This window comes from Scardinius erythrophthalmus (assembly GCF_964197995.2).
Source record: "Scardinius erythrophthalmus genome assembly, chromosome: 10".
Classification (NCBI taxonomy): Eukaryota; Metazoa; Chordata; class Actinopteri; order Cypriniformes; family Leuciscidae; genus Scardinius; species Scardinius erythrophthalmus.
In genome coordinates, this window is record NC_138230.1 from 8729268 (window position 1) to 8801356 (window position 72089).

At 40.5% G+C, this 72089-nt stretch overlaps 2 protein-coding genes and 1 long non-coding RNA gene across 4 annotated transcripts; 1 reads left to right on the forward strand and 2 right to left on the reverse strand.

Annotated features, from left to right (window-relative positions):
- Positions 1-16755: 16755 nt before the first annotated feature.
- Positions 16756-30593, reverse strand: LOC308697514 (E3 ubiquitin-protein ligase TRIM39-like; the record flags this gene model as incomplete). Its single annotated transcript, XM_081376822.1, has 6 exons — positions 16756-17634; positions 17790-17816; positions 18107-18245; positions 18337-18570; positions 29832-29927; positions 30042-30593. 6 exons carry the CDS (start codon positions 30591-30593, stop codon positions 17087-17089), a joined length of 1596 nt encoding a protein of 531 aa, XP_081232948.1. The 3' UTR covers positions 16756-17086.
- Positions 30594-33864: 3271 nt separating this feature from the next.
- On the forward strand, positions 33865-52094 carry LOC308697541. The gene is made up of 3 exons (XR_014030952.1): positions 33865-34033; positions 34329-34416; positions 51987-52094. It is a non-coding gene; the product is annotated as an uncharacterized lncRNA (long non-coding RNA).
- Positions 52095-57972: 5878 nt separating this feature from the next.
- LOC308697513 (E3 ubiquitin-protein ligase TRIM39-like) lies at positions 57973-69293 on the reverse strand (the record flags this gene model as incomplete). 2 transcript variants are annotated; one of them, XM_081376821.1, is made up of 7 exons in its annotated part: positions 57973-58520; positions 58689-58715; positions 66471-66609; positions 66701-66934; positions 67252-67347; positions 67462-68033; positions 69221-69293. In XM_081376821.1, the coding sequence occupies 7 exons, from the start codon at positions 69291-69293 to the stop codon at positions 57973-57975; spliced, it is 1689 nt and encodes a 562-aa protein (XP_081232947.1). The 2 variants fall into 2 exon arrangements, with proteins under 2 accessions (XP_081232947.1, XP_081232946.1); XM_081376820.1 differs by having other exon boundaries at positions 58689-58724.
- Positions 69294-72089: the final 2796 nt, after the last annotated feature.

A 72089-nucleotide genomic window follows, 5' to 3' on the forward strand; every position in this document is an offset into this window, starting at 1 on the left:
TATGAATTCATACGAATGACCTACCCCTGACCCCGCCCCTAAACCTAACCTACATCACGTGGGTTTAGACCAAGCGTGCCGCACAAGCCCTGAAATGTGAAGCCAAAACGTCTCGATCGCCCCCCCGGTGACTGGTCCTAGTATAGGTCATAAGCCCCGCCTCCCTGTGTTATTCAACGGGACGCGAGACCAACAAATCAATTAAATTACACTTCAAATATCTTTTTTCCAAAGGTGGTTTCTTTCATTTGCTGTCGTTTTTATCACGCTGATGTAAGTTCAAGTGTCTGTTTCAAAAATAAGTTGGTTTTTAGTTAGTTACGTGATGCGGTGGTGTAACGTCATGATTGACAGCTGTGATTGACAGGTTCTCCGAGCGAAGTAGTTACTGAAGCACCAACGGACATTTTTTTCGGGATCTTTGGAGGACTGAGGAGATTGTATTTACTTTATTTTAACAAGCCTCTTGTCGTACTGCAATAAATTTTTTAAAAAGTGTGCAGAATGCACTTTCCCTGCGAGAGTGAGGGCGGAGCGTTAATTTCGCGGCTTTACTTCCTGCTTACTACTGCGCAGGTCTGGTCCCGAAATCGCTACTGCGCAGACTCAAGTTCCAATATGTCAGCGCCATATCGGGACTCTGGTGGCTTCAGTTCTCATCAGTGGAAGAGAGCGATGGGGCGTCGTCCATCTTTTTTTACAGTCTATGGTTTAGACAAATCGTACAAATTCGTATGAATTCGTACGAATTAGCCATCTTTTTATCATTCGTACAAATTCGTACGAATTGGTCGTGAGATAGTGTTGGTTTGACAGTGTGCGCTTCAGTTCGCGCTTAGAAAAAGTGCATTATGTCAGAACAGAATGCCAAAGAAATGTTTACCTGGCAAAGCTTTAAAGCACGAGCAAATAATGAACTTTTGTTAAGTGCAGTGTCCTGTGAGTGTAACTCTACCGCTGCATTAACATGTGATGTGAACGTACGTCGAGTTTAACAGTATTGGGACTGAGGCGCCAGAACTGCTGATAGAATGTGCGCTGTAGGGCGATACTGCATATTTTAGTTTCCATTCTTATTTTGTTTCCACGATGTGTAAGATGTAGGGCTACCACCAGCCGCGGCGCTACCATTGGGCCCGGGTGGGCATTTAGGTCCGGGCCCACCCATTTTCTATAGCCTATGGTTTTGTACGTTTCTTCATTCGGATCTATTTGCGATGATCGATCCAAATTCTAAACAAACAGTTTACATGCTTCGTTTTACATGCATGCACAAACAAATGCCTTTCAACTTGTGTGTGCAAAATTCAGAATAAAATGAATGTGCAGCAATTTGCACAAATACAGAGTCTGTAGGCCTACTGTGTTGTTACCATTAAATAAGCTCATTTAGTTTCATTTTTGTTAAAATATAATAATGTTATTTTGTCATCTATGTTGATTATGAAAAGTGAACCGCACACACGAGTATACGCAATATCGAGAGACATGGAGCGGGTCAGACATGATTTTGACCACTTAATTAAGTTTTGTTTTGCAGAAAACGATTTTTTAAGTGAATTTCGTTTTGTATAAATTGTATCTTAATTTTAATATTTTTTCTTTATCAACAAATTGCCAAATACCAAATATAGCAGACAACACAATCATAGAGGCGCCCGCGTGGTCACTTGCACTGCTCGTAAACAGGAGCGCATCTCATCCTAACTTAACGAAACTCAACATATGCCTCACATACATGAAATATATCTTAAGAAAGCTTGAAATGTCTTTTTAACAATTTAAAACGAAAAGAAATAGGCTACTCTCTGGTTATGTAATGATGTGCATTTCTCAGGCGTGTTCACTACTACGGAGATGGCGATCGTCAACTTCATCTTTACAGCTGTTGTTGCAGTTAATAAACTAAAAATAATAGGCTTATAATTTTATTAAACAACAAATTAAATGAATTTTTTATTGTATTAAAAAAGCAACAAAAAATCCTGTTTATCAATATTGTGTGTGTGTGTCGAAATAATTTGTCCGCTGCTGCTCAAAAAAAAAAAACGGTCAAAACCCCCACTGTCAGTGTTTTGTAAGGAACAGGCAAATACGTTCAATATAGCAGGAGACATTTTAATTGTTTACTAATAAAACAGTTATTTTTTATGTCAGTGTCGGCTAGACAGATGAAGTTGACGACTCGCGATCTTCGCAGCGCTACCACATCTTTAAATCACTATTAGTAGGCTATTATTTAAGTTAACATAAAATACATAGACCTACACCACAAAAACTAGTTTAGGATAAATTCGTTAAAATTGGGCGATTCCAGTGAATGGACGTGACATTTGCAGTCAAAACTTAAAATAAAAATTCTCAGAAAATGCATTTATTTGAAACGTCTGAAAGGAGTCAAGACATTAGAAAAATATCAGTCTACACATGCGTTTTATATTTAATATGAGGGAAATACACATGTGACGTGACACAAAAAAACCTTTAACTTTTAGGTGGCAAAATATTTTTTAGTAATTCTTTAAATTACACTGTGCAAACCAAAATATATATATACCCACCGGATGAATAAAGATCGGCCTCCACAGAAAATTAAATTTTATATTATTTTTATTTTATTTTTCGTGTTTGCATTTATGTGAAAAAAAAAAAATGTTACGGACATGACAGTTCTCCATTACGCACGAACATGACTGCTCTGAAGCGACTTTAAAAATTGCACAGAGACCTCAAACAGAAAGCACAAAGCCTTTCTTTAAAGTGAATTTCGTTTTTTTATTAATTTTATCTTAATTTTAATCAATGTTTCATCTGGATTTAATAAATAAGAAGAAGTCTAAATATAGTTGTCACGTCTGTCCTGTCTTGTGCTGCACATGGGTGTTTGTTGTTTTGTGCCATGTGCTCTCCTATCTATTGTCTAGCCCCTCCCATCTTGTTATCTAATTATTGGTTAATTTGTCCCACCTGTCCTTCTCGTTTCCCTCCTTTGTTTGTTCCTCTATTTAGTCTCCTTGTGTTTGTAGTCTTGTGCTGGTTCGTTGTCCTTGTTGTGTTTCCTGGAGCTCTGTGGTTTTTTGAGTTTGTTACCCTGTCTGCATGTCATCAATAAATTCCTCTGCATTTGAATCCTCGTCTTATATTCATCCGATACGTGACAGAACGAACCAGCCATCATGTGGATTCAGCGGAGCGAACTTTGTCCTGCGGAGAGGGAGAATGGGATCTCCTTATTTAAGTATTTTTCCATGTGTGCTCAGAGGAATGAGGAGATCAGGGCAGTCGGCCCTCGGTCGGGAGGCGGTGAGATCCGTACTGTGACTGTTAATAGTGTTAAGATCCCTGCTGATTTTCAGCGGTTTGAGGGAACCCGATTGGCCAGATTTTCTGGGACCCGCGGAGGCTGTAGGAGAGGAGGTGATAGAGGAGAGTTCCAGCATCACTCTTCACATCGGTCTCTCATCGACCCAGAGGTTCATCTACCGTCGGGTTCGCCCATTAGAAAGACATCACTACGGGGACCGTCCAGCACAGATCCCTCACCACTGATCTCGTCCAGTATAAGGTCTTCGCCACTGGTTCCATTCATCGTAGGGACTTCATCGACGGTTTCGGAGTCTGCATGCAACCGTCCGAAGAGACGGAGGAGGAGAAGGTCGGCTCAGGTTCAGCCAGAGACGGTTCACGTCACGTCTGCCCAGCCAGAGAAGGTTCACGTCACGTCTGCCCAGCCAGAGACGGTTCACGTCACGTCTGCCCAGCCAGAGACGGTTCACGTCACGTCTGCCCAGCCAGAAACGGTTCACGTCACGTCTGTCCAGCCAGAAACGGTTTACGTCACGTCTGCCCTGCCAGAGACGGTTCACGTCACCTCGGCCCAGCCAGAGACGGCTCACGTCACGTCTGCCCAGACAGAGATGGTGCACGTCAGTCCCAACGAGTCGTCTTCACGTCAGTCCACCCAAGCCTGAACTCCACGTCAGTCCTGCTGAGCATGAACCCCTGAGACCCATTCTGGTGACCTCTGGGACATTGTCAGATTACTTCGAGCGTCTGGCCAGAATCCTAGAGATGCCTTTCGGACCCACAATGTCCGTTCCTGAGTCGGAGCCAGTGTCCGTTCCTGAGTCGGAGCCAGTGTCCGTTCCTGAGTCGGAGCCAGTGTCCGTTCCTGAGTCGGAGCCAGTGTCCGTTCCTGAGTCGGAGCCAGTGTCCGTTCCTGAGTCGGAGCCAGTGTCCGTTCCTGAGTCGGAGCCGGTGGTGCCAGTTCCTGAGTCGGAGCCGGTGGTGCCAGTTCCAGTGCCCGAGCCGGTGGTGCCAGTTCCAGTGCCCGAGCCGGTGGTGCCAGTTCCAGTGCCCGAGCCGGTGGTGCCAGTTCCAGTGCCCGAGCCGGTGGTGCCAGTTCCAGTGCCCGAGCCGGTGGTGCCAGTTCCAGTGCCCGAGCCGGTGGTGCCAGTTCCAGTGCCCGAGCCGGTGGTGCCAGTTCCAGTGCCCGAGCCGGTGGTGCCAGTTCCAGTGCCCGAGCCGGTGGGACCAGTTCCAGTGCCCGAGCCGGTGGCGTCTGGGACATTGTCAGATTACTTCGAGCGTCTGGCCAGAATCCTGGAGATGCCTTTCGGACCCACAGTGTCCGTTCCTGAGTCGGAGCCAGTGTCCATTCCTGAGTCAGAGCCAGTGTCCGTTCCTGAGTCGGAGACGGTGGTGCCAGTTCCAGTGCCCGAGCCGGTGGTGTCAGTTTCAGTGCCCGAGCCGGTGGTGCCAGTTCCATTGTCCGAGCCGATGGTGTCTGTTCCTGTTTCTGAGCCGGTGGTGTCTGTTCCTGAACCTGAGCCGGTGGTGTCTGTTCTTGAGCCGGTGGTGTCTGTTCCTGAGCCTGAGGTGTCTGTTCCTGAGCCTGAGGTGTCTGTTCCAGTGCCTGAGCCGGTGGTGCCAGTTCCAGTGCCTGAGCCGGTGGTGCCAGTTCCGGTGGTGCCAGTTCCAGTGCCTGAGCCGGTGGTGCCAGTTCCAGTGCCTGAGCCGGTGGTGCCAGTTCCAGTGCCTGAGCCGGTGGTGCCAGTTCCAGTGCCTGAGCCGGTGGTGCCAGTTCCGGTGGTGCCAGTTCCAGTGCCTGAGTCGGTGGTGCCAGTTCCAGTGCCTGAGCCGGTGGTGCCAGTTCCAGTGCCTGAGCCATTGGTGCCAGTTCCAGTGCCTGAGCCGTTGGTGCCAGTTCCAGTGCCTGAGCCGTTGGTGCCAGTTCCAGTACCTGAACCGGTGGTGTCTGTTCCAGTTCCTGAGCCGGTGGTGTCTGTTCCAGTTCCTGAGCCGGTGGTGTCTGTTCCAGTTCCTGAGCCGGTGGTGTCTGTTCCAGTTCCTGAGCCGGTGGTGTCTGTTCCAGTTCCTGAGCCGGTGGTGTCTGTTCCTGTTCCTGAGCCGTTGGTGTCTGTTCCTGAGCCGGTGGTGTCTGTTCCTGAGCCAGTGCCTGTTCCTTGGCCGCCCGAGGGGTCGTCTCCGCCATGGCCGCCCGACGGGTCGTCTCAGCCCTGGCTGCCTGCACGATCTACTCCGCCCTGGCCACCCGAGGGAGAGTCTCCGCCGTGGCCGCTTGAAGGGTCGTCTCCGCCCTGTCCGCCCGAGGGAAAGTCTCCGCCCTGGCCGCCAGATGGACTGATATTTCCACCCTGGCCTCCCGAACTGTCCATTTCCCCTGCCCCACCCTGGTCTGTCCTTCCTGTTCCACCCTGGTCTGTCCCTCCCGTCCCTCCCATCCCTCCCTGGTCTGTCCATCCCGTCCCTAGTGGAGCGTCTGGTAGCCGCTCCGTAAGGAGGGGGTAATGTCACATGTCTGTCCTGTCTTGTGCTGCACATGGGTGTTTGTTGTTTTGTGCCATGTGCTCTCCTATCTATTGTCTAGCCCCTCCCATCTTGTTATCTAATTATTGGTTAATTTGTCCCACCTGTCCTTCTCGTTTCCCTCCTTTGTTTGTTCCTCTATTTAGTCTCCTTGTGTTTGTAGTCTTGTGCTGGTTCGTTGTCCTTGTTGCGTTTCCTGGAGCTCTGTGATTTTTTTGAGTTTGTTACCCTGTCTACATGTCATCAATAAATTCCTCTGCATTTGAATCCTCGTCTTATATTCATCCGATACGTGACAATAGTAGAAAATAAATAATCATGACACGGAGGCGCGGGCGAGTGAACTGGACTCTTGTCTCATAAATGAACCGAAACTCAGCGTAAGGTATGCTACTTGCCTCATAGACCTGAGAAATATATGGAAAGCTTGAAATGTCTACTTTTAAACATGCATAACAATTCAAAACGAAGGAAAACAGACTGCTTTCTCCTTATGAAATGTTCATTTCTCTCTGGCGCGTTCTGAGACGATCGCGACGCATCGTCAACTTCATCTTTACAGTCGAAACAGAAAACACTTGTTTATTAAAAACAATTAAAATGTCTAGCTATATTTGACATATTAATAATCATTACTTTTGCCGGTTCTTTGTGACAGCTTTTTAGATGCTTTATTCGCAACGCCACCCACATGTTGAACGCGTCACACCGCATCAGCACCGAAAACATGATTTTTTTTTTTCAAATCTAAAATAAAAAATCGTGATACGAACCGAATCGTAGGTTTGGTCTATCGTTACAGCCAGATGAGAAAGCAAGAGTTTATGGTTTAAAAAACAAACAAACAATGGCTATCTGAACATCTTTGCCAAGCCAAACTAGTACAGAAGTAGGCTAATCAATAAATTATCGGGGAGGGTCATGCCTTTTTTCACAATCATTTTGGAGGGTCATAGAAAAATGTCTGTCTTTTTTGACAACAGATCTCAAAACTCCTCTGGTGGCCCCTTAAATAAATAACGAACAGTCCCTTTAAAGGACCAAGAGAGTATCTTGATTTCATTTTTTCCCCCTGCTCAAGGTAAAACTTCTGCACAGAGACTGTTCTTTTCCTCCATGGGACTGAGAACTGAGATACCTAATAGAAGGGACTGATATCAGTGATTGAATATTTGAAAATTGAAACTATCGTCGACGTGTGTGTGATATTACAAAATTGTGGTTGAGTCTGAACAGGTTTTTGTCAATTTGCTGTTGGGTACATGATTAATGTATTTCTAGGGTGAAACTGACAGTGATTTGCTCAGTGATTTATTTTATTTCTTTTCATTGAATTGAAGTAATTCACTTTTAATTGTTTATTTATTTTATTTTATTTTGATTGTTTAAAAAGGGGAAAGGCCTGTGCATTCAAACAAACGTTTATAAAAGTTATGTTTATATACTTACCTTAATAACCCTCCACCTCCATAGTCGAAAATAGCGATCTTCTGATCTCCTAATTGGTCCCACAGTGGACTAGACAGGGTGTCGACACTTGGGTTAAAGCATCCTCTATAGGGCATCAGTGAATATCAGACCCTAACTAGTGCTCATCGTATTTAATGAGAAACAATCCTGGATGCAACTTCATCTGCTCCAAAGCAAACCACACATAACAAAATCAAGATTCACCATCATTTTTGTGGCTTTATAATGACAGGAAAACATTTGAAAGGGTCTGAAAATAGTTGATATATTATATTGTGCATTTCCTAAGAAATAGAATAAAAACGATAAAAGCTACAGGCCAACTAACAAGAATTACTTGTGAAAATCACATTTGAGGTTAATTTTAGACCCAGTTAATATCAAACCTTCCAATCCATAGTAATTTTCCATAAATCATCTATAAATACAGTAAGGAAATGGTCTGTATATCCTCTGCACTCAGTGAGACGTTGAAAACTAGCTCCTCAATCTAATACAAACACAGATTCAAATGGTTTCATTTGAGTGTTTCATTCTCTAATCAAACCGGGCTCTTATAGGTCTGAACTGGATCAAAACTGCATTAGATAAACATTAGGACTGAGTAAGAGACTTCAGACCAAATCCATAAGAGAGGAAATAACAAAAATAAAAGAACAGAAAGGAAAGGAAAGGACAAAAATGAAACTGAAGTAACTCCTCCCGTTTGGGAAAAGAGGCGTGGCAATCATAATCATCTATGAATATGTCAATTTATGACTGATCCCACATCCAATCAGAGGAGTCCAGCAGAGGAAAAGGCACATCAGGCCACTAAATAATACACTGTATCAAAGTAACTTACAAATCTTGCAAAACAATCGTCAAATTGGCTGTTTCTCTTAAAGGTACACTATGTAGTTCGTAATAAAACAAGAATCATCATTGGCTTGACTTGGAGATGGCGAGAACTGATTTGAAATGTTGTAAAGGTGTGGAGATGGTGTTTTTATTACTCAACAAGTGAATGAGGAATTTATTGAACAAAAAAATTGCCAAATGTTGCCCTTTAACAAAGATGATTGTACAGCATCATCTATTGTGAAGGGTCATTTCATTATGGTTGTTGTAATGCTGTGCTGGAATTTATTTTCAAGGAAGTACCGAGTCTATTAGAGGTGCAACGGAACACAGTTGATCCATACGGACCAGGCCCCACGGTTCAGCACGCATGTGATTCTGCTCATTTAACCCTCATAGAGGGAAAGTTTATAATTTGGACATGTTTTTGTCTTGCCAATTTACACATTAAAACAATTTTAAACGTAGAAGAAGAGGTGAAAATCGGGACTTGCACGTTATCTGCCCACACAGCCCCACGCACACAACGCGTGATTTTGGGATATCAAGGTCCCAAAAGATGCCTTATTGTGTCGGGATATGAACTGTAAGAATGTACAACACTGTAAGGATTTATTTTCCCTGTATGAAGCTATTGTGGAGTCTCTCGGTATTGCAAGTAGGCCTCTATACCTAGGACAAAAGTGTGCAATGCTAAGCCAGGTTGGAAGGATCATGTAGAAGAGCTCCATACAGAGGCCTGAAATGCTTATAAAAATGGGCTGAGTCAGGCAAAAGCAGGCATTGCCCCTTGTTTGAACATAAGAAAGGCACTAATGCTAGATTTAAAAATGCACTTCGCTATATTAAAAGAAATGAAAACACTATGAGGTCAGATTCACTGGTATAGAAGCTGCAAAAAATATATATTGTAATGACTTCTGGAAAGAAATGAAAACTATTAATAATTGCAAAACATCTCTTCCATCTAATATAGATGCTGGTGGTCCTGATGAAATCTCACAGTTATGGCGGAAACATTATTATGAACTGTTAAACTGTGTAAAAAATGTAATCTAGGGGTGGTGTGGTGCAATGTATAAGACACATGCTTTTGGTGTGAGAGACCCGGGTTCGAATCCACTGTGAGACACCAATGTGTCCCTGAGCAAGACACTTAACCCCTAGTTGCTCCAGAGGCGTGCAACCTCTGACATGTATAGCAATTGTAAGTCGCTTTGGATAAAAGCGTCAGCTAAATGAATAAATGTAATGAAAATGTAATCTGTTTGTAGAGTATAATGATGATGTTGTTATCACTTCTGCTGAAGTCCATGAAGCAATATTGAAGTTAAGAGATTATATTACAGCTGAAAATCTTAAACTAGTAAGAAACTGTGTCCTCTGGTGGCTATGAGCTACACAGGTGTTTTTGATCATGGAGAGTTACCTGATTCTACGCTCTGTTGTGCTGGTACCAGTTATTAAAGATAAAGTGGGGAAGCTGAACAGCTCAGATAATTACAGGCCAATAGCTCTGGCCAGTGTTATGTCCAAAGTGCTGGAGACAGTTTTACTGTGTAGACTTGAGAGGTACGTCCTGTTTACTGATAACCAATTTGGTTTTAAACGAAAGCATGGCACTGATTTGTGTATTTTTGCACTGAAGGAAATTTAAGATAAATATAATAGGCAAAATTCCACAATGTTCTTGTGCTTCATTGATGCTTCTGAAGCATTCAATTGTGTTAATCATGAGTTAAAATAATCTTGGTTTATTGGTCCTCGCATCAGAATATGAGAGTGAGATGCGGGAATGTAACGTCTGCTCCCTTCCAAGTGACCAATGGTGTTCGCCAGTGTTCTGTCTCCTTTTCTTTTTAATATGTATATGAATGATTTGTCTGTGATTTTAAATGCATGTGGTACAGGTTGTAGTGTTGGTGACTCACTAATTAATACCTTATGTACGCTGATGATTTGGTCATTTTTAGCCCATATAGTGCTGGTCTACAACAGCTTCTGAGAATATGCACACAGTATGGTGCTGATTTTTATATAAAATAAAATGCACTAAAGAGTAAGATCATTGTTATCAGAAGTAGAGAAGATAGACAGTCAAACTTCCCTGACTTCTATCTGTCTGGCACTGCACTTGCGGTGTGCAGAGAGCCTCATATCTGGGCCATATTATTGCAGTATTATTGTCTGATGATAAGGATATCTATAGGCAGCGTTGGAAGCTGTATGCTCAAGCGAATATGCAGTCTCGTAAGTTTAGCATGTGCTCTGTACCTGTGAAGATCTCACTCTTTAGAGCGTATTGTACACCTTTGTATTCTGCCTACCTGTGGTGTCGTTATAAGCAAGGCAACATTAGAAAACTCATAGTGGCTTATAATGACAGCATGAGGCTTCTGCTGAGAGCTCCAAGAAGCTCCAGTGCAAGCCATATGTTTGTCAGTGTTGGGGTCCCTACCTGCTCTGCAGTTTTACATAACCTGATGAATAGATTTATCTGTAGGGTATCCGAGTCAGAAAATGACTTAATCGCTGTTTTGGTAAACCCTGTACGAAGTTCTGTCCGATTTTCTTCCAGACTGTGGAACCATTGGTGAACATGTCTGTATGTTAGACACTGAACATTGTGGAAGGCTTTGTATTTTTTGTATTTTTATGTCTTACTCTGTGTGTTTTTATTGTGTTATGGATACCCCTGGGTCTGAAATAAAGTTTATTATTATTATTATTATGAAACTATATTTAATTTCAGCAGTGAACAAAGTGTTATTTTACCTTTAAAAAATAAAACCTTTTTGTTGCCTGCAGTTTGAGTCCGTGTCCTGACCAGTTAGACTTTGTAACTGTTTAGTATTCATCTCTGCTTGTAATTTGTTCTAATTTTTTTACTGATGATTCACTTATTTTTAATAAGGTTTGAAAGATGCATGATCAAATCTTATTTACGAGACATAGCTCTCACAAAGAACAATTTTAACCAAGTAAACTAAAAACAAATAAAAAAAATTAATATAAAAACATATTTCCAGATTTTCCTTGACTGTGTGAACCTCATTGTTTTCTCTGTATTTTCTGATTTGAAACTATAGCGCCACCTAGTGAACATTATCTACAGTAACGCTGTAGCACTGAGACCTCAGAGAATCTTAAAGTGATAGTTCACACAAAAATAATAATTATGTCATCATTTACTTTCCCCAAACCTACTGTAAAAAGAAGCTGTGCTCAATTTTCAAACAGATCAAAAGATATTAAACATAAACAGCAACATAAATAGGCATCTTTAATAGAATAATCTCTAATATGTCCTGAAAGAAGAATTTTATAAGATAGGCCTACTCTTTTATACGGTTTCATATTTGTATCTCTACTTCATATCAGCACCATTTAACAGTCTTTGAAAATGTATATAACTATCAATAAAAAATGAGCATTTAAATTAATCTGATGTTTGTCTACAAGGTGTACAAGAACTGCCCAAAGCTATTACATAGCCTTTGGAGGGCCCTGAATGTGATCTGGAGGAGAGGGAAGATCGCCCAGCCATGTAGGTATGCGGAGGGAGTGTGCATACCAAAAGTCTGAGAACATTGACCAGTTCCGGGCAGGGACACATTAAGAGCTCACTGGTCCCCGGGGCTATGAGTTACTGCAGGGCCCCCCACACCACTTTAGGTCACCAACTACAGAGAGAGAGAAAAAAACCCTGCATTTTTCTAAAACACTGCTGAAGTTGTTATTGAAGTTGTTGTATATTCTAATAAAGCGCAGGCAGCCATTCACCTGATAGGTCTGCCTATGTGCAGCAGCAGATCGGTCGTTCAAATATAGAATAAATGCATTTGATTGGTACGCTATATCAATTCACCATGCCCTGCTGCCCACGGGGGTTTGATTGACAGGCGACCTGACCAATCATAATGCCGAATACGCAAAGGATCAGCTGTTCTATAACGGGATAATGTCTACTTTAACGCACCCTATGAGGCTGCCGAGAAACAGGTGCCGCAGATTGGGCGGAAAATGCAATAGGCGGCTCATTGTGCATTGTGAACTGTGTCAAGTTCAAAGCTTCATAAAAAAGAAATTCCACAGTAACAACTGCCTAAAATGTTAATTTCCTTAGAGGAGGCGCTGTACTATTATGGAATAATGTCCACTTTAACGCACCCTCTGAGGCGGCTTAGAAACAGCGCCGCGAAATGGGCCTAAGGCACAATACGGCTCTTTGTGCATTGTGTAATGTCAAGTTCAAAGCTTAATAAAACAATAATTCCACAGTAAAAACTGCTCAAAATTTGGATTTCATTAGAGGAACAGCTGTCGTATAACGGGATAATGTCCACTTTAACACACCCTCGGAGGCAGCCAAGAAACAGCGCCGCGGAATGGGTGGAAAATGCAATAGGAGGGTCATTGTGCATTGTGTAATGTTTCAAGTTCAAAGCTTCCTAAATAATAATTCCACAGTAAAAACTGCTTAAAATTTTGATTTCGTTAGAGTAGTAGCTCTACTATAATGGGAAAATGTACAGTTAAACGCACCCTCTGAAACGACCGTGAAACAGCACTGCGAAATGTACACAAAATGCAATAGGCGGCTCTTTGCACATTGTGTAATGTGTCAAGCTCAAAGCTTTATAAGAAAATAATTCCACAGTAAAAACTGCTTAAAATTTTGATTTCGTTAGAGTAGTAGCTCTACTAGAATGGGTTAATGTCCAGTTAAACGCGCCCTCTTAAACAGCCGATAAACAGCACCGCGAAATGTGCAGAAAATGCAATAGGCGGCTCTTTGCGCATTGTGTAATGTGTCAAGTTCAAGGCTTTATAAAAAAATAATTCCACAGTAAAAAATGCTCAATTTTGATTTCGTTAGAGTAGTAGCTCTACTATAAAGTGAAAATGTCCAGTTAAACGCACCCATTGAGGCGGCAGAGAAACAGCGGCGCGAAATGTGCAGAAAATGCAATAGGCGGCTCTTTCTGAATTGTGTAATGTGTCAAGCTCAAAGCTTCATAAGAAAATAATTCTACTGTAAAAACTGCTTAAAATTTGGATTTCTTTAGACAAACAACTCTTCTATAATGGGATAATGTCCACTTTAAATGCACCCTTTGATGCAACCTAGTAGAAAATGCACAACTAATAGGAATGATGGCGCAAAAAGGAGTCTCTGAATTTGTTTCTCATTTAAAACTTTAACGGTCGATAAAAAAAAAAAAAAGTAAATTGTGCCAATATTTAGTTTTCCACTAGATCAATATATGCTTTATTAATCCCTTTAGTCGGATTTAACGCACCCTTACTATGGCTGAGAAATGCAGAATTTCTTCTTTCATTTTTAACAGCTTGGTGCAAGCAACGCCATACACACAGGGTGCTTAAGGAAGCGTTGCGTTATTTAAAGGGGAGGTCCGCGCATCAATAAGTAACAAACGAATAAGTAACTGGATTCATATCAACAGTAAGCTGCTCCGAGCTCTCTCTTGTATGTCAGCGCGTAGTCACTCAATGTAACGTTAGTCTTTGCCCCGCGTTGTATTTTTCACTGCGTGAGTGAGAACATGATGTGCGTGAATCGTGAGAGCGTCCTGGCTTGTCACACAGTAACTAAACGAGGCGGGACTTTGCGAACGGTCACTATAATATTAATGATAATGATTCCATGAAAATGCATGGAATATACCGGCAAAGCGCAACTAAATAACAGGGCTAATTTATTGGGGGCGTGGTAAGGCTTTGGCAATCAGATGGCTAGTAGTCAATCTGCTCCACAGCCAATCACGGGCCCCCTCCTTGCTCGGGCCCCGGGGCTTTAGCCCCGCCTAGCCCTATTGTTAATGCGGCCATGGTTCCGGGTCATCTTCTTGCTCAGTGTGGAGAGTAAAATCTTCTTCAGCATCATGGCCAAGATGCTCTTTAACTTCCTGTTGAGCAATGTGGAGTGTAAAATCTTCTTCAGCATCATGGCCAAGATGCTCTTTAACTTCCTGTTGAGCAATAAGTACATCGACACGTCTGTGCAAAAGGGAGGAATACCAGGAATTCCTGGATGTCTGGAACACACGGGCGTGGTAACCCAGCTCATCAGGGAAGCAAGAGAAGGCAGAGGGGACCTGGCTGTACTTTGGCTGGACCTCACCAATGCCTATGGCTCAATACCCCACAAGCTGGTGGAGGTTGCACTGGAGATGCACCATGTACCGCAGAAGGTGAAAGATCTCATCCTGGACAATTACAGCAAGTTCAGCTTGAGAGTCTCCACTGGCCAGCTAACGTCTGACTGGCACCAGCTGGAGGTGGGGATAATCACTGGCTGTACCATCTCAGTGACCCTCTTTGCGCTGGCCATGAGCATGCTGGTCAAGGCAGCTGAAACAGAGTGCAGAGGCCCCCTCAGCAAGGCTGGAGTAAGGCAACCTCCCATAAGAGCATTCATGGATGACCTTACAGTGACAACAACGGCAGTACCAGGAGCCAGGTGGATCCTCCAGGGGTTGGAGAGACTCATGTCATGGGCACGCATGAGCTTCAAACCTGCAAAGTCCAGGTCTCTGGTCCTAAAGAAGGGGAAGGTTGCAGACAGATTCTGTTTCATGCTGGGAGAACACCAGATCCCGTCAGTCACTGAGAGACCAGTGAAGAGCCTTGGGAAGGTCTTCAACTGCAGCCTGAATGACAGAGACTCCATTAAGTCAACCGGTGCTGACCTGGAGGGATGGTTGAGAACAGTAGATAAGTCTGGGCTCCCTGGAAGATTCAAGGCCTGGGTATACCAGCATGGAATCCTCCCAAGAATCATCTGGCCTCTGCTTATCTATGAGGTCCCCATGACAGTGGTGGAAGGTTTTGAGCAAAAGGTGAGAAGCTATCTACGCAGATGGCTGGGCTTGCCGCGTAGCCGAAGTAATATTGGGCTATATGGGAACACCAACAAGCTCAGGCTCCCTTTTAGCTCAGTCAGGGAGGAGTTTGTTGTTGCACGGACAAGGGAACATCTGCAGTACTCTGGATCCAGAGATGCCAAAGTGTCCGGCGCAGGGATTGTTCTGAGGACAGGGAGGAAGTGGAGGGCAGCCGAGGCAGTACAGCAGGCAGAGACGCGGCTGAAGCACAAGGCCATCCTTGGAACAGTGGAGCAAGGCAGAGCCGGACTTGGGAGTCTAGCAGCGACCCGATCTGACTCTGCCAGCGGAAAGGAGAGGCAGAGGCTGGTACAGGAGGAGGTGCGAGCTTCAGTCGAGGAAGAGCGAACCAGCAGAGCAGTGGCCATGCAGCAAGGCGCTTGGATGAAGTGGGAGCAGGCGATGGAGCGGAGTGTCACCTGGAAGGAAATCTGGAAGTGGAGAGGTGGAAGTTCTTGATTCAGGGGGTCTATGACGTTCTCCCAAGTCCATCCGACCTGTAAACATGGGGCAAAATAGAAACACCTGCATGCCCTCTTTGTTCCGGGGACATTAGAGGACATCCTGAGCAGCTGCTCCAAGGCGCTGGGTGAGGGTCGGTATCGATGGATTTGAGGACCTGGTCATGCCTCCATCGCTGAGGCGATCAGCAAGGGGATCAAGGACAGCCGATTCACCCAAACTAAAGCCAAGGTTATTCATTTCATCAAGGAAGGACAAAGGCCAGAGAAAACATTGAAAAACTGCTCTGTAGGTTTGCTCTCCACGGCCCGAGACTGGGTGATGACAGTCGACCTAAAAAGGCAGCTGAAAATTCTAACACACATCACCCAGTCCAAATTGAGACCTGACATCATCTTGGTCTTGGAGGCCACAAAACACCTGATCTTGTTGGAGCTGACAGTGCCCTGCGAGGAGAGGATGGAGGAAGCTCAAGAGAGAAAGAGGGAGAAATACCAAGAACTGGTGGAGGATTGTCAGAGGAATGGATGGAGGACCAGGTGTATGCCAGTAGAGGTGGGCAGTGGGGGATTTGCCAGTTACTCAGCAAGGCCTACGGGACGCTGGGCATAACAGGTGCTAACCGAAGAAGAGCCATAGGCAACAACGTGGAGGCAGCAGAAAAAGCATCCAGATGGCTCTGGTTAAAGAGGGGAGAGCAGTGGGGGCAGTGGAATGCCACTTGGACACAGGCCTGGGTCTGAATAGCCTCGGTCGGGTCGCCTGGACGAGGGTGTCTGTTGTAAGACCCGAAACACCCAGTGACTCCTGGGAACAACACTGATGATGTGTCCAAGGTTGTGCATCAGAAGATGTTTTCTGTAAATCAATAAAAATGAGCATTTAAATTAATCTGATGTTTGTTGAAATGTGTCTATTATTCTATTCTATTCTTATGGCTAAACAACTTGGTAATAGACCTACAATGTCATCTTTAATTTTTTGTTTTTACCATGGTCATAATATCATGGTGTTTTGAAGATCCATAGTGTTGTGTATGAATATGGTAATAATCATACAGTGATATAGATAGATAGATAGATAGATAGATAGATAGATAGATAGATAGATAGATAGATAGATAGATAGATAGATAGATAGATAGATAGATAGATAGGAATTAACATCTGATTTACCACAGTATTATCAAAGATCATTTTGTAACTGAAATGGTAGAAACAGCTTTGATATACTTTATCAATTTTATAGTTTGGTTTATTTTGATGTATATAAAAACAAAAATACAGTTTGGTTTATTTTGATGTATATAAAAACAAAAATACAGTTTGGTTTATTTTGATGTATATAAAAACAAAAATACAGACACTTTCACTTTGTCAGGTTGAGATGGGAGAAAACAATGGCATGAATAATTATGAAAAATTGAAAATAAAATTGTTAAACAAGCATTATATTTTCACAATATAATTTGCATTTATAGCTTTTAACAATGAAAAACAAATTATGAAAATATAGCAAAACATGTTTATATTTGTAATTTTTCATTTCATTGTGTATTTCATATTACGGCAGAAAATTCATGTATTGTAATTGACAGGAGTGATGATCAGTGGAGTTGAGTTTTTACCTCCATAGTTTAAGGATGGGCTCAAATATGGAAAGAGTTTCCCAGTGAAAGACTGATCAGTGAAAGAGTAGAGATGAGAGCTGGACTCCACATCATAAAAGGAGAGCAGACCCTCCTCATAATCCACAAACACACCGACCCGCTGCGGCTTCACTCTCACACACAGAGTGACAGTGGGCTCAGCACAGGCCCAATATTCATTCCCATTCATCAGAGCCACAGTCCAGTATCCATTACTGGGACTCGATGTGATCGCTCCCTTCCTGTTAATGGATTCTCTGACCACTCCTAAAGCCCATTTAGTCTTTCCCTTCACCTGCACCTCAAAATAAAATCTCCCTGAGGAGAATCCCTCCTTTCCCAGGACACATACACCTCTATCAAATCTCTCTGGTTTGTCTGGGAGTTTCTGTCTAATGTCTCCATGTCTCACTTGTTTTACATCATCAGACAGGATGAGATATGGATTAGCTGTATCAGGATCCAGAGTCACATCCACTGAGAAAACAGAGAATATAAATCACAAATTCATAATACATTTATTTAGTGATGATGTTTGTAATATGTAATCAGTGTTTAATCATACTGTCGGTCAGTGATGAAGCTGTGAGTATCTGAATGTAATCTAGTGTAGTGCAGACAGCACACTGTACCTGCATACTGCTGTGTCCTCTTCAGAACTGTAGAGACACATGACAATAAAATACCATCAGAATTATAGACAAGATTTAAGGTTATATTTAAAGAATTGTGTACAACATCATGTTTTATCTGATCAATGTTTCTCTGCTGATATTTAGAGAATCCCTGAACTCCTATTGTGTTTGAGCTCGAAATATTCCTCCTTTTTACAACATCTTTGTGATAATTGTGAACATTTTATAAAACGTGTATTTTAGATATGCCTAATTACTGATATTAAAAGATGATAAATATATGTATCTGTACGGTGTGTTTAATATTGCTGTACCAGTTTGCGTGAGTTTCTCCTGTAGAGACTCCTGTAGTTTAGTCAGAGCTCTCCTCAGAGTCTCCAGACTCTCATCAGTCTTCACACTGATCTCAGACCAGTTCCTGGTGTTTCTAGAGCTGCACAGGGATGAGTAAATCTACAGCAGGAGAGAGGAGAAATCCTTCAGCATGGGGAGTGTTATGGTGTCATATACTGCATTATCATTGATCAGAGAGATGTTGACTGACCTGTAGGAGGTGGAGGTGATCTTCAGTGTGTGAGAGCTGCTCCAGCTCAGTGTTTCTCATCTTTAGCTCAGTGATCTCCTGCTCCAGCTCTTCAATGAGCTCTTCCTCCTGTTTCTCTGCTGCTTTCTGCTGCTCCTCCATCATCTCCAGCAGTTCAGTCTGACATCTCTCAATGGAGCGGATGAGATCAGTGAAGAGCTCCACACGGGCTGCTTTCTCCTTCTCTGTGTTTCTCTGCTCAACCAGGACAATCAACACATTATTAGTGGCATTTGTTAAAGGAGCTGTATGTAGATTTCAGCAGCCTCTAGCGGTGATGTTTCAGATTGCAACCAATAAGTTTACAAGCGCGTGCTCAAATTTATGAGCGAGCACTGTGTATCGTGTGCCTTCAGACTGAGACGCAACACACCGGAGAAAGCATGCCACAACATGCTGGAAACTCCCACTGCAACGTCACAATATAGACTACTTTTATCAGCTCGACGTTGAACTAATGCTCCATGCTCGTACCATGATAAGTATGGAACCCTATCAACCGTGCCAAATTTTTCCACTGCAAGCACCACTTCATATTTTCTTCAGGAAATGTACATTCTAGGTTTGTAGATAAGGTTTCCTCATGATTCAAATCCCCTGCTGATGTTGATCCGTGTTTTTTCACCCGAAGTTCATGCGATTCACGTCTGGCCTTTAATACGAGCTTCAGCAGAATTTTTTTTTTTTTTGTATCAATATGTGGAGTTTGTGTTGGAGTCTGTGTTGTGCTGGGAGCAGGTCGTTTCTTGGTGTTAGACATGTCATAAGTTGCATAAGTCCATGTCATAAGTTGCAGTGTCGTCGCTGAGTGCAAAGTCAGTAGGCTAGACGAGGCGAGAGGCTCGGGAGCACGCGTGCAGGTCACGTCACTGGATTTCGCGGTAAATCCGACCCGGCACCTTCACATAAAAATAAGAATACTTGCTTTCAGAGGTAATGGCAAAACCCGCAAAGTGGATCATTTTAATGTGAGATCCCAACCCCTTCACACATAGGCAATAAAAAAAGGATTCACTTTAGTAGAAAACCTACATACAACACCTTTAAGAGAAGCATCAGTGACTACGTTTACATGCAGCCAATAACCCGTTCAAAACCGGGATATTAGCAATAACCCGGTCGCGCACGGCCATGTAAACACCGGCAAAAACCCGGATATGCTCATATCCCGGTTTTTAAAACCCCGGATATTATACCTGGGGTACCCCTCTTCTAACCCGAATATTTGGTCATGTAAACACGTATCGGCATATCCCCATCAAAAGGAACATTGATTTGTGTTCTGCGCATGTTCAGTTCGCAAGGAATCTTGGTCTTTTGAGTAGAGACGGTGCATACAAAAACCCACGTGCTGTATACCGGAAGTAAACAAGAAGTAGAGGTAAACATGGCGAGACACAGCACAGCAACACACTTTTGGAAAAAGGAGGAAAGCGCAAACAAACGCGATCGCTATCTGTATCGAACTATTCATTATCCGCGTGCTGCTGCTGTTGTTGTTGTCTTTGGATACATGAAGAAGAATCGGAAATTACGCATATTGCGTCTTAAGGTTGTCCGTACGTCCAGTCGCTAACCGTGCGTCGCCGTTTACATCGGGATATTGCCAACTGATTACAAATTCCATGTGGAGTAACTCTCTCTGCTCACGCATGTAAACGGGTTATTCCGAATGTTTCAGAAACCCAAATAGTGACCCTAACCCGACCATAACCCGGATATTGGCTGCATGTAAACGTAGTCACTGTTATTACTGATGTGTACAAAAAGAACATAACACGGAGCGGACGCTGGCGCTATTAGCAGCCGCTGCTCTGAGGAACTTTGAATGATTGAATGTTTTTAACGTTTCTAGCTTTTAGACTAACGTTTCTAGCTTTTAGTTCACTGTTTTATTCAACTGCCTGGACTGCATACAATTTTTGTAAGTTTGTGCACGATTTTGGAATCACCGAGATTCACTGAGATTTTACTGCTACCTGAGACTGTTGCCTGGATTGCTGGATTCCTGCTCACCTGTCAATTTGGTTCGAGGCTGCCAGACTTTTCTTATATCCTCCTTCAGCTGCGGCAATGATGATCGTCAAACTGACTTTCTGGATTTCAATTGTGTGGATTGTCCTTTGCTCAATCTTCCATCCTGTGTATCTGCTCTCTCACTACTCGGCAGCGGAATTGTTGCAGCTACGTGTGCACTACGGCGAGCCTCTGTCTGCTTTAAACCTACATCAGGATATAGCTTTTACACCACGCCGTAAATATGTTCATCGTGTATCTCGCCTGAGTTTTAAGGTTGTCTCTCCAAGTGGAATTCCTTCCATTTGGTCTACGAACCCTCATCCTCGAAGGAAACATGTTCGGACTATTGATCACAGTGTCTTAGTCAAGCCAACTAAGACGATAACCTCTATCAACGGTAAGAACGATCTTTCATTTGGACTATGGAATATTCGATCAATCTCTGATAAAGGTCCTTTCGTGAATGATCTACTGCTTGATCGTAAGTTCGACTTTCTTTGTCTTACTGAGACTTGGCAAAAAAGTAATGACTTTTACCATTTGAACCATTCTGTTCTCCTGGATATGCTTTTATCTGTAAACCACGCACTGTTGGCCAGGGCTTGCAGTACTATTTAAGGAAAAATGGAAAGTTACAACTCTTCCTTAAACTGATTATTCTTCCTTTGAATCTGTTGCTTTGCAAATCAATGGATTTGTACCAACTATCATAGCTATTGTATACAGGCCTCTGAAGGCCAATTCTGTATTCCAACAGGAAATTCCAACATTTTTAACTTCTCTTTGTTCATTGTCTCCAAACGTGGTTATGGTTGGTGATTTTAATGTCCATGTGGATAATACAGAAAATTCATGTTCTAGAGTTTTTATCATGCCTAGATAGTTTTGGACTACAGCAATTTATCAATGTCCCAACTCATTCAAAAGGTCATACTCTTGATTTGATCTGCTGTTCAGGTGTGATTCCTGGAAATTGCACTACTTCTGACTTATCACTGTCAGACCACTTGCTGGTGTCTTTCAATGTCTCTTTATCTGTGTTTAAGCCTAATTTGAGTCGTACAATCACATTTTGTAATATTAAGAACATTGATCCCTCAATTCTTGTTAGTGATCGACCGATATATCAGGATGATATTTGCGGGTTTTACGTGTATCGGCCGATACGCAGCTGCTGCATTCGCCGATAGTTTTTTCCCGGCATTATTTACAGACAGGCGTCCACAGGCAGCTCTGTGTTGCTGGAGACGCTGCAGTTCACTTTCAGCCCATGCACTGCCCCTCCCACACTAGCAGAGAGGTGGAAGCCGCTTCAAGACGACGGTAAGTTTTAAACTTTAAAAGCATCTCTTAACTGTTTGACTTAGCTGAAATATTGCCATACACTTTGTTGCTCATGTAGAAACATGTTGCTCTATATGTGCTTGCAACTATAGCTAAGCAAGTTTGTGGGTCCAAATGGAAAACGCGAATGCCTCATCTATAAAACTGCTTATTGTATTTAGGGAGCTGCAAATAGCTAAGTTTGAGGCTATCCATATGCATACGGCAGCTGATACGAACACTGGTGTTGAAATGGCAACAAATCCAATGTGCAGCATTTTACGCAGCCTACTCCAGGTAGGGCTCGCTGCAACATCTGCAATATATTGGTGAGCATGGGAGCTGAAAAGGCAAAGACGAAAAATACTTCCAATATGTGGAGCCTCTTGAAACGTCACCACCTTGAGGCCTTTAATGAAGCACAAAAAGAAAAGGATGATCGAGCAGCAGCTTCTACTTCTGCAGCAAGTTCAACACAGCCTAATCTTGTGCAGATGTTCGATGCCCAAAGGAAATGGGGTAATTCCGACACCAGGTCCAAAAAAGTTAATCTAGCCATAGTTGAGATGATTGCCACAGACAATCATCCATTTACAGTTGTCTCTTGTGTTGGTTTTAAAAGGTTGGTGGCATTGCTGGAGCCCAGATACACCATCAAAACAGAAAAGTTCTATCGCACTGACCTCTTTGAAGATGTTCACACAAAAGTAGAAAACAAAATCAAGGAGCTGGTCACATTAGAAAATGCAGGCCCCTATTTGGCATTTACAACGGATTGTTGGTCTGGTGACACAGAATCCCTAATGAGCCTGACCTGTCATTTCATTGACAGTGACTGGGAAAGGAAACAAATTGTCCTCAATGTCAAAGCCATGCATGGCTCTCACACAGGTGAATATATCAGCGAGGTGTTCCTCAGTCTGCTGAGGCATTGGGACATCGACACAGAAAGAGTCGTGCTTGTGCTTTGCGATAGTGGAGCCAATATGATTAAAGGGATGAGGCCCACCGAAGTACCCGATCTCAGCTGCAGTGCTCACACACTTCAGCTGGTGGTAAATGACGGGATCAACAGCCAGCGAGCAGTGATGGACATTGTTGCAAAATTAAAGTCCTCTGCTACCCATTTTTACCATTCTATAGGCCTACTGGCAAAACAGCGTTTGAAGGACATTCAAAAAGAACTTGACCTCCCCTAGAATAATCCAGTCGGTGCCAACACGCTGGAACTCCACTCTTCACATGTTGGAGAGCATGCTGGAGCAGAAACGGGCACTTACTGTATGCAGGGGAACATGGAAAGATACCAATCCTAACAGCAGATCAGTGGACTCTTGTGGGCAATTTGATTGACACACTGAGCCCGCTTGAACAGGTAACACTGGAAATGAGCAGATCAGACTCATCAATATCGTGCATAATTCCCAGCATCACAGTCCTAAAAATGCTACTTGAAGTTGAGGGTGCAAAAGCAAGGGGCATCAAAACACTCCGTGACACTATACTGGACAGTTTAAAGGCAAGGTTCGAAAACGCAGACAAGACCAAATGATTAGTCCTCGCAACACTGCTAGATCCTTGCTACAGGGGTCATGCCTTGGCACTAGGCACACTGAGCACTGCAAAAGACTGGATAAAGGATGAGCATGCCACTCTGTCTGAGGCTAAGAAACGGATAAGGGCTTCCTCAGAAGATCAAGGCCCGGATCCAAAACGGATAAGGGTGGAGGAAGAAGAGGAGGAAGACGCTAGTCTGTCTGACATGCTTGAACAGATGTATGCCAACCTTCTCAGGGCACACGGACCAACCTCTGAGGAGACAGATGATGAGGAGGAGCAGCTTTTCACTCAGCAGCTGGATCAATACCTACGGGAGCCATTGATCGACAGACAGACAGGCCAACCACTTGCATGCTGGAACAAAATGCATCCCGCTTGCACCTTCTCGCACCACTCGCCAGAAAATTTCTCAGTCCACCCCCCTCCTCTGTTCCCAGTGATACCCCTTTTCCACCAAGGCAGAGCTGGTGCTGGTTCAGAGCCAGAGCCTAGTTTCAAATCGGTTCTTTGTTTTTCCACCGCCAAAGCACCAGCTCCGAACCAGTAAAACTGATTTTTAAGTAGCGCCAAATCATTGCAGGGTCTAGAACGGAGCCAAGAAAGAACCGCTTGCGTCAGGGGCTGGGGGCGGGGTTACCGTGACCAACAAGACGAATAGAAACTTGTGACCACCATTTTTAAATAGCAGCTAGTTGAGCTAATAGCTGCTCGATTATAATATCCGTCTATGTAAGTTACGGCGAGCAGCACGAACGCGTTGGATTCCGATGTATTTTTGCAAACCCATGAGCATCCATAGTATTGCAACGTCCGTTATTGTTGATGGCTTGTTCGAGATGCATCGGAGCGGCGAGGATCGATCGGAGCTGCGGGAGTGTTTGGAGAGCATACGACTCCTTGTGCTTTTAGATCGCTATCGCAGTGCTTTGATGTCATGCGGCGATCGATCTGCGAGAAGTCGGTGCATCTCGAACAAGCCTGGCGTGTTTGGCGCTATAGCACTAACGGTTGCTGGGCAACATGAGACATATACAGTGACGTAAGATCTGGCTCTGTTGTGGCTCTCTAGCCGGTGGAAAGGCAAACCGGTTCTTAGTAAGCTCGTCAGTCGAACCAACTCTGAACCAGCTTTGGCTCTGGCTCTGAACCAGCACCCGGTTCTTGTTGGTGGAAAAGGGGTATGAGAGGGTATTCAGCGAGGTCAGCCAGATATATGAGAAGAGGAATAGGCTGACGGGAGAAAATGCAGAGCGTCTCTGTTTCCTCCATTATAACCTGCAGCTCCTAAATTGGGAGTATTAAGAACTTTCAGTGAGGGGTGTGTTGGGTAAAGAAGTGGGGCAATGCACATATTACGCACAATTCTTTTGTTTTTTGTTCAGTATTGCCGTTTACATTTTCCTTATCTTCTTAGGAAATCCATTTGCTCTACAAGAGATTAAGTGCACTAAAATTAAGTATAGTACAGTTGCAATTTTTTATGCTGCTTGCTTTTTGCTACTGTCTGCAATAGTGTAATTATTTTATTTATGCTTAAATATTTATTTTCAGAATTTATTCTTTAAAATTTATTTTCAGAATTTGAATTATGCTTACATATTTATTTTCAAGGTGGGGTATGTAATTCTTTTTTTTGGTCATTTTTTCAAAATCACTTGAAATCCTATTCCTAACCCACTTACAGCCACTGTGTTAGAAGCACTGAAATAAAAAGTAAGCAATTTATTCATCTGTGGAATGGGCAGGACTCGAAAAACACCAGCCAATCATTTCCAAGACCACCTAGAATCATTGGACAGCAAGTGCGTCAATCAAATGGTCATACTATCCCCCCCCTCCCCCCATCCATGTCTATGTTCTTTGAATGGGTGGAGTCAAAGGAAAGAAGGTTTGCCCCACCTTTCAGTATTTTCAGCACTGAACTTTTTTTTAATGTGTCAAATATTGTTTTTTTTTCAAGTTCAATAAATGTTCCATTTTCAAGTTCAATAAATGTTCTGTATCTGTATCGACATCTGTATCGGCATCGATTCGGCATTAAAAAAAATCCATATCGGTAGATCCCTAATTCTTGGGGAATGTTTGTCCACACTTCCCTACAAAGACCATTCAGGGGATCTTGATGATTTAATCCAGCATTACAATGACAATCTTCAAATGATCTTGACACACACAACATGTTTATTTAGGAGGGCAACATGTTTATTACCAATAGCTAACGTTAGCTCCGTAATAGTCAGTGTCCGACGTTTTGAGACAATCCTTCGCACATTGCTTGATTTTTTCTCATGGGACTTCAGTAAAGGGCTGCGGACCTATACCACCATCTTTTCCGACATGAAGAATACACTTTACGGGTGTTAATCGAGCTTGATCGCCGCTATCAGATGAAGATGCCTTGCTTACGTCCTCCTCCATGTTTACATGTGCGTAGTTATATATTGGCTTAATTACGGCTCTGAGGTACTTACATTTTTTCGATGCTGATTGGTTGAAAATCTAGCTCAACAGTTTTATATGTCTCAATACGCAGTCAATATAGTGTGCCAATAAATTACACTTTTCTCATTAACTGCAGTATAATGCGTGGAAAACTTTTAACTTGGATACCTTTTATTAACGTTGAATATATTGAGCAAAAGAAAAAGTAGTGCCCCGTTTGTCGGAACGAAACTGAACAATACAGCTCACGTACAGCGGCCTACCAGGGCTCTGTTTTAGGACCTCTTCTGTTTATTATTTATCTTTTACCTATTGGCAGCATTTTTAGGAAATATGATATTAATTTTCATTGTTATGCCGACGAAACCCAACTTTACCTGTCTTCTAAACCTTCTTCAAAGTTTCCCTCTTCTGCTGTTGGTGAGTGCTTAAGTGAATTAAAAAATTGGTTTTCAAGTAATTTTCTAAAATTGAACAGCAGTAAAACAGAAATCCTTCTTGTTGGTTCAAAAAATACAATAAGTAAGTTGAATATTTCTTCTGTGGAAATAGATAACTGTTCTGTTCCTCTATCAAATCATGTCAAAAGTTTGGGTGTCATTCTTGACACAACTCTGTCTTTTGAATCTCTCATAAATAGAGTTACCCGTTCTCAGAGCCGATCCGCCCTATACGCACACTACGCAAGCTGCGTAGGGCCCCGCAAATTATTCAAGGCCCCGCCTCCCCCTCGTGTCAAAGCGCGTCATTCAAAGTTGACAACATCGTTGAGAAATGAGAAAATGAAGCGGAACTATCCTTCTGGTCACGAAGAAAGAGGAAAAAAAACACTATGCGAGTGAATTGTGGGAACAGCAATCAGGTAGACTGAGTTTGCTTGTTTATAAACTGCAGCTGGGAAAAGATAACAGCGTCGCGTGTTAACGTGCGTTCATATGCGCGTGCACGAAATGAAACGCGCACTTTCCAAAATAAACATCCATAGCGGGATGACAATCCTCAAACATACTTTTAAAAACAAGACAATGATCATCTACTCTCCAAGTCAAGGTTAAGTTACAACTCTGCAATAATGCCAGATGGAAAACAATGTATTGGCTTTATAGTCTATATTGCAATTAAGATGTTGATTGACTGAACATACTGGTCAATATGGATGCACATCCCTCAGTAAATAATAACCTTCAAGTATTAAGTATTGCTGTTATCATTTAAAACAGTGACATGCTGTGGCAATTTTAGCTAGTTTTATTCATTCACAGCACAGGATGCATATGTGATTTCAAGAATTCAATTTGTTCTATTTGAAGTGTGAATACTTAATATTTTACTAGTAACACTGTCTATTTCTGATATCAGGAATTACCTTTATTATATTACCTTTATAATATTATTACTCAGAAAGTAAACAAAAGCGTAAATATCTACGTAATAAAATACAAATTCTGATATTGGGGTTCCAATCATGCACTGCTGATTAATTAACAAGGTTAATTCTTCACTGTTTTCCAGCTGTATATACAGTTTTACCATTGCTTTTGTTGTCAGGATTAGTAACTTGCCATTTTGTGACATTTGGAGTTCATTTTCTATCAAATGTTATTGGCATTGTGTATTGTCTACAAGTATTGAGGTCTCTGCATTCACATTATGCTTAACACCTGACGTGTTTATATGGTGTCTCGCAAAATATCTGTAGTATAAAGTACATGGATTTCCCAAGTAAAGCACATACCATAAATGTGTGGTATAATTTAATATTATATTGTTTGAGTGAAATGTAATGCAAAGGAAATTTCAACTAAATGTATAGCCTACTACCCAACCTTTTACTAGCCAAGTTAAAATACTTTTACCTAGTTAAGTAACGTATACTTAATGCCATATGTGAAATTAACTTAAAAAATATGCATGTGAAATAAAAAAAAGTAAATTTTACTTATTGTTTCTTTAGTCTTGGTCAGGTAGGAGGGCCCCTTAAATTTTTTTTTTTTTGCTTAGGGCCCCAGGGAGGTCAGGATCGGCTCTGCCCGTTCTGCATTCTTCCATATTCGCAATATAAATCGTCTGCGTCCTGTCCTTTCACTCAAGAGTACTGCTAAGCTTGTGCATGCTCTTGTAACATCAAGAATCGACTATTGTAATGCTTTGTTTTATGGGCTTCCTTCCAAATCTCTTCATAAATTACAGTCAGTACAAAGTCATTGAAGCTCAAGTCATTACCAAAACTTCCACTTTTGAACACATTTCTCCTGTTTTACAGAAGTTGCATTGGCTCCCAGTTAAATTCAGTGTGAATTTTAAAATTGTACTTTTAACTTACAAAGCACTTAACAATTTGACTCCTTCATATCTTCAAGATCTTCTTCATATACACTCCTTCCCGCACTCTAAGATCTGCTTCTGCACTTACACTTGTTCTGCCACACACTTGGACAACTTCTATGGGTTCACGAGCTTTTGGCTATGCTGCTCCACATTTATGGAACGCTCTTCCTGTAGTAGATCGCAACAGTTCTAGTCTCTCAGTTTTTAAATCTTGTCTTAAAACGCATCTGTTTAGGCAGGCTTTTAATGTGATTTAATGTTTGTTGCTGTACTGGTTTGATTGTTTAATGTCTTTTTTTATGAATTTTGTAAGGTGTCCTTGAGTGCCATGAAAGGTGCCTTTAAATAAAATTTATTATTATTATTTCTCATACTTCAGTGTTTTTAGCCAGTTTTCAAAATCCCTCATTTGCCACATTTGCACTGAATGATTCCTCAAATCATGCGTGTTGTTGAGGAGAGATGTGTTATTACTTTATTAAAGGTCCCGTTCTATGTGATCCCATGTTTCCAACTTTAGTTAGTGATTAGTTGTTTAACTTTAGTTGTTGTTGTTAGAGTATAAATAATATCTGTAAAATTAGAAAGCTCAAAGTTCAATGCCAAGCGAGATATTTTATTTAACAGAAGTTGACTACAAAAAACGGCTGGATTGGACTACACCCCTCTACTTCCTTTATTAATGATGTCACTAGAACGGTAACCTCCGCCCACAGGAACACAGACGTATTGATGGCGAAATGTCAACAGACGTGGACACGTGGTTGATGTTTATCTATAATCGGATACCGCAAAAGTTTAATTCGAAGTTGTTAGTTTGCTCTGTCCATTTCACCACGGACTGTTTTTCTAACCTGGAATAATATCAAGCAGACTTCTCTCAGCGTTTCATACTGACGAAGGGGGCAATTTCAACTATATTCCAGCAAGCAGTAAGTAGTGATTTAATATGGAAGTAGCGATCACTCTTCACATCGTTCGTTTCTCTTAGTAGGATGAAAATAATCTTACTTAAACTGTGATTAATATACAGAAAGCGATCAAAGAACAATCCCTTTCCAATCGCCCAAGCTGTCAATCACACAGCGCGAGTTTATCTGGACACTTGCCAAAACTCGTTATGAAATCAATGACGCTGTTACACTGCACAACGAAGCTCTAACTGTATTTATATGCCTCATGTTTGCATTGGTGAAATCATTAGTGAGTGCAGAAACTGCGTTGCAATGATAAGATCTTTCATGCGATCAACAGACTGTCATCTGCTCAGTGCTCATCACTGCAACCTTTTACGTGATGGAAATAGATCTAAATACTTAAACTTCTCACGATTCGTTAATCCAGATAGCTGTAATAGTAAAAACGTATAATAGCTGTAATAGTAAAAGTTTTCCAGATAGTTCCACATGTAATGCTAGATATTTCATATGCAAGCATGTCAGCCAATCACAGCAGAGGGCGTTTACACTGAAGTCTCACAGCAGACACGCCCCTTCAAACAGAGTGTTCAAACCAGGGAATGAAATCAGGCTAGGAAATATGCATTTTATTTCTAAATTATAAAAAATTTTGATCTAAAAAACATACTAACATTATAAGGGCACCCCTGGAAACATTATTAAATAATAAAATAATCCATGGAATGGGACCTTTAAGTGATCAGGGAATCACAGACGTGTCGATATTCAGACCAGCAGTGTGACTGTGTGTGTGAAATTGCTTTTATACAGCAATTCAATAAACAATGATAGATATTAAAATTAATTGAATTATTGTAAACTTACTTTTCTGACTTCTGCTGAGTGTTTGACGTCTTGAATCTTCTTGATTCTGTCCTGGATCATCTGCTGTGTGTCTTTCTGTGTCTTCATCAGTTGAGTCTATAGACAGAGAACAACACACAATATGTTTTCATAACTGATTCATTTATATTAAAGAACATGTGATTCCTCATGATAAGAGCCATTTAAAATCAGTTTGTCAGTAACTTTTACCTTCTTCTCTTCACTCTCCTCTTCTAAAGAAACAGTGTTGTGGTTCTTGTGGTCTTTCAAAGCACACATCAGACACACACATGTCTGATCATCTCTACAGAACAGCTCCAGAGGTCTCTCATGTTTCTGACATATATAGTCCTCCAGATTACTCACAGGATTCATCAGTTTGTGTTTCTTTAAACCTGCCATTCTCAAATGAGGCTCCAGGTGAGTTTCACAGTAAGAAATCTGACACACCAGACACGACTTCAGGGCTTTCAGCTTTCTTTCCTCACAGACGTCACACAGAACTTCAGCTTTTTTCTCAGGACTTTCCTTTTTATAGTGATCTACAACTTCTCGGAGTGTGGTGTTAATCTTGAGATCAGGTCTGTGCTTGAATGTTTCTTGACAATATGGACAGTTGCAGGTCTGGCTGTTGTCCCAGCACTTATTCAGACAGGTCTTGCAGAAGTTGTGTCCACATGGAGTGCTGACTGGATCAGTGAACACGTCCAGACATATAGAGCACTGAAGCTCCTCAGTCAGTGGACCGCTGGAGGAAGACATATTTTATATATATATATATATATATAAAACACACAGTCCAGAACTCTGGACACTCCAGTCCAGTTTGTGGTGGTAATTTATTATCAGGAGTCAAAATCCCAGAAGAAGAATGAGATTCTGGCTCTGCCTTTCAAATGAAAGGAATTCACTGATGATTCTGTCTTGAGTCTGAGATGAGATCGCGAGACAGCGGCACGTTCACAGGAGCTTTATGGGTCTGCAGAACATGATGCTGATGGTATTACTTTTCCTGGGAAAACAAAATGGAATCAGTACAACTTTAGCGGGCGCCCACAATTCATTGACAAAACAGTGAATCTAAAGTTTCACAGAAATGCTGTTGCATTTTTCACGTTTTGTAGCCTATAAAAAAAAATGTGGAAGTTTATAGGCTATGGCTAGTTGACAGTAGAACCGCTTCTGATCACAGGGAACATATTCACCATCTCGTAGCTTACATGTTTCATTAAAGGTGCTCTAAGTGATGTCACGCGTTTTTTAGGCCAAAAAATTTTTTGTTACATACAGCAAACATCTCCTCACTATCCGCTAGCTGCCTGTCCCCTGAACACACTGTAAGAAAACGCGGTCTCTGTAGACACCACAGGCTCCACAAACAGCAACAAAAACAAACTGGGCTCACCCGCACCATGAAACACAACAAACAGTGTTCCAGCCAATCACTGGCCAGAAGTATTTGAGGGTGGGGTTTTTTGTTCCCCTGCCTATGTGGCGCTGTTTCGCGCCTAAGGGCGCATATATCTGGGCAAATTTGCGTAAGACCCACATTTCCCACATTAGCCAGGCCTTCCCCTGCCTATGTGATGTCATACCGCGTCTTAGGACGCAGCTATCTGGGGGTGGTTGTCCCCCCCCCCCCCCCTCCAGACTCTCCGAGTCTACCGGTGATTATGCACTGTATACCTGGACTAGCTTCCAGTGGTCGGTGTTTTCTCATCCCAGCACGCACGGCGTCTTACAAGTGGTTCCGCGAGCGTTTGTTCAAACGCAGTACGAGAGAACTCTCGTAAGAGAACGTACTCGGTTACTAACGTAACCTCGGTTCTCTCTAGAAGAGGGAACGAGTACTGCGTTCCCTGCCGTGCGCGCGGTTCGCTCTGGTTCGCTTCGGCGATGAAAACCAGTTGAATCAGCCTACTCGAGCTCCTTTTATAGGGGATGGCCACACCCGTTTCGGCGGGATGTGACGAGGAGCGCGCGAAGCGCTCTCATTGGTCTGATGTTGCATCAGCCCTCGCTCGATAGGCTCATGCAGTTGCCGCAGAACAGCCAATGAGTGAGCGAGCCGTCTCGCCATGGCTGTGCACTGCTGCAATGCGTTTTACAAATATGAAAATTAAGGATAATTTTGCTTCAGTATTTCGTGAAAAGAGACTTTTCCCGCAGCGTTTGTTCAAACGCAGTACTCGTTCCCTCTTCTAGAGAGAACCGAGGTTACGTTAGTAACCGAGAACGTTTTGAAGGATAGTTTTGACGGAATCAAATAAAACAGATGTTGTTTTGACGGAAGTTTAGGCGGATAGTTTTGACGACTTCAAACAGCCGGTGTCATGTTATATGGATGTATGTGTGTGTGTGTGTGTGTGTGTGTGTGTGTGTGTGTGTGTGTGTGTGTGTGTGTGTGTGTGTGTGTGTGTGTGTGTGTGTGTGTGTGTGTGTGTGTGTGTGTGTGTGTGTGTGTGTGTGTGTGTGTGTGACAGACAACAAGTTTTGTGTCATATGTGTGTGTGCGTGTGTGGTTATGTGTCACAGGCGCTCCCTCCCTCCGCAGTGAAAGTGAGAAGCGTATGTCACACAAAAACTTCACATCCTTTAAAATAAAATATACATTGATCCAATTATTTTAGCTTTAGATGAATAAAAGTATATAAAATAAAAAGCTACTAAAACCAATTATTTTAGCTTTAGATACAAAATAAAATCGTCTTACATAAAACATACTGCTCTTTATATTCTATCCTTTATATAATGTATATAAATTATATAATATCATGCCAAAGTTCTTTTTAAAAGTGTATAATCTAAAGCAATTTAACTAAGGTTGAAAAATATTCTGTTCGTTAAAAGAATATAAAATGAAAAGCTTACCAAAACCAATAGTTTTAGATAAAAATAAAATCATCTTATTATTTTAGAGAGTTGAAAAGTATGTCCATACCATTCATGTCCACAAAAATAATTAAACTAAAGTTGAAAAACATACCTTTAAAAGTGTATAATATAAAATAAAATATCTTGCTAAAGTTGAAAAACATACCGTTCCTTAAAAGTATAATATAAATATCTTATGATCCATTTATTTTAGTTTTAGATGAATAAAAAACGTTTTTTAAGTCATAATTTGGTTGTTGACTATAGTAGTGTTGATGATGAAACTAGTGCTTTTTGTACCTCTCTGGTAGTGTTTCAAGTAGGTGTTAGCAGACTAACATGACATACACTCTGACACGATGCACAGAGGCTCATCTGTCATCCGATATCCTGAAACTATCATTATTGTCAAGTAACTTCTTTCTCAGCGCTGATCAGAAGGACCTTATTTCTGGAAGATTCCCAGTCTCTAAATGTTTTCATGGTTGCTCTCTCTGAAGATAGACCTATGTTGTTGTCATTTTCTCACAGATTTAACTTAAGAAATTATTGAACATTTCACAGGCGTGAGATGACTTGTGACGCATCAAATTAGACCCATGATAAAAAAATATATACTTTAAGTTCAAGTCGAATTTTTCCACAGACCATCGTTGTAGAATATTTGTTTTTATTTAAGACTTTTAATAATTTATTTACATTTTATTTTTAAAAGATATCATTTAAACTTTTAACACAACACTCACAATGTCTCATCCTATCACTGAATACACTCCTCTGAGACGCCGGTGTGAGAGAGATTTACTCTCTGATTTATGTCTCTTAAGACCTTCTTGAAGTTCAAGAGTTGTAACTCTAAACATGTAAGATGAATTTTATTCTTTTTACAAGCATTTCAGTATATTTTTGCACGATATTTATATTATTGTATATTATGTTATTTGTGAAATATAAAACATTATTCTCACTTTAAATGAGATTTACTTTACTGGCTTTACACTTTCACCGTGCTCAGGAATGTGGAGTGGGGTCCTGTTTCATATGTCAGCGCACACAGGAATGGGGGGGGGGGATCGCATAGACACACACACAAACACCCACACACACAAACACCCACACACACAAACACACACACACACACACACACAGACAGGCAGACACACACAGACAGGCAGACACACACAGAGACAGATGCGCACACCGCTATTGAGTGCGCTGGTTGAGACGTTCAGGAATGACTATATGAATTCAGTTGTGTAAAACAATTTTGAACCCATTGCATTTTTGTGGACATCGATGGTAGGATATACTTCAACTTTCTAAAACATGTAAGATGATTTTATATTCTTTTATCTAAAACAATTGGATCAATAAGATATTTATATTTTATACTTTTAAAGGCATGTTTTTAACTTTAGTTTCATTATTTTTGTGGACATCAATGGTATGGACATTGATGTGTTAATTTTAAGTCTGTCATTTTATATTCTTTTATTCGTCTAAAACTTAAATAATTGGTTTCAGTAAGCATTTCATTTATACTTTTATTCATCTAACTAAAACAATTGGATCAATGAGATATTTATATTATACTTTTAAAGGCATGTTTTCAACTTTTGTTAGTGTGAGATTTCACAATGCAAAGGAGGGGGTCAGAGCTGAGACGGAGAGACGGACACAGACACGCGCGCGCACCATTCTGAGTGCTCTGGTGAGCTCATACAGGAAAGGAGTAACCTGGTCTCATGGGAAATACGTCTATATTTAAGACCCAAACAAGGGGTTAAATTAAGCACCATAAAACATGGCGCCCAACTTTAAGGGGCATATTGTTTATTGATTTCTGGCCAAAATCAATAAAACAATTGCTCGAAAAACTAAGACCGTCGTGTAAATTATGATAAAAAGCGAGCTTAGGAAGAAGTAAGAATCCTAAAGAAAATAATTTGAAGCAAATTATTGGAGAAACCCAAAGGAAGGGTTATTAAAGAAGTAGTGTTATAATCTCAAAAGAATGAGATAAATCTAAAAAGGATAAGATAATCCTATAGACGAAAAATAATTCACCGTAGAATTATTAAAATAACCTGGTCAGGGTTATAAGTGCATGCACAATATAATCTCTACAGTGTTAAGTTTAAATGCAACACATTCTCAAATAATTCAAGAATGAATTATTAAAGCAACCTAAAGGAAAGGTTGGATACGCATGAGTTGTAGAGATAAGTCTGAAGAAGAAAAGGACTTGGTGTGAGCTGTATAACTGTTCAGTGGGGGACGCTTCACTGGATGGCCACGACAGCACAGACCCACATAAAACTATATATTTGGAGTGATCTTAGGGTATTTGTGTGGGAAAAGAAAGCTTTAAGAGCAAATAGATCGGCGATAGAAATAGAGTCAGATCTATTAGTGCATTGGTTTTCATCCAGAGACCACTTGAAAATAGGAAAATTTAATGAGACAAAAGCAGCCTTAGCAGTAATACAGTGAGCACACGAGATAGAGAGTGCCAGAGACAGTTCTGTATACAGTGTAAAGATACAGAAGTTGAAAGTATATTGTTGAAAAGTCCAGAAGAGAGAACAATAACAATATATGATAATAAACTAGACAGAGGTGAATAGGCAGAAGAGGAAAAAATTAAGAAATATGAAGAAGAAATAATTAATTTTGGAAATACTAAGATGGGCTTTTCCAAGCTGAGATAGAATAAGAGAACAATTAATGATTAATTAAAGAACAAAAAATAATAATGACAAATTATTGAAAGTAAAAATAACAATGTTATGATTTAAAATTAAGACTATATAGAGAATGGTTGTTTTTAATAGAAATAAACAAATGATAATTGTTGGGACTGCAGTGCAGTTTTTAACCTGTTAGAAATACAGGCGTTAAAGAGATAAAAGATGTAAAAGGGAGATTTAAAGTCTAATCCTGTAAGAATAACTTGGAATTGAGTAGCATAAGCTATGTTGGCAGATTGTAACACTATGGTGTACTACTAAATGCTTTGAGTAAAAAGCTGAAATAATAATATTGTCCTTAATTCAAAAAGGGAATAAGAGTAAAGGTTATAATAATGAATTTAACCTTAATAGAGACAGGACAGATTGGAAATTAAGTAACAAATGTGATTAATGGACGAATAATAGAGAATTCAGAAGAAGAATCTCTTAATAGAAATGAAGAGGAGTTGTGATACAAATGTATGATAAGATAGAAGTAGCAGCAATGATTGCCGTAACAGCAGTCTTGAAGTTCCAGGGAGACAGACACAGGTCCAGGGACATCTGAAAATAGCTCGGACGGAGAGCAGGAAAATGATGAATTGTGTTCATCAATAAATAATACAGAAAGTGAAAATACTGAAACAAAGGTAGGAATATGACAAAACTATGAAAAAAAAAAATGGTATTGCAGTATATAGCAGTTGAAAAGACTAACTAAACAAATTGAGGAATAAGCTAAAGGGATTAAATAGAAATCCTAGCAGTGAAAAGAGCGCTGATAAGAAACAGGGAGATCCTTATAGAGACCTGACTTATGGGCAAGAGAAACAGCCGAATACCTCCGGCTTCAAAAAATAGTTAAAGAAAAGGGATTGTGAAAGTCAGGAGAACAGAATAACGTGATATAATTATGTTTTAAGTTTTGAATTTAACAGAAGAATAGTGAGAGAAATGTAAAGAGTTATAAAAACATTAAAACATCTGAAATAAAGAGACTAAAGAGAATGCTGGAAACAATAAAAAGGTCCGCAAGCTAAAGCCCTTAAACTCAGAGATATCTGAGAACTAAAAGAGTGTAGACGCAAAGCAGAGGAAGGATGATAGAAGGGGACCTTTGACCTCTGATAGGAGAGGAATCCAGTCAGACAACTGGAATTCAACAACCCAAAGAAATGTGTAGGAGAAAAGTTTTTGAGGCTGTAGTTAAAAGTTGCAGTCGGAAAACATAAAAATATATAATATAGAAAATATAGCTGAGTATGATTTAAGCTCTCAGCAAGTGAGAATAGTGAAGAAAAAGCAGCCTCCAAATAAATAAATATAGAAACAACAAAAAAAAAGTAGATCCTCTGATAGCACAAAATGTTATATAAATAAAGATGACTTGAATTAATACAGAAGAATAGAATACAAGAGCTTGGCAGAAAATAATACAGGAATTTGTGAGGATGAAAATAAAAATGGTATACAATAGATAAGTTATATCTAATGATAAATAGAAAGAGATAACCCTAGAATAAAGAAGTTAGGTAATGAGTAAAATAGAAAAATCAAGTATAAAAAGACTTGAACAGAATAAATTGTCAATAGAAAAGGAAATATGCTCAATGAATAAAAATAGCTATGGATAAAAAGAAGGATAGGATACATTGAAAATATTTAGGCTGTTAAAAAGAAATGGGTGTGACCAAAGAGTGTAATAAAAATTAAAACTGTTTTGTTAATTAAATAGGTTAAATAAATTCAATTTATATTAGACAAAGCTGCTCAGATGTCCTCAACAGCAAAGCCAATTCTATTTACAGATGAAAATTTGTATTCAATGAAAGAATAGAAAGTGAATAAGTAGGAGAAGAATTCGGCATTAAAATGATGGTTAATGCAGACAATTTACATGAAGGAAGAGACTTAAAGAAAGTCTTGAGATTAAAAGTAAATATTGAACATAATTGAATATAAATGAAAATGGAATGAATTGATAATATTAAGAATTAAAAGAGAAATTACTATGGGCTTTACTAGAAATTCCCTATTTAATAAAATATAAAAGCGATTGTGGAATAAAGTCTATTAGTAATTAGTAAAGCATATACTCATAAAAAACTGATTAAAAAGATAATATCCTATTAATATGATGGATAAAGGAAAATTAAATAAGGCAATACAAGAGTAGAGCAAGGAGTTAAGGAAATTACTTATGCAATAACAAAAAGTCCTGTACAATAAACACCAAAATTAGATGAGACTTTTACAAGTGACAAATTATAAAACACTAATTAGAGTAATAAAGTCAAATAGGCATTATGGTATTAATGCTAGTAATACGACTGAACAATCGAGGAATGGTAAATTTCTCTTAAAATTGTATTTGGCTAATGATTTCTTATTTTATTTATTTTTTTTTTTTTTATCAATTCCATTAACAGAGATTAGTCAAGAAAATACTTAATTTACTAAAAATAACAAACATCAAGTATATTAGAGCTTACCAAAGGGATAGATAAATTCCTCAGCAGCATTTCCATTAAAGAATTACCTGTGGACGTTTATATTAATTAAATAATAGTTATAAAGAAGGAAAAAGAGAATATTGAAACCATGGGAAAAAAGGCTTTAAATTAATTGGCTTACCAGGGCTGGATTAAAATAAAATAAAATAAATAAACAAAGTGCAGTAATGGCAGATATGGTTAATTTAGGATCTTATGTCTCTGTAAGAAACAAAAGATTTAAGAAATTGATGAAAGAGTGGATAACAGGTCTAAGAACCCCAGAGAGCATTAGAAAGATACAAAAAGAGGAAAGGGGCTCATGAATCATATGAGGAATATAATTCCTGAATTTATTCAGAAAGAAAGACAAATGAATGATACAATAAAAGGCTATAAGTTGTATTGTAGTGAAGAGGCAGAAAAGAAAACTTCTAGAGTGGTAAAAAGCGATTTTTAGCTCCTAGAAGGGAGAGATGAGGAGAGGTTGATCTATATAGATAGATTTAACTGGTTATTAATTTATAACAAGGAATAAGAAAAACAATATACCAATATGTATATTAGAGCGTGTTAAAGTGTTAAGTGACATTTCTTTCTGTAGAGAAGAAATAAGCAAATATGAGTAAAAGATATGCAGAATTACAAAGTCTTGTAAGAGGAACCAACTTAAATAAATAATTTAAAGGATAAATGAATTAGTATCTATGAAACAATGAAAAGACATTAAACTAAGAGATAATTATAAAATGAAAAAATGATCAAATTATTTGGGCAACAGTAGGATAATACATGCTTAGATGCAAAAGAGGGGATATTAAATAAAGAGCGTAAGCTGTGACAGAAGAAATAGAAAGGAAATTAAAGGCAAGATAGATAAAACTCTTGAAGAAATAAGAGACCAGGGAATAGTCCTGGGTACAGCTCAATATGTAGAAGTTACAGCTGTATTAATTTAAGAGCACTAGAAGGGCTGGAAGAAATAAAAGTTACACAAGTTATTATTATAACGGAAAACAAAAAGGTTGAGACAAGTTTAAATGAAAACTTAGACATTTATCGACAATAGGTGCGCTAAGTTTAACAGAAAAAGGATATGCTGAATTAAGGAAGAAGATTAATGAGCAAGTTAGGAATTTAGACCTAGCAGTGATTTATCAGAAGTCAAAGTAAAACACAGAGATAGCTTTAAAAAATAAATTAAATAAATAAACAAGAATATTACGAAGAATTATAATGAAAGGAAATGAGACGGTTGCATTGAAAAATACATGATTATATGCAATATTCTGTAAAACTAAAAGTGATAATACAAATAAGCATATTAGTATTTCTTATTTGGGGAGTGAATAGAGACAAGTTCGAGTAAAGTATTGATATTGTGTTAGAAGGGGAAGAAAAAAAAAGTGATTATGTTACAATCACACCAGAAAGAATCGACCAAGGGTGTTGATTGGAAATAGCTGGACCTTTAAGTACTTGGTTACAGTTTAAAAATAAATATATATTAGTAGCAGTAGATAGTCTTTGGGCAAATATTGTTAAAGGGACACTTCACCCATTTGCATTAAGCTTTGCATTGTTAGAAACCCAGTCATACTATTGAATGGTCATGCAACATTTTTTCATTTTCCCCCGAGACGAGAGAAATCTGTATTTACCTCTTTACACTTCCTCCTACAATGACGCAAAAATCGTCATTTTGCGTCATTGTAGGAGGAAGTGTAAGAGGGGGGGATTTCTGTTAAGACTACAAGCACTAGATCCACCCTTTCAAACCCGCCCATAGGGGGTTGGACCTAATGCGCTAACAGACCTATCACAGATCAGTGCGAGTGCGTTTGATTTCAACGGCAGAAACCTGCAGAAAACATGGACGAAGAAAGCTGAGTAGTAGGGGTTACCATACTCTATTTCCCGGACATGTCCGGCCGTCGAGATCGACAAAAATGTCCGGGATTCAGCTTTTGCTTTCTGCGGTCGCCATCTATTGTTTACATGCTCACCTTTTGTTTCAATCTAACTGAATTCACCCCGATTGGTGAATCTGAATGTAATGTTTACATGAATTTAAACAAGTGATCGGTTGATTTGCGTTTTAGCATTGCTAAGAAAATACCCGCACCTCCGTGAGAGATAGCCCATGAGACCGGTGCATCTCACAGGCGCGCTCATCAGTAATCACAGTAATACAGGGAGCAGGACGAGGCTAGCGCCGCGGGAGAAAGACGCGAGGCCGGTGGCGTGATCGGTTGAAAGACGCGAGGCCGGTGGCGTGATCGGTTGATGTGTGTTTTACCATTGCTAAGAAAATACCTGCTCCTCCGTGCGAGATACGAGAACAGTGCCTCACAGGTGTCGGTCGTCGTCAGTAATCACGCCACCGGCCTCGCGCCGTTCTCCTGCGCCCCTCAGCCTCGTCCTGCTCGCCACAGTAAACATGATGAATGGCGACTGTAGAACCCAAAAGCCGAATCCCGGACATTTTGGGCAAACTCGTCACGGAGACTCACTCGTAGCCTAGCCTTGCCTTGATGTTTTTGTTCTCAACTGCGCTGTCTTACCGGTAGGCGTGGCTTGGGAGTGGCCTTGTAGGGCAGCGAAGCAAGTGCATTCTGGGAGTTGTTGTCTTTCATCCACATAAGCCAAAAATACATTTTCTGGCTTTTCTCAGTCTAGAAAGCTCCAAATTCAAAAATAATTTCACATTTCTTTTACATAAATGACCCACTTTCAATACACATTCATGTCTCCACGGGTGAAATGACCCTTTAAGAACACTATTGTATACACCTTTATAAAAGCAATCGAGTTACTGACAGTATGAGTTACTCGAGAATATTAGGGTTAATAAAACAATGTACTTTGTCAAAGGAAAGTTATGGTTATATGGAAAGCATACAGTTTTGCACAAAGCTTTGCGGAATGGACCAGAAAGCAATGTAATGTGCAGTAGGAACTTTACAACGTGTATTTAGAGCAAATCATAAGAACATAAGATCGAATGAAAAGAGTGAGAAGTCATTATATTGGCCATCTAAAAAAAAAAAACAACTGATTGTTCTTTACTGTTGTTGTGAAGCATCCTTGTGCTTGGAAGAGGCACTATATAAATTAAGCATTATTATCAACTAAACCTTTTAAGGATTTAATTACTACAAAAGATAAAGTATTAAAAAAGTTGATACATATACAATAAAGTTATTAGAAACTAAGCATTGGATTAAGAAATATTTGAGTTTGATGAAATAAGAAAGGAAGGAAAGACAGAGGCTCTTACCAACAGTGTAGAATAACTTATTGAGGAAAAGAAAGGAATAAAAGAGAAAAGAAGAGTATGAATTACCTCTAACATGCTTTGGTGTGTAAAAATAAAGTAAAACAATATAAAGATATAGGTTTCTTACCTATAGCTGTGATAATTGCGATAAAAATCCAAGGAACAGAACAGACTCATTCTAGCATTGTGTGTGGGAGACAGCAAGAATGCAGAGTAATGGGGTAATAAAATTACTGATAGCGTGTCTCTGGATGGAGCCAGTTAAAGTTAAGGAATACAATAAGCAAAGCTACACAGGATTAAAACCGGTTAATAACATGATATGAATGAAATAAAGCCAAAATAAACAATAGGCTGTATATGGCAGAGCAAGTAAATGAGGCTGTAAACAAATACTGTAAATTTGTTGGTAATGGCTTGGACATCTGACACCGTAAGTATACAAACTAAGACAATCCTTGACAGAAGGGGAAGGGGAATGAAGCTCAATTTAAAGCGAAAAATCTTCTAACACATAAATCAAGAACTTGTAATCTTAAGAACTTGGAACTTTAGAAGTGAATACTGAAGAGTGACTAAGAAGGAGCCGAATGATTAATGACTGAGAGATGTCTTACAGAAAGCTCAACTTTATGTTATATCTTTCAGGAAAGGGAGAATCGAGATGTTGGACTAACAGAGATGTTCCAGAATAACACAGTGATAAGAGAAAGGCTCACATTTAACATTTAAATCAAATGTTATGGTAAATCTTATGATAAACATAGCAGTAGTTATGTTAGTACTCTGGGTTATAGTAACATTTAATAAGAATTTGACTATAATAAATTAAGACACTGAAAAAAATATATAATATATAGATCCTGATTACAAAAAAAAATGTGAATACATTTTAGTAACAATGGAGAGGAGTAGTATACAGTAGAATACAATAGTAGTATGCAGAGATTAAGAAATCTAATTTATAATTTATAATGGTATAGTGAAACCGATAAAAGCTGAAGTAACCTTAAGAAAGTGAAAAGTATTCAGTAAGGAAGAAATAAGTTTTTAAAGATAGCATTACTTTAGATGACTAAAGTTATAACTCTAGATGGCAATCATAATGAGTGTGCTAAAGATGCAATAGGAAATCACATAATGTGTAGTAGTAAGATAGTGAGAAAGATTAAGCAATCAAGTAAGAATCAAACTTGAAAAGCTGGAGAGATGAAACTGTATATGGGTAGGAAATTGGAAATGTGAAAATAAATTTAATGAAAATAACAAATATAAAGAGGAAAATGAAATTAAGTCTCAAAGAGTGAGAACTAAAACAAAGTTGAAGCAATTACAAATGTAGAGAAATTGAATAACAGAGATTATACAGTATAGATTAGATGATAATACAGTTTAGACTGTTTAATGTGCTGGAAGATGTAATGCACACGTATGGAAAAATAATTACAATAAAACGTAAGGGTCTGATAAAAGGCTCAAAGTTAGGGCATTATAGTACGAATACAGTATAATAATACAGAATGGGTAAAATAGTATCCCATAACTACAGTCTTGATGAGATGAATAATTATGAAGTAATAATTAGCTGGGAGATTCCTAAAGGAATCACAAAATATTATGTAAAAGACAAAATATGCCACAACAAGCATATACATGGGATTTTAGTGGTAATTTGGTAGAGGACGAGGAATTGTTCAATTTGAATAAATTCTTGACTGTAAAGTATTTTGGAGGAATGAATCAAAGCATATATACAAATTGGCATCAGACTTGGATAGTAATAACAGAAGGAATGATTTAAAGAAGGCATTGTTTAATGATGAAGCAAGAAAAACCCTTTTGCTAATTAAAAAAGGAAAATAACAAATATATAGAACACTGAAGTGGATAGTAAATAATACTAGAATGAAATTAAATATAGTTACAATAGTTTTTTGATTATTATTGAGTTTAGGAAGGATTTTAAGAATATTTTGTTTATCTGGAATATGTAAATTGTTAAAGGAATGAAAAAGGGGTCCTATGACATTGACTTACGTACGGGTATACCATCACATAAGAAAATAGGTGTTGTGAGACTGTATAAAGCAACAAATGTCTAATAGCATAGACAGAGAACTAGAGACTTGAGATATCAGCACATCTCAACTTGAAATACAGCAGACTGACCTGTACAAAACCTTTTAGAGGCATGGAGGAACATGCCATGTTCAACACTGGTAGATATACATTTATTATATCTAGAAAAGTATAACTTTATGCAGTAATGACAATTGAACATGGTAAATGATGAGAAGAAGAAGTAGTATTGGAAGTTATGAAATGGCACAATACTTTGGACTATAATGTGTTTATAGGAACTTAGGAGAACGTCTACGGGACAAGTGTTATCCAAAAATCAGAGTTATTGGAATTTAGTTAGAAATGATGAATGTATGAAATGTCATGAAATATTGTGGGAGAAAGAGGTTGCATTGTCAATGGGAAGTCTTTGTAACACCTGTTTTGGAAAAAACAAATATAGTGATTTGGTATACTGAACGAGGTGTAATTGAGTATTATGTGTTTGACTTAGTGGAACACATTAATGTAGAAATAGTTAGACAAATTCAAATACATGTTCAAAGTGCTCCAGCCAGAGGCCCGAGAAATATACAGTGATTTATCGGCTCATAAAGTCTGGAGGAAGGAAGACCAGTTGTTTGTACATAGACTACTTGCTAGACGTGCAGAGAACGATATAAAAGTAATACAATTTGATGGAATATTTTATATTGTAGTGCAAAACGATGGATCCTCAAGTGAAAGAAAGGCAGACTCTCCCGATCCAATGTGCTCACCAGAACTTCAGGAGGGTTCAAGTGGCCAATGGGAAGGTAGAAATACCGAAAGCCCAAATTCCAACTATCAATTTCTGAAAGAAATGTTTGATTGATGGACGTAGCCGCACCTTTATCTGTGAAACTCCTGGTGGACAATTGGTTGGAGCTTGTTTGCATGAGATTACACATGGCAAACTAATGCGAGCTAAATATGGATGTTATTTGGTTATATTAAAACAAAGTACAGAAATCTGGCCTTCCGGAACTTCAGTACAAGGAAAAATTATTGAAAGCAAATTAATGAAACCAAAGAATAAGAGACCTTGGGTGGAGCACTACATGAATATTTTTCAAATGAATGTCACTACTAAGACAGGTCAGGTATATGCTAAATTGGCAAAATATGACAAAAAGAGAGGGTGTTACATGACTTACTTGACTTTGGAAATAAAAGAATACATTTGCATAAAGGGGCGTGTTGTGTGTGAAACATGCAATTTATTCTTTTATGCCTCATAATATATAGGCTTCTAATAGGGTATTAAGTATAATTGTAACTTTGTGTAAGAAAAGTTTTGTATAAGAAAAACACTGTATAAGGTTTTTATAAGAAACCTTATTATATGGAAACAATGTAAAAGGTTTTTATAAGAAACCTTATTATATGAAAACACTGTATAAGGTTTTTATAAGAAACCTTATTATATGGAAACAATGTAAAAGGTTTTTATAAGAAACCTTATTATATGGAAACAATGTAAAAGGTTTTTATAAGAAACCTTATTATATGGAAACAATGTAAAAGGTTTTTATAAGAAACCTTATTATATGAAAACACTGTATAAGGTTTTTATAAGAAACCTTATTATATGGAAACAATGTAAAAGGTTTTTATAAGAAACCTTATTGTTAAGAAAAACACTGTAAAGAGTTTTTATAAGAAACCCTTGAATCTGGTTCATTAGAAAAGACACTGAGACTTGTTTTTATAAACGTTTATTAAGAAATTGTCATTAAGAAAAGACACCACAACTGTTGTTTGTAAAGTCATTTATTGAGAAGATGGTTTATAAAAAAGAGACACTGCAATTGGTGATGTAAAGTCATTTATTGAGAAGATGGTTTATAAAGAAAAACAGACCACACTGAATGTTGAAAGCATTTATTAAGCATATGGCAGAGTAGAGAGAAATTGAAAATGTATTAGAAAGAGCCTAACCAAAGAAAAAAGAAAAATGCAATCATTACCGTCTATGTGTTGCGGACGAGACACAGAAGATACAGCGATGAAGAAAAGGTCCAGAAGAAGGAGGACGGAGAGACAAAGGCTTTATAACCAAGTCCTAGGGGGTTTCCAGGAGAGGATAACCAATGAACAAGTTATAGGGAGTTTCCAGGAGGAGATTTCTGAAGATGTCCAAAAGTTGATGGACTTTAAAAGAGCTGGAATGACATGTCCAGTCAGACGCTGATTCACCAAGGATGGCCTCTCCGGTGTCAGATGCCTTGCCATTGCGCCTCATGAAGATGAAAGCTTGTAAATTATTTGGTTTAGATTTACTTTTATTTTTATTTTATATATTAGTACCTTTTATGTAAACTAGTTAACCTGTATTTAATAAAAAAATACATATAATTGAAATTAAGAAGCTCGCCTGCCTTAAGTCTCTGTTTTACTAAATATTGAGCTGAACTAAACCACGGAGCAGTCTTTCGACTGAATTGTAAGTATGGAAATTTATATACTTATTGTTTAGAACGAATTCGACTGACTTTACCTAACCTGAGAATAAACAAAATAAGGTAGAAGGTGTCTATATTTAAGACCCAAACAAGGGGTTAAATTAAGCACCATAAAACAATACAAATGCAAAAAAGTAAAATAAAAACTTTGCTATGCCTGTAATTTGGCCTGTATTTCATTACTCATTTAAAACATTTAATAGACCTGTCTCCATAATATAATAAATATGTAGACAAATAGCATTTCTTTTACTTGGCCTATTTCTCAATAAAAATGTGTAAAAAAACTTTAAAACAAGATCAGATTGAACTGAGAAACACTATTTTTAAATTGGTTTTAAATTGTTTTATCTTGCTCATCTTGTTTTTTCACAATAATTTTTTAGATATTTAAACAAAAACAAAAAAAGTTACAATACATGTTGAAAATATGATTATTGGCAGTGTGAAATGAGAAAGCACCTTTTGCTTGGACGAGAGAAAGATATGGAAGTGTTCCTGCTCACATTGCATTGTCTTTCTTATGTCGCCGCCTGTAAGTCTATGGCAGTGCTGACTACGCCACCCGCTGGACAAGACTGGCGAGAGCAAGGGGACTCTATTTTACAAAGAAGCAAACACAGGCTTGGCTTAGCAAAGTAAAAAGATACAATCTTTATTTGATCTTAGTTAAAAATGAGTCGCTTTAGGTTGTCAATAAATAACACACAAATCCATCATTTAACATAGGGATAAGCCACAGGTGGGGGGGCACCGGAATACAAGCTTGACCAGGCCTAGGTTTCAATACCACACGTGAGCTAAGGCACACCACTTTAGAGTAGAACGAACACTACAAACTCAGCTATACACAACACGGCAACCATGCTCTTTGAGCTATTTCAAAAGACGCACACTTCACAGCATTACACTGCACACATCAGATCCAAATGGGTGAAACACTCTGAGGAAAGCTGAGTAGATCCCGGTGGGCTAGTCTATCCTATGGGCCCAATCCACACTGAGGCTATTACTAGGGAAGGGGAGTGAGACAAACAAAAAGAAGAAACCGCAAGCCGGTGGCCACAATCAGTTTACTAACACAAATCTTCTTGTAGTTCACTAACTACAGCCCACCGATTTGCGCCACTTCTTCTTCCAGTCAACAATGTGATCTCACCATCCCAGGATACTTACTGTGGTCGATGTGATCTTACCATCCCAGGATACTCACTGTGGTCGATGTGATCTCTCCATCCCAGGATACTCACTCTGGTCGATGTGACCTCACCATCCCAGGATACTCACTGTGGTCGATGGGATCTCTCCATCCCAGGATACTCACTGTGGTCGATGTGGTCTCTCCATCCCAGTATCTCACCATCCCAGGATACTCACTGTGGTCGATGTGATCTCTCCATCCCAGGATACTCACTGTGGTCAATGTGATCTCTCCATCCCAGGATACTCACTGTGGTCGATGTGATCTCACCATCCCAGGATACTCACTGTGGTCGATGTGATCTCTCCATCCCAGGATACTCACTGTAGTCGATGTGATCTCTCCATCCCAGGATACTCACTGTGGTCGATGTGACCTCACCATCCCAGGATACTCACTGTGGTCGATGTGATCTCTCCATCCCAGGATACTCACTGTGGTCGATGTGATCTCTCCATCCCAGGATACTCACTGTGGTCGATGTGATCTCTCCATCCCAGGATACTCACTGTGGTCGATGTGATCTCTCCATCCCAGGATACTCACTGTGGTCGATGTGATCTCTCCATCCCAGGATACTCACTGTGGTCGATGTGATCTCACCATCCCAGGATACTCACTGTGGTCGATGTGATCTCACCATCCCAGGATACTCACTGTGGTCGATGTGATCTCTCCATCCCAGGATACTCACTGTGGTCGATGTGACCTCACCATGCCAGGATACTCACTGTGGTCGATGTGATCTCTCCATCCCAGGATACTCACTGTGGTCGATGTGATCTCTCCATCCCAGGATACTCACTGTGGTCGATGTGATCTCACCATCCCAGGATACTCACTGTGGTCGATGTGATCTCTCCATCCCAGGATACTCACTGTGGTCGATGTGATCTCTCCATCCCAGGATACTCACTGTGGTCGATGTGATCTCACCATCCCAGGATACTCACTGTGGTCGATGTGACCTCACCATCCCAGGATACTCACTGTGGTCGATGTGATCTCTCCATCCCAGGATACTCACTGTGGTCGATGTGATCTCTCCATCCCAGGATACTCACTGTGGTCGATGTGATCTCTCCATCCCAGGATACTCACTGTGGTCGATGTGATCTCACCATCCCAGGATACTCACTGTGGTCGATGTGATCTCACCATCCCAGGATACTCACTGTGGTCGATGTGATCTCTCCATCCCAGGATACTCACTGTGGTCGATGTGACCTCACCATGCCAGGATACTCACTGTGGTCGATGTGATCTCTCCATCCCAGGATACTCACTGTGGTCGATGTGATCTCTCCATCCCAGGATACTCACTGTGGTCGATGTGATCTCACCATCCCAGGATACTCACTGTGGTCGATGTGATCTCTCCATCCCAGGATACTCACTGTGGTCGATGTGATCTCTCCATCCCAGGATACTCACTGTGGTCGATGTGATCTCACCATCCCAGGATACTCACTGTGGTCGATGTGACCTCACCATCCCAGGATACTCACTGTGGTCGATGTGATCTCTCCATCCCAGGATACTCACTGTGGTCGATGTGATCTCTCCATCCCAGGATACTCACTGTGGTCGATGTGATCTCTCCATCCCAGGATACTCACTGTGGTCGATGTGATCTCTCCATCCCAGGATACTCACTGTGGTCGATGTGATCTCACCATCCCAGGATACTCACTGTGGTCGATGTGATCTCTCCATCCCAGGATACTCACTGTGGTCGATGTGACCTCACCATCCCAGGATACTCACTGTGGTCGATGTGATCTCACCATCCCAGGATACTCACTGTGGTCGATGTGATCTCTCCATCCCAGGATACTCACTGTGGTCGATGTGATCTCACCATCCCAGGATACTCACTGTGGTCGATGTGACCTCACCATCCCAGGATACTCACTGTGGTCGATGTGATCTCTCCATCCCAGGATACTCACTGTGGTCGATGTGATCTCTCCATCCCAGGATACTCACTGTGGTCGATGTGATCTCTCCATCCCAGGATACTCACTGTGGTCGATGTGATCTCACCATCCCAGGATACTCACTGTGGTCGATGTGATCTCACCATCCCAGGATACTCACTGTGGTCGATGTGATCTCTCCATCCCATGATACTCACTGTGGTCGATGTGACCTCACCATCCCAGGATACTCACTGTGGTCGATGTGATCTCTCCATCCCAGGATACTCACTGTGGTCGATGTGGTCTCTCCATCCCAGGATACTCACTGTGGTCGATGTGATCTCTCCATCCCAGGATACTCACTGTGGTCGATGTGATCTCTCCATCCCAGGATACTCACTGTGGTCGATGTGATCTCTCCATCCCAGGATACTCACTGTGGTCGATGTGATCTCTCCATCCCAGGATACTCACTGTGGTCGATGTGATCTCACCATCCCAGGATACTCACTGTGGTCGATGTGATCTCTCCATCCCAGGATACTCACTGTGGTCGATGTGATCTCACCATCCCAGGATACTCACTGTGGTCGATGTGATCTCTCCATCCCAGGATACTCACTGTGGTCGATGTGAGGTCACCATCCCAGGATACTCACTGTGGTCGATGTGATCTCTCCATCCCAGGATACTCACTGTGGTCGATGTGACCTCACCATCCCAGGATACTCACTGTGGTCGATGTGAGGTCACCATCCCAGGATACTCACTGTGGTCGATGTGATCTCACCATCCCAGGATACTCACTGTGGTCGATGTGATCTCACCATCCCAGGATACTCACTGTGGTCGATGTGATCTCACCATCCCAGGATACTCACTGTGGTCGATGTGATCTCTCCATCCCAGGATACTCACTGTGGTCGATGTGATCTCACCATCCCAGGATACTCACTGTGGTCGATGTGATCTCACCATCCCAGGATACTCACTGTGGTCGATGTGATCTCACCATCCCAGGATACTCACTGTGGTCGATGTGATCTCACCATCCCAGGATACTCACTATGGTCGATGTGATCTCTCCATCCCAGGATACTCACTGTGGTCGATGTGAGGTCACAGTGAGCTAAAAGTGTAACCTCAAAGCTCACTCACTGTGCGCTCAAACTGTGAGCTCAGCATGAGAGACCACTGTAAAGTTATTGTGTTAAACTCTCATTCTGTTAGTTTAGTGAGTTTACTGTGATCTAAAATTCCTCTAATATTGGTCAGTTATATCACAAACATCATGTAGAAGTTAATATTTTATTTCCATCAACAAAGTATTTCAAAAATTCAGTTTTCTTATTTTGTATTCTTTTCAGGTGTTGACATTTGACACAAATATTTCTATTTGACGGATGCATTCAGATTCTGGTGTGGTTTTGGTGACTCTTTTTCACTTATTAGCCTCTATTTCTTTTTCCCCTTGAAAAGACTTGACATCCTGAAACACAGAGAGCAATATGTTTGATTACTGGTGTGATTTCTGAAGCCAGGTGACTCTACACATGAGCTGGTAAGATGGATGGTTTACATGTACCTGGTCCTGTGACAGTACTCTGCTAACACAGGGCCAGGCCACAGTGCATATTAGCATTATAATATCATATGAGCGTATGTGAAATGCAATTAAAGTGACCACCCACTATGTCTCCAGTGTAACAATTCCACGCTGAGTCCAAAACACAACTGGACAGCACAAACGGTTTGCTAACAAATCCTGCAGTGTCCACGTTTTTCCAGAGTTGAGAAACAGGAACTATAATGTTCCCAGTGACCGACATTTGATCTTCCTCCTCTCAACCGGCTCAACATTTTGAATTCACAATGAGCTCATATAATATTCACACTGTGAGTGTCACTGTATGAGAATGGTCTCATGATCTCACGTGTTGACTGGGATCTGCAGCTCTGAGTTTAGACCGATGCTCGCGGAGAACATCACATGACCAGGGGCAGAGGAGGTGACGCGGGCTGGCCTGGAGGAAAGGGGGCAGAAGTTGTCTATAGATTTGTGAGTGGAGAAAGAGTATCAGTTGCACTGTTAGTATCTGATGATGATGAGATGATTAGTGGGAGTAAGTGTGTCTGAGACCAGAGAGGACAGACGGAGGGAGAGAGTGATTGAAGGTTACAGTGTGTTGTTCCTCCGGTTGCTGATACTTCTCTCTGCTGTCAGGTTCTTTAGATATGGGAAAAGACTATTAAAATATTAATAGTTTTTTTTTTTTTTTACTGGTCAATTTTCAATAGACTGGCTTTTCATATCATATTGTTTCAGACTAGTGGAAACAAAAAATCCAAAATACACTTTTAAGTGTTTACTTTATGGCACTATATATATTTGCATCTCTAGATTTAAATTACAATTCATATCTTTAAAGATTAGTTTTTTTCTCCTCCAGTTCAGTAGCACTTACACACACCAAACTTTACAGTTTTATTCATATCTATATTCTGAAGGTTTTTACAGAGAGCTTTGTTCATATATCATTTGCCTGATATGTTACAACCATTTATTCCTAAAAACATGGTGAAAATGTATTTATTGACAGTATTGGCTGATTTATGGAGTGATAAAAAGAGAAATCCTAAACTCTTAATTCTAATATGTAACAAAATGAAACAAGAATTTTGAACCTGACTTCATCCAATATTCAGATTTTTGTTTTGGAGTTTATGCAGATGATTGCATAGTTAATTAGAAAATGCCTTATTTGCATATTTAAACATAATATTTAAAAAAAACTTACAAAAATGTTTGGAATTATTAATGTTATCAATCAACACAGGAAGTATGGTGATATTTATTATTGTTAAAATTTTAACCTATTTATGTGTCTTTGCCTTCAAAATTGTTCACTGAAATGTTCTTTGGCAAATGTTCTTCTTTTCACTGTGAAAACCCCCTTTGGAAACTTTACTTTTAAGAGTGTAAACTACACACATCTGAAGATTAATCTAAAACTGAGTGTTTTTGCTTTTTTTCCACTGCCAACCTCGTTAACTTGTAATGACAGTGTGTTTGGTCTCGTCTCCTCCAGATCTTGGTTCAGGGTGGCGTTACGTACAGAGACGAGCCCTGGCATAAAGAATGTTTCTTGTGTTCGGGTTGTAAAGTTCAGCTGGCCGGACAGCCTTTCACAACGCAGGGTGAAGATCCGTTCTGTGTGAAGTGCTTCAGTAACCTGTACACCCAAACATGTGCCGCCTGCGACAAACCCATCACAGGTCAGTGTGTGTTAATGTGTCCTTATAACAAGAGCGCTCTTCATTAGCAGTTCCTTCAGCTGAGAACAGAAACACTATCAGAAACAAGAGACAGTTGTCACATAAACAGGGTCGTGTGTTTGGAGGCTGTTGAGTGTGTTTGAATAAAGTTCTGCTTGTTCATCGGGACTCAAGAGTCTCTCATCCAGCGGGTCATGACCTATGAGAATATAATATCTAACTCAAATATCAATGTCAAATATCTCACTGTTTATATGTTTTAACCTTAGTGTATCATATTTGATACGCACATTTCTAAAACATTATCAAAACTTTGCTGAAAACTTGTACACAATCTACTACATGACATCTATTGTATGAGTGATAGTTTATACATTTTAGCAAGTAAAAGGCCTTTTAGTGTAAATTTAATAACGTCCCCCTTCAGGTCGTGATTCACGTGTCTTTTTGCTGTGAAATCTTGAATTTTTTAAGTAAATGTAAGGATAACGTTTATATTGTTATTAATATTTCAAGAATAAACTGGACTGAAGCAACTTTTATTTGTTACATTTATTTGTTCATCTCTCAGTCATCATTGTATTGCATTATACAGTTTTGCCTCCCACAATAAAAACTACAGAGATTTGATCATAAAACTAAGCATTTAAATATCATCTAACTAAGACATTATTGGGAGATATTGGGCCCTATCTTGCACCCAGTGCAATTGACTTTGTACACCGACGCATGTATCATTCCTATTTTGCACCCGCGCAAAGCACGTTTTTCCCTCCACAGAAGCACGTCGCTAAACTAGGGAATGAACTTGCGCTCCCTGGGCGGTTCAGCGCAAAAAAGGAGGCGTGTTCCGGCGCAAACGTTCCTTCATGCTATTTTGCAGGTTTAGAAAACAATTCCGCCACTAACCAGGAAAAAATAGTTTAAAGTCAGTGGCACGTTGCGCATGTTATTCATATGCTATTTTAAGGGCGCATGCTTGGCCATAATCAATGTAGCGTGTGCACAACGCGCATACACTTTGATTTTCTCATCTACACAGAAGCAGCAGTTTTCATTTTTGCAAATCATACATTATTACGATAGATAGATAGATAGATAGATAGATAGATAGATAGATAGATAGATAGATAGATAGATAGATAGATAGATAGATAGATAGATAGATAGATAGATAGACAATTTATTATAAAAGCATACATCTAGCTTACACATTTACCCAAATTATCAAACGCCTTTTTAACCGAAGTTAATTTGGGTGGGTTTCTCCATCCCCAACGTCCCTGACGAGAGCGTTGCTCTCCTTGGCTGTGAACCGCTCCTGGCGCGCACCTGGCAAATCCGCCGTTATAATAGGAATCCGCTTGAGAAAAAGCGCGCCTGCTCTTAAAGGGAATGTGAGATGACGCTCTGATTGGTTTATTTCACGTTACGCCCAAACCACACCTATGAATAATGAAGCTACTTCAGACCAACCCATTTTAGATTTGCGCCTGGCGCAAGAGTCATTTATCCCGCCGGGAAAATAGCAACAGCGCCAAGACCCGCCCACAAAGTTACTTGCGCTTTGCGCTTTGACACTTGCGTTTCAGATCGTTAAAATAGGGCCCATTGAGTGACAACTGATTTTTACATGCATTTCATGCAGTCCGCTATACTGTTATAAAGATCTCAATGATTTACATTACAAACAATCAGAATTTCATCCATTTATGGGGCATATAAATATCAGCAACAACAAATTGCATGTTTTTTTTCTCAGTTTGGACCTTTGAATAAAACTGAGGTGTTTTTTTTTCTCCAACTATATGAGCTTCATATTCTCACTAATCATACTATTAGCCATAAAATTGTGTCAAATATGACATAAAAAAGCATTTATCCCCCCCCCCCCCAACAAAAATTTAAATATAAAAATTGTCCATTTAAAAAATGTATATATATACAGTATAATGCAATGCATAATTCAAAACACGGGTAAAACACCTGTGAAACATCAATACGGAAAATTCCTTCATTAACACATTGTGCCATATTTTTACAGACTTTTCTTAGAGTGCATCCTTATCAATGTTTATTATGACCGCCGCTAGCGTAGCTAGCGAAAGCGGTCATATAGAGATTGTCAAAGTTTTTTTTTTTTTTTTCGTCATCTACTGAATTTTTCGTCAACGATACCAGGGACACCGAAACACCGGGGAACATGAAATTTGGTGGGCATGTAGCCCCACTAGACTTTTACGGAAAAAAATCGTTTGGTCCCCGGGGGCCACTCCCCCCGCATCCCCCCCCCCCCCGCGCTGGACCCCCCCCAAACCCAAAAAATGCAGTTTTTCCTAAATAACTACCTGAACCGTGGCACCGAGGATGAAGAAATTTTTATGGTATGTTGCTCTTAAGGGCCCACATCAATCTAGCCCATAATCACTCATTTGTGATTTGCGCCCCTCCCATAAAAAATGAAAATGCAATATTATTCTGCTTTAATCGCCCCTATCTTCAGTGGAGATGTTCAGAACTGCACCATATTTCATGTGTATGATTAACTTGACATCCTCTGGGGCAGTGGGGATTTCTTTAAGACTGCAAGGGAAGCTCGGCTTCCCCTATAATGTCAAAACAATTTATGGTCAAATATGTACTATTGTGTTAACATTTTATTGACTAAAAATGCGTTACAAAACGTTAATCTCAAAGACGAGTTCGTTCAGAATCAGCTACATACAGCAGGTCGGCTGACTCGATCTCCTTCTCATACATTCCCGTAGCGACACAGACAGTGCATTTCCCTGTTGAAGCCCAGCGTCCATTGACTTCAATGGGGCTGCTCTGAACAGTTTTTTTCAGCGCTTCGAAACTAGACGGTCATTGGATAAATGCTGCGATTATGTCCCGCCCACGGACGCTCAGCGTCTCTGGGGGTGAATGAGGAGTGGGCTGGCCCGGACTCCGGGCTTCCGCGTGATGATTGGAGGGGCTGCATCTCCTTTTGATTGACAGCGATTTCATACAATAAAAAGTTCGAGCTCAGTCCCATCGCGGATTTTTCAAGTGATAGTCAAAAGATAAACTGCTGCTACCTCTTTCTTGGTATTTGCTTGTCGAAATTGCTAGCCATTTTTCATAATACATTTCACACAATTATACATTTATACCTTTATTATATTATTACTTATCCTATTATATTTTGTATAATATTATTAGTAATAATTAAAACAATAATTATTAAAATAATTAAAAATAGCCTATATATTATTAGTAGTATTATTATTATACTTTATTATATTGTTATTTATACCTTTATTATATTATTACATTTATACAATTATACCTAACACTGCTGGCCATTCAGAGGACACACTGGTCAAGTCACCTAGTTGGAACGATATAGGGTCACAGAGCATTTTCTTGAAAAGGAACGTTAGGCAGAATTTACGTATAAATAAATGGACAATTTTTATGATGTAGGCCGAAAATGAGCTTCCCCTCTTTGAAAGACCAGCAGCCGCCACTGCTCTGGGGGTATCCTCTGCTAAGTTTCGTAGAATTTCATCCATGGGGGGGTATAAAATAAATTCATTTATGTGCACATTTAGTGACTGTACACTCATCGGCCTGTAGATGGTGGTGTTGAGCGAAGGGTTGCTGGTTTAGGATGATTCTGTCACTAAGGTTGCCAACTGTCCCGAATTAGGCGGGACGTCCCGCATTTTGGGCCTAATTTATTTGTCCCTTGCGTGAACTCCCGTGTCCCGTTTTTTGACAAGCTGATAAACCACTGACTGATACAACAGCAACAGCAGCAGTGCTGACCACGACACTTGAGAATGATCACCGACACCTGTCATCATCCAATCACAGCTTTTTTTAATCACTGTTTTGAGACAAATCATTGTTTGATTTGCGAACATCCTCTGCCGCCTGGTCGCTTCCGCTTCAAGCCGGACTCATCTCGCGCTAACGGTAATTTCCTTTCACTGTCCACGTTTTGATTTCGGCTAATCAATTTTGGCGAATGCAAACAACGTGATTATTGTTCATGAGTCTAACATCCAGCCACGCAAGAAAACATGTAATCTACCTGAGGGAATAATATGCTCAAAAAACATTTCTGATTATTATTACAGTAATGTTTTAAAGCTTTTAGAAAGTACATAGAAAGCTTTTACTTTCAATTACTTTATTTTTTTTCCCAAAAAATAATCTTACTAACCCCAAACTTTTGAACTGTAAGCCTAGTGTATAATGTTAAAAAAGCTTTCTATTTTAGATAAATGCTGTTATTTTGAACTATGGTTTGTTTGTAATGTGACTTTTTTCATGTATGACATTAAAATTATTTTTAGAATTAAATACATAAATAGGTTAAGCAATACAAATGTGTTTATGTCTGATAACCTTTTAAACACAAACTTAACTGCAGACACTGAAATGACGTACACTGTGTGATACAGTACAAATATTTTGAGTGTCCCTCATTTTCCTATAAATAACCACGATTGTCCCGCATTTTCCTTTTCTGAAGTTGGCAACCCTAACTGTCACACACACACATGCAGGAATACAAACAAACGCAAGCATGCACACACACTGACATCCACACGCACAGACACACACCCATACAAATCCACATGCACAGACACACACACAAACACACACGCGCACATGTAGCCTACGCACGCATACATACACGCACAGACAGACACACACACACACACACACACACACACACACACACACACACACAGACACACACATACACAAACACACACACATACACACACACACAGACAGACATGCACATACTTTTTTTTAGGTATATAGCCTACATAAACACGCAATACAGCCAAATTGCTCCACGTCATTTCTTTTTGTGGAAAGCCAGTGCAGGCCTGAGCAGCGGTCATATATATTTACATCTAGTTAACAATTTAAATGATGTTCATTATGAAATGATGATAATGTTGTTATAGAGATTTTAGAAACGGTTGCTCAAAATGAAACTCCTCTCAATGTTTTTGTCAGGTTTTGGAGAAGGGAAGTACGTGTCGTTTGAGGATCGTCAGTGGCATCAGTCGTGTTTTAAGTGTTCTGAGTGTTCGGTGTCTCTGGTCGGCGCTGGATTCTATTGTCCTAGACTCAAGTGTCTTACACCACTGTGATCCCTGGCTCAAGGCGGATAAAACGTGTATCCAATTTCGATTTAGGCAGGAAAATAAATTAAAAAAACGTAATTTTGCAAACTAGTCCCTGGTTTTTCGTCCGATCGGAACCAAACCAGTCCAATTCTCTGGACTCCCTAGATCAATAATTATCTTAATTATTGAACTTTTGCATTTGGATGGTTCATTTATAAAATGGGCGTGGCAAAATACACTAAAAAGTCTATAAATCCTAAATGAAAACTCAGAACTTCATGGAGCATAATGTGACATAACATCATTAACAAGCATGCCAAGTTTTATGGAGATCGGACCATAGGTGGCACTATAACTGTTAAAAAGCTTTAAAACCATATAGTTCCTATGGAACATAACTGCTTGAACCCCAATAAATGCTGCTTGCAGCTTTAATTTATTAATGTTATCATAATATGGTTGATTTTGATGTAAAAAAAAATAATTATGAAAAACTGAAAATAAAATTGTTAAACAAGCATTCTATTTTTAATTTGCAATTATAGCTAGAAATGATAGATTTTAACAATGAAAAACAAATTATGAAAAAATAGCAAAACATGTTTAGATTTTTAATTATATAAATAATTTTCATTGTGTATTTCATATTAGGGCTGTAAATTCATTCATTGTAATTGACAGGTGAGATGATCAGTGGAGTTGAGTTTTTACCTCCAGCCTTACGGCACGGGCAAAAATATGGATAGAGTTTCCCAGTGAAAGACTGATCAGTGAAAGAGTAGAGATGAGAGCTGGACTCCACATCATAAAAGGAGACCAGACCCTCCTCATAATCCACAAACACACCGACCCGCTGCGGCGTCACTCTCACACACAGAGAGACATCAGGATCATCGCAGGCTTTGCATTCATTCCCATTCATCAGCCGCACAATCCAGCATCCATAACTGGGAGTCAGTGTGATCTTTCCCTTCCTGTTAATGGATTCTCTGACCACTCCTAAATCCAAGTCAGTCTTTCCCTTCACCTGCACCTCAAAATAAAATCTCCCTGAGGAGAATCCCTCCTTTCCCAAGACACATACACCTGTATCAAATCTCTCTGGTTTGTCTGGGAGTTTCTGTCTAATGTCTCCACGTCTCACTTGTTTTCCATCATCAGACAGGATGAGATTAGGATGAGCTGTATCAGGATCCAGAGTCACATCCACTGAGAAAACAGAGAATATAAATCACAACTTAATACAGATATTTAGTGATGATGTTTGTAATCAGTCAAACATCAAACATTAAATCAGTATTTAATCATACTGTCGGTCAGTGATGAAGCTGTGAGTATCTGAATGTAATCTAGTGTAGTGCAGACAGCACACTGTACCTGCATACTGCTGTCTCCTCTTCAGTTCTGTAGAGACTAATGACAATAAAACATCATCAGATCTTTGACATGTTTATGTGTGGAATTATAGACAAGATTTAAGGTTATATTTAAAGAATTCTGATCAACATCATGTTTAATCTGATCAATGTTTCTCTGCTGATATTTAGAGAATCCCTGAACTCCTATTGTGTTTGAGCTCGAAATATTCCTCCTTTTTAGAACATCTTTGGGAATGTTTTGTGAACATTTTATGACATTTTTATTTTAGATATTGTTATGGCTAATGTTATTCATCTCAGTTTTGGAGTGTATTAGTGTTGTGGTTATTCAGCAAAGACAACACTATAAAAAATTACTTTAGAGAAAGTGTAAATGAAAGCCCAGCACTGCGAAGCTGTTTGAACTTCAGGTCAGAAATCTTCCTCTAAAAAAACAGAACAAATCGTCTCGTGTTACGACTGTAACCCTTGTTCCCTGAGGAGGGAACGAGACACTGCGTCGTTGAAAACGACTCTTTGGGGACGCTCCCTTAGCGTGCGCCTCTGAAGTATGAATGAAACCAATCCAATCCTGATTGGTGTTGCGTGTTGCACACACACACATTAGCCTCGCGATGAAGCAAGCCACTCTTAGGCATCGAGGGGCGTGGCAAGATGACGCAGTGTCTCGTTCCCTCCTCAGGGAACAAGGGTTACAGTCGTAACCCGAGACGTTCCCTTTCGTAGGGAACTCGACACTGCGAAGTTGAAAACGACTCTTTGGGGAACGAATGCCCACTAGGCCACGCACCGAAGAAGGCCTGCCCTAGAGTGAAACTGATCTCAGGCACTCAGCTAGGACGAGAGCACATGTGCGCCAGGCGTACAAGGCAGGTGCAGACTATAAAATCTGATAAAAGTGTGTGGGGTAGCCCAACCGGCTGCCTCACAGATCCCCCGAAGGGGCACTCCCGAGAGGAGGGCCCTAGAGGACGCCATGCCTCTAGTAGAATGAGCCCTTACGGCCAAAGGTGAAGGCAAATTGCGCACATTGTAGGCCTACTTATGGTTTGTTTAGCCGGGAGCCCCTTATTAGGTGACCCAAAACACACTACAGTAGGCCCGACCTCCTCCAAGAAGAGGACCTTTCAAGGTAAATACTCGGAACTCTGACTGGCAGAGCAAGGAACCTCTCCTCTTCTGCCGACACATGTGATGGAGGATGAAATGCTTGCAGGACCATGGACCTAGACATGTTAGATTGCACTTAAGGTACATAGCTGGGTCTCGAATGCAGGATGGCCTTAACTCCACCGGGGGCAAACCCCAAGCAAGCTGGCGTTAATGCCAGGGCTTGGACATCTCCCAGTTTCTTTGAAGAAATAGCTAAGAGAAAGGCTATCTTGAACGTGAGGTCCTAGGCGAAGCCGACTGGAGGGATTCTAAGGGAGCCAGGGATAGCCCTTCGAGAACTACCGCCAGCTTCCAGGAAGGAACCCTGGACCTGACTGTCGGTCTCATCCTCCATGTATCATGGAGAAATAGTATGACCAGTTGGTGCCTCCCCAAAGGCCCAACATTCAGTGGTGCATGGAACGCCGCAATGGCAGTCACGTACACCTTACGTGTGGACGGGGAGAGATTCGCAGAAAAACAATCTTGAAGAAACTCCAGAACTGAAGCCACTGGGCAGTTAACTGGACCTAACTCATGTTCTCTACACCAAGTGGAAAAACATTCCACTTGAAGACATATAATCTCCTAGTAGACAGAGCCCTTGGGGGAAAACCCCTTGGCTTTGAGCCACCACTGAAGGGGCCTCATGTGTAGAAGGCCCAAAGGAATTATGTTGGATGCCGCTGCCATGAGGCCCAGCAGTCTTCGAAATTGCTTTACAGTGATGGCCTGGCCTAGCTTTATCCCGGACACCATGGCCAGGATGGATTCGATACGCACGGGAGACATCGTAACCGAATTCCATACCACGCCCAGAAAAGTAGTTTTCAGAGCTGGTTCTAACACACTTTTCTTAGTGTTGAGTCTCAACCCCAAGTTCTGAATGTGGCCAAGGACGACATCTCGATGCCAAACTGCCATTTCTCGAGACTGGGCCATTATGAGCCAGTCATCGATATAATTCAGTACACGGATGCCCTGAAGCCTCAGTGGAGCCAGAGCTGCATCCATACACTTAGTGAACGTGTGGGGAGAGAGTGCTAGGCCGAACGGAAGAACCCGATATTGGTACGCTTCGCCCCTGAACCTCAGCAAACCTCAGGAACCTCCTGTGACATGGAAGGATGGAGAGATGACAATAGGTATCTTTTAGATCTATCGTGACAAACCAATCCTCGGACCTTATTTGATTCACGATGATGGGAATAGTGAGCATCTTGAACCTGAATCTCCTCAGAGAACGATTCAACTGCCTCAAATCTAAAATCGGCCTCAGCCCGCCATCCTTCTTTGGAACTATAAAGTACCGGCTGTAAAACCCGGACTCCTTTTCTGGTAGGGGAAAAATTTCTCTGTACCTCTTGTTCCATAACCTGAGCCTGTTCTAGAACCACTGCAGTCGGTACCACCCCAGCAAACTTGGGAGGTTGGTGACCGAACTGCAGTCTGTACCCATATTTTATAATATTCAGGACCCATATAATATATTTCGGAAGGCGTTGCCATTCTTCTACAAAATCTACTGAGGGAACCAGCACCTCGAGACTGACCTCGGGTGTTTTTTGAGCACTATTCTCGACCTCTTGAAGCGGAGGACTGGCCGGAAAAAGTCGAGAAAGATTTTGTAACCATAGTCAGTGCCCTGTTGCAAGATTTTGGGGCGAACGCCACGGTGTGCGTTCGCTGGAAATGGATGTGGCCCGAAGCGCACTTTACGGCGGGATATAGACATCGATTTCCTGCAGTTTCCGATGTGCAGTTTACCCCCAGTTTCCGATGTGCGGATGCGAACACTGCCTGGCTGCAAGCCTTTTGGGCGGGCACTACAGCGTGCATTCGCTGAAAACCGATGTGTCCCGAAGCGCACTTGATGCTGGACACAAACATAGATTTCCTGAGGGCTACGCGAAGGAGCGATTCTCGCTCGTCCCTCCACGGGGGGGACAGTCATCTTCGTCTCATTTTCGACGTTCGCTGCTCATCATTTTAATTCCTCAGAATTAAATGCAGCCAAGAACACTGGATAAGTGAAAAAAGATCTGGATGGTAGGCTGAATTAAAATATCTAACTTCTTAAAGTCAGATAAAATATTCCATCATTTTATTTCCATAGAATTAAATGCAGCCATAATCACCAGACAATACTGTTTTAATATTTATTTATACGGTCTCGTAATCTACACGCTGCCTCTGGGTGCAAGGTTGAAACATCCGACAGCGCACGGAATGCACGCGCGCCGAGATATTTCTCAATGAACACAGCCAGCACCCTCAGGAGCTGACTGTGCATGCCTCGCACCCACACAGAATCTTTATAGCAGAGTAGCCCCGTAATCTACGTGCTGCCTCTGCAAACGCGAGATCTGAGCCATAGATTCTGTATTGCAATGCAGACCTATAATCTACACGCTGCCTCAGCAACGCGAGATCTCAGCCACAGAATCTTTAATGGAGAGTAGACCCGTAATCTACGCGCTGCCTCGGCAAACGCGAGATCTGAGCTACTAAGATTCTGTATTGCAATGCAGACCTTTAATCTACGCGCTGCCTCGACAAACGCAAGATCCCAGTCACAGAATCTTAATAGCAGAGTAGACCCATAATCTACGCGCTGCCTCGGGCCACTAGATTCTATATTGCAATGCAGTGGGACAATTCTTAAGGGACAAACAACACCAAATAAGACAGACAGTTTCACAGAGAACGCTTGCTGAAGAGCGAAAGCAATTGTGTGTGTGTGCCAGCGTCACTTTTATGCATCCAGTTATGCCGCCACATGTTACGTCATGACGCAACACCAATCAGGATTGGATTAGTTTCATTCATATTTCAGAGGTGCACACTAAGGGAGCGTCCCCAAAGAGTCGATTTCAACGACGCAGTGTTGAGCTCCCTAAGAAAGGAAACCTCATTAATAGACATTCATTATGTCTATCGATTTGATTTCTTCTGCTAAACTGATTTTATCTGACACATAATCACAACATTTAGATGAAACAGCTTGTGAAACACAAGAATGACGGCGCGCGCAGTCGCAGCGGCTAGGAGCTCTGACAGTGGGCATAGGTTTTTCGCTCTTTTGGTAGCACTCAATATTATTGCATGCAGCTTTCAACTGGAGACACACACATACAGTCGCCATGAACTATTATGATTTAACAACGGAGCAGAATACCATCTTCCAGTGGATATATCCATCCCCCCCGAGATCGTTAGATTACTACCCGGGACTCCCGAGGCTGTGAACCGGAGGAGACGCTGTGAGTGCCGACAGAAGAGAGGCAAGCGCAGGGGAGTGCGGGTCAGGCTAAAGGCCAATCCATTCAAGACTCCGCTTCCCACCATCTTCCTATCGAATGCCCGCTCAATCCGGAACAAGATGGATGAAGTCCGACTGCGATTGACTATGCAGAAACAGATGGACAACTGCAACAACTTGATCTTCACGGAAACATGGCTAAACAGCACGATCCCGGCGGCAGCGATCGAGCTAGCCGGCCGCACTAACTACCGAGCTGACAGGACAGCAGACTCTGGTAAGAAGACCGGTGGAGGTCTGTGTATTTACATTAACGACTCTTGGTGCACAAATACCACTGTAGTTGAACAGCTTTGCTGCCCTGACGTGGAATTCTTGCTGCTTAATTGCAGACCATTCTACATTCCCCGTGAATTCAGTGTTGTTTACATTTGCGCGATCTACATTCTGCCTGATGCAAATACCAAACTAGCGTTAACAAGGCTTCATGACTGCATAAATAAATGTCTGGTTGCACACCCTGACAGTACCTTTATTGCGGCGGGGGATTTTAATCATGCCAACTTAAAGACTGTACTTCACACGTTCCATCGTAATGTGACATGTGCAACCAGAGGGAATAATATACTCGATCAGGTATATACTAACATAGCACATGCATACAGAGCTCAGAAGTACCCCCACCTGGGTCTCTCTGATCATGTTTCACTCCTTTTATACCCCTGCTATACACCAAAGGCCAGATCCACTAGGCCCTTAGTTAGGTCTGTCAGGACATGGCCTGATGATGCAATCCCCAGACTCCAGGATTGCTTCGACTCCACCGACTGGGACATCTTCAGAGGACAGGAGGTGCTGACACGGGGCTCTCTGGATGAATTCACTGAATCAGTTTTGGATTACATCAACTTCTGTGTGGATACCATTACATCTTCAAAGCAGGTCCGTGTAGTTCCAAACCAAAAACCTTGGATGACACCAAAACTAAAAACATTAATTAACGCCAGGGATATAGCATATAGATCTGGGGACACTGAGGCATACAGTGCAGCCAGGGCAGCTCTTAGAAGGGGCATCAGATATGCTAAACTGGCATACAAGAACCGCGTTGAGGCACACTTCTACAACTCCTCAAACCCCCGGCAGGTGTGGGAGAGCATTAGGGCAATCACAGACTACAAGGGAGTGCCATCCCTCCCTGTCAACAGTTGTGCCACCTTAGTTGAAGAACTTAACATCTTTTATGCCCACTTTGACAGAGATAACAAAGACTCTGTGTTGCCCCCTCTCCCCCCTAATGATGTGGCCCTAGTCTTGTGCACCCATGATGTCAGACGTTGCCTACGCAACATCAACCCAAGGAAAGCAGCAGGACCAGATGGAGTACAGGGTCGGGTGCTTAAAGACTGTGCAGCCGAGCTAACAACGGTCTTCACTAACATATTTAATCTGTCTTTGGCGACCTCATGGCTCCCTGCATGCTTGAAATCGGCCATAATAGTTCCAGTCCCCAAGCAGGCTAATGTCACAAGCCTGAATGACTACAGGCCAGTGGCACTCACCCCCATCATTGCAAAATGTTTTGAGAGACTGGTCATCACACATATAAAAACTGCCATACCGTCCTCACTAGATCAATACCAGTTTCCATACAGGAAGAACAGGTCAACAGAGGATGCCATAGCTATTGTGTTACACACTTTGCTAGAACATCTAGAGCACAAGAACACATATGCAAGGCTTCTCTTTGTCGATTTCAGCTCAGCATTTAACACAATCTTGCCAAACAAATTACGTAACAAATTACATGGACTTGGACTAGGCACCACATTATTCAACTGGATATTGGACTTTCTAACAAACCGCACACAATATGTCAGAGTAGGCAAGCACACGTCCTCCACCCTGATCATTAACACTGGGGCTCCCCAGGGTTGTGTGCTCAGCCCACTTCTCTACACACGACTGCAGTTCTTCCTCCTCATCCAACTATGTAATAAAATTTGCCGACGACACAACAGTGCTCGGCCTCATCACCGGGAATAACGAGACTGCATACAGGCGAGAGGTCCAACTGCTGGCGACATGGTACAACCTGACCCTCAACACAAAGAAAACCAAAGAAATCATTGTGGATTTCCGCAAGACTGGACAGTTAAACCACTCTCCACTCCTCATTGGGAATGAGGTGGTAGAGAGGGTCTCTAGTTTTAAGTTTTTAGGTGTGACTGTGACGGAGGATCTGTCGTGGGGGAAAACCATCGCCTCTCCAACATGCGAAGGCCCAACAGCGCCTCTTCTTCCTCAGGAAGCTGAGGTGGGCAAAACTGCCCCAGAGGCTCATGGTCAACTTTTACCACTGTGCAGTGGAGAGTGTGTTGACCTACGGGTTACTGGTGTGGTTTGCTGCCTGCACCAGCACAGAGAAGGAGGCCCTACACAGAGTGGTGAGAACTGCAGGAAAGATCATTAGGGTCATCCTCCCAGACATCCCAACTGTGTACACCTCCCGCTGCATGAACCGAGTGAAGAACATCCTCCAGGACCATTTACATCCAGCACATCACCTCTTCCAATTACTGCCTTCGGGGAGAAGATATAGGTCCATCAGGGCCAAAACCAGCAGGCTGGCCAACAGTCTTTACCCCCATGCAGTCAGGCTGCTTAATGAGCAGTCTACCCCCCCATTCCCCATCGGACATCCCTCTGTGACATAATGTCTCTGTCCATACACCCTTAATACCTGTGATCTGGACCTTGCATTGCTGCAAAAACACTCCAACAACTTTACCTCTATTAGATTTATTAATTGTACCATGCACTTTACTGGACATAGCACTTTATGGGGTTTTCTAGGGGTATTTATGGGGGCTAAATTAGGTATAAAGTCATGGGTAATTTAATTTATTTAATTTATGGGGACATATATTGATAAGGTAAATGGGTGGACAACTTAAAACTATATGCCTGTCTGTTTTTGCACTAACAACATTTCGTTGTTATCCTGTAACAATGACAAAATAAACTGCGAAACAAACTGAAACTGAAAAGACTGAAAATGGCAGAAAATGGCAGAAAATGAAGGTTTCTTTCTGTTGTTTCTCATCTAAGTTTTCACATATTTACTAAAGTCTCAAGGTTCTGGTTACAGTGATGAAGCTTCTAGTACAACATGAATTTACTGCATGTTTTCTGAAATTAGAGATGGATATGACCTGCTCTCTTCAAGAAGAACTGTGATGATAATGAGACAAATACGTGATCACACACTTCTCTTATTTCAGCTTTAACAGACTCATTCTTCATTACTGATATTAAAATATGATAAATATATGTATCTGTACAGTGTATTTTATATTGTCATACCAGTTTGCGTGAGTTTCTCCTGTAGAGAGTCCTGCAGTTTAGTCAGAGCTTTCCTCAGAGTCTCCAGACTCTCATCAGTCTTCACACTGATCTCAGACCAGTTCCAGGTGTTTCTAGAGCTGCACAGGGATGAGTAAATCTACAGCAGGAGAGAGGAGAAATCCTTCAGCATGGGGAGTGTTATGGTGTCATATACTGCATTATCATTGATCAGAGAGATGTTGACTGACCTGTAGGAGGTGGAGGTGATCTTCAGTGTGTGAGAGCTGCTCCAGCTCAGTGTTTCTCATCTTTAGCTCAGTGATCTCCTGCTCCAGCTCTTCAATGAGCTCTTCCTCCTGTTTCTCTGCTGCTTTCTGCTGCTCCTCCATCATCTCCAGCAGTTCAGTCTGACATCTCTCAATGGAGCGGATGAGATCAGTGAAGAGCTCCACACGGGCGGCTTTCTCCTTCTCTGTGTTTCTCTGCTCAACCAGGACAATCAACACATTATTAGTGGCGTTTGTTAAGAGAAGAATCAGTGTTATTATTTCTCATACTTCAGTGTTTTAGCCGGTTTTCAAAATCCCTCATTCTGCACCGTTTGCACTGAATGATTCCTCAAATCATGTGTGTTGTTGAGGAGAGATGTGTTATTACTTTACTAAGTGATCAGGGAATCACAGACGTGTCGATATTCAGACCAGCAGTGTGACTGTGAGTGTGAAATTGCTTTTATACAACAATTCAATAAACAACAATATATATTAAAATTAATTTAATTAAATAATTTTAAACTCACTTTTCTGACTTCTGCTGAGTGTTTGACGTCTTGAATCTTCTTGATTCTGTCCTGGATCATCTGCTGTGTGTCTTTCTGTGTCTTCATCAGTTGAGTCTATAGACAGAGAACAACACACAATATGTTTTCATAACTGATTCATTTATATTAAAGAACATGTGATTCCTCATGATAAGAGCCATTTAAAATCAGTTTGTCAGTAACTTATACCTTCTTCTCTTCACTCTCCTCTTCTAAAGAAACAGTGCTGTGATTCTGGTGGTCTTTCAAAGCACACATCGGACACACACACGTCTGATCATCTCTACAGAACAGCTCCAGAGGTCTCTCATGTTTCTGACATATATAGTCCTCCAGATTACTCACAGGATTGATCAGTTTGTGTTTCTTTAAACCTGCCACTCTCGAATGAGGCTCCAGGTGAGTTTCACAGTAAGAGCTCTGACACACCAGACACGACTTCAGGGCTTTCAGCTTTCTTTCCTCACAGAAGTCACACAGAACTTCAGCTTTTTTCAGAACTTCAGGTTTTTTCTCAGGACTTTTCTTTTTATGGTGATCTACAACTTCTCGGAGTGTGGTGTTAATCTTGAGATCAGGTCTGTGCTTGAATGTTTCTTTACAATATGGACAGTTGCAGGTCTGGCTGTTGTCCCAGCACTTATTCAGACAGGTCTTGCAGAAGTTGTGTCCACATGGAGTGCTGACTGGATCAGTGAACACGTCCAGACATATAGAGCACTGAAGCTCCTCAGTCAGTGGACCGCTGGAGGAAGACATCGCTGGAGAGAGAAATGATGAAGATAAATCACCTGCACATCTCAAATATATCAGAGATCATGTACAGTCAGCTGGTCATCACTGCTAAATGAACCCAGACAAACTGATCAGAACCCTAATATAAAGCTCATTACACGACCACTTACAAATAAATAAATACACAAAGGAGCAATATTGATTTGAAACATATGATTTTAAATTATTTTGCTACTGTACACTCCTGGGGCCGGTTGCACCAGCTGTGCGTAAGTTATAACTTAGCCTAGTTTTGACGTAAATGGACACTAAGTTACGACTTACGCACTTCTAAATATTTTTGCGTTGCACCATTAAACTTAGTTGAAGCGTAACTCTACGTTTAAACTAAATATTTACGGCAGCCTCCGATCAGGAGTAACGGCTGGAATAAAATATCAAACACACTGAACTGCATCAATAAGCTATTCTTTTACCTGACAGACTTCAATTCTTAATACATATATAATGCAGACATTTACACTCGCTTACATTTTAAGAGAGAGAACATAATGTGAAAAGATTACTTTGTTAGAGGCTATCTTTAACACAAACCCATCCTAAACAGCATGTCGCTGTGTGCATCGGTCCATGGTGTGCATGTCAAATAGCCTATGTCAATAAACGTAATTTCTTATGCTTTTTGTATCAATATTTATTTATTGATCCTTATTCATTTCATTTCAAATAAAGTTTCTGAATGTTACATATAAAAACACTTATGCTATTCATGATCAAGTATCGTATTTAATGGAAACTTATTTTTACCGTTAGTAACGTGAGGCAAAAGAATGAAGGATAAACTGAAATTCACAGCATTTCAACACAACATCTGCTCACGTGTTTGAAGGCTGCTATTGGATAACCGAGGCTAAACGTCATATTATGCGACTACGAATTACTTTACGGAGAGCTTACGACCTACTAGCTACGTTCTGCCTTACGAACAAATGGTGCAACGGAATAAAGTACAGAGTTAGTTACAAACTAGCTAGTAGTTACTAAGCCTCTAGTGTGGACTTTACGTTCCAATTTAAGAAAGAACTTACGAACGGCTGGTGCAACCCTACCCTGAACTGTACATAATCAAATGTTATATAAGAAGAGTTAAAGTTATTCATGCACTAATTCATTCTTCTTGTTTTTTATTTTATTTATTTATTTATTGACTTACATGGAGGTGTATCCTCAATACTCTGTCTCCTGGTTTTTATTTCCTTGGTGGGTGTTGGTGAAGATTCTGCCATCCTTCCCCTTTCTTCAAACCTTGTCAAGAAAAACTAAAAAAAGATTGTATTTCACAGTAAATTATGAAAAATGATTTGCTCCTTGTAATATTGAGTGTTTATTTGGTCACTGATGTTTAAATTAAATTTACATTTCAGATTCAAAGTTCAGCACGAGATCTATTGAAGATGTGCAAATTAAAGAATAGGCTACAGACGCAGCCGGATCATTTCCATAATGACCAACACAATCATTAAAATACTCTCCTCCCATAAATTTTGCGTCTGAAAGCGAAACTTTTTCACTGCGTGTCTTTAGTAAATCCTGACAATATTTTTTAACGCCAAAAGAGGGTTTGCATGGGTACGGAGCGTAGTACGGAGCATAAGTCCTTTTGCAAAAAATAATAATGCAACCTCTGCAAAAAATAATAATGATTCGGATTTTATCGCGTGCACACGAGAAAGTTCCGTGTGCTCATGCGTTAAAATTTCTGGTTTGCGTTATAGCGTCATTAATACAAATGTGGAAATATGGATGATGTATGTAGGCTATGTATCATTTATGTATGTATTACATTGCCATGGGGGAAACAAACTATTAACATAAAAAGTAAAAAATATTAAAGGGATAGTTGACAAGAAAGTGAAAATTTCACACTTGTTCCGTAGGACCTTCTTCTGAGGAACACAAAACATGTTAAGCAGAATATTAGGCATTGGCAGCCTCAGTATCCATTTACAACAATTGTATGAAAAATATGAAAGCAAATGATGACAAAGAAAGCTGATTGACTGTTCAATGAACATTCTGCAAAACATTTTTGTGTTCACAGAAGAAAGTCTGAAAAAGACAGAATGTTTTAAATTTATATAAAATATAAAAATATAAATTTTAGATAAAGGTTTGAATTTTTTTATTCAGTCGACTGCTGTTTGGATTTCATGTGATTTCTCATTGTGGTGATGATATTATAACTCCAGATTAATTCGTTAATTTGATCAAAAGTAATTCCATTTTGTAAGATCATTTAATAACCTAATTTTCGACTAGTAATTCCAAACTTCGCGAGGCAGACGACATTATGATAAAATTCAAACAACTTGTTAAACGCGCCACAGTGCCACCCAGTGCATTTAATCAGGGCCGTTTCTAGCCTTTTTGGCACCCTAGGCAAGATTCATATTGAGTAATAAGGAACCCCCCTCCCCCCCCCCCAATTAAAATTTGGCATTAACAGTTTTACTCACTTAAAAGGACTTTGTTGCACTATGCTGGAGTAAAGTTAATAAATGATCGTTCTCTCCCATAGGATTTTGTGAAACTATGTTGGGTGGACCTCTGTCCCTCTAGGGGGTTTCGGGGGCATGCTCCCCCGCAAGAAAATTTTGTACATTTTAAGGTTAAATTAATGCATCAATCTGATGCACTTTGAGAGCTAAAAATTAAGAGCAAATATATAAGTATTCCTATGACGTAAAATCCATATAGCCAATAATATGTACTGTATAAATTAAAATGAATATTTCAAAAGTATATTTTACATTACACTATAGTATAGGAAAATTACAATACTTTTGTCCTAATTTCTTCACTTGCAAGAAATAAACCCTTTAGCTTTTATTTTGGAGAAAACACCAGATCACCATTCTGATCGCGTGAGCAAAGTGCGCACTTTTCTTTAAATCACGCAGCATAAACAGAATGCCTATAGGCTACTTAATTAAAGTATTGTGCTGTTTTATAAAGGCACAAAGCCATATCACGATTTCGATTTTAGTTCGTTGGCAAAATATAACGCTAGAGACCTTTATGTTAGGCTATAAATTTTACATCTCATGTGTTTGGAAAAGGGAGAAGAAGAGCGAGTTCGGCAAAAGGCGGATTCGAACTTCGGTCGAACGCATCAAAAGCTACTTTCAAGCACTTCACGCCCTACGACCTATGGCCACTGTAGATTTTTAGAGATGGGCGTCTTTTTGCCAAAAAGACAGGCACTTAGTGCAAATATATGCTCCATTATCGGAAATGTAAAAAAAGAAGGATTTTTCTTCCACTCGCTTGGACGAGAAAAAAATCTCTTGGTGTGGTGGGGGCTCTCACTGGCGCCCCCCAGCTGTTTGCGCCCTAGGCGACCGCCTAGTTTGCCTATGCCTAGAAACGGCCCTGCATTTAATTATAACTGCGAGTTAGTGCTTGGGATTTATCAGGGATTCACTGCATTTACGACCCGCAAATTATTTAGGCTACGGCTTCATAAATTCGATAAAATTCGAATAGTATTTTATTTTTCGAATAATAATTACAGATCGAATATTCGAATATTCGTGCACATCCCTAGTTTATAGGCTTTACAACAGCTCTTGGATAAAGTTCTACACATCCGCATCATGTTGTTTTCTTTCTTTTTCAAAGGCATGACATTTTGTAGTCATTTTGAATGTACACAAATAAAAATATACATTTTACTGTTTCGAATGACAGAGTATGAAACGATAAAGTATTAGCCTAAGTTATTTCCCCAGCTGAGGAACAAATCCAAGTGATGTTCATTATTAACAGCCAGTTCATTATTAAATTATTATTAATTCCTGGTCATTATTAAACTTTGGACCGAACGAAAGATGTGCGAACCTAACTTTGCGGTATAGTTTCAGAAATAAATTCGTTTAGGCTTGGCATTTAAAATAGGCTAAAGGTAGTTTGTAATAAAGGCCACAATGGACTATTTTTATAGACTACTATGTATTATTATTTTTTTATTTATTATAAGTGGTTACTTATTTTTCTTTTCTTGTTGTTTTCTGATACCATTC